The following is a 62,200-nucleotide window of genomic DNA, read 5'->3' on the forward strand; positions in this document are numbered from 1 at the left end:
AACAAGACGGAGATCCCTCACAAGGGCTGTGGAATACAAAGGAACAAGACGGAGATCCCTCACAAGGGCTGTGGAATACAAAGGAACAAGACGGAGATCCCTCACAAGGGCTGTGGAATACAAATGTCGTTGCCGAGGAAAGGCGTAGATGGTGAAAAGAACATTCTAAATCGACCACTTCCTGAAAATGGTTATGTCTGCACTGAATGTGGGAACATATGTAGGTCGAAGCTGGGGCTGCGTAGTAATGAGAAATACTGAACTCCTCATTAATCTTGAGACTCGAAGACAAGCCTTATTATTATTTTATTATTATTATTATAGTGCTGTTGCGACTATATGCTTTACTGATAGTCTAATGTATTAAGTCAATAAGATTCGGCTCACTGTCACAATCATCATTCAAGATGCAGAAGTTTTGAAATTAAAAAGAAAGCTAGATGAACGACGTAAAACAGTAAGTCTTTTTATTTTCTGCAAAGAATATATAGATTCAGACAAAATTATCAATTTATTCTGTTATCTTAGTACATATTTTTATTTAGTAAAAAAAAAAAAAAAAAAAAGAAGAAAAAAAAATGTTGCCCCTGGTGAGATCAGAACCCACTACGTCAAGCTCTGATAGTCGGTACTTTTCGATTGAGCCTCAGGGCCGAAATAGAGTAATTAAATTTATGGTTATATAAATCTACGACTTAAATTTGCGTTTTGAAAGATAAATCTACAAAATGTTTTTTGCTTTATTTTACAAACATTTCTTCAAACTTTTAAAATTTATAGGAATTATTACAATTTTTATGATTAAAACAGTTTTTGTAAAAGAAAATAGATCATATTAAATCCATCACATACAGTTGAACCTTACAATGGTTAAATTAAGTAATAGTTATAAAAATTAAAAATAGAATTCATCTTTTGCATGAGTTATCATCCTTTGACGATGACCTTTTTGTCTTTTATTTCCGTAGTACAATGACATAGAGAACTCTTTAGACATTTTGTGAACAAATTTTTGCATTTTTAGTCCTGAAAAATTATTTATTAAATATAAAAATTTCATATAGCATAACCTATATTCAATATTTTTACAACTTTTTATTACACAAATTTTATAAAACAAATTTCTGTTTATATATGTATTTAAAATTTAATTTTTATAATATGTAACTGATATAATTTTATAAAATACCAGTATTACATTAAATATCTTCTTTATATAGTTTTGAATTGTAAAATCTCTCGAGATTTCAGAGAACAATGCAATCTACAACTCATTTGTTTGAAACTTCATTTTAGAAATTCTACTAGTCCTTGTTACTTAGAAAAATGAAGTGATTGACCGCTCTGAATATCTTCTGCATAAAGAATTAATTTTTCCTCTAAACAAACCAAATCTTCTACCAAAACATGGTCTGGGTTTTACCTTCCTTGCGATTTTTATATTCAGCTCATTTAATTTCGCTGTTATATCCGCCATAATGCAAAATGCTTGCAACCATTTGTCGTTCTCTAATTCAGAGTGATTAATGCCTTTATCATTTAGGAATGAATATAATCCACGAGAGCACAAAGCAAAACGTTTCAACATCTTACCTTTAGAAAGTCATCGCACTTTATTGTAAATAAGGAGGTCGGAATACCGAGTCTCCATTTCGTTTAAGAATTCTTTAAACTGACGATGGAAGAACGCTTTTGACAAGATGCTCTTTAAAAATCTTGATTACCAAATTGATGATCTCAACTATTTCGGCCGGAAATGTTCGGACACAAAGCGCTTCTTGGTGTATTATGCAGTGAAACGAAAGAATTTCGTTGTTTATTTTGCGCCAAAGAATCGTAGTTGTCCCTTTATTTTTTCCCTTCATACAATACATCTGGCTTCATCAGTTGATATTGAACGATTTTATTTATATTTATTATATTGTCTTCAAGGTAGTTTTGCACGACATTAGCTGTATCTTCTCCTCTAGTTTGTCACGAGAGCGGTAGCAATCCTTGAAGTTCTTCTTTTGGATCTTGGGAAGACATATAACTGAGAAAAGGAGAACTAATGCCGAAGAAGAAAGTTGAATATCTTCCACCTGCAAATATGTTACATTTCAAGACATGAGGGAGGGGTGCGCTGAAATACAAGTGGCTGAGAGATAGAATCATTGCCTAATCCTCGTTAATCGAATCAGAAAGATTTTTCAAATGTTATTGTTTTTTTCTTTTCGATAAAATGAATAATATTTGCGTATGCAACTAAAGAGCCGCATCTTAACATCCAAAGAGCCGCATGTGGCTAGTTTAGTTAGTTGGGTTGCGCACTTTGTTAGACCGACAGTGAACGTACATTTTATAGTGACGACATAGACTTTGGGTTAGAGATTAGGATAGACTTAGAATTAATCAGTTACTGCTAGACTCTTGAGGGGATAACATCGTTCTATAGTGACAGACTAGACTGTGGCCCATTCTGTAATAAACGTTTGTTTGAAGTTCACCTTGAGTCAACTTGGTCATTGAGTCTGTGTTCCTGTTTAGTACCCTATCTATATTTGTAACGTGTGCATAAAGTGCTCGCAGATTGCAAATACATCATACAAGGTACGCACGCAAGTAGTCTTCATACTTATTTTAGAAATACTTCATCTACATCTAACTACACATGCATCCGTTACACAATGCAGGCAAGGTCAAGGCATCCAAGATGAAATTGTTACGACACCTAATACGTGCGAAGTAGCCAAAACAAATATGTAACTTAAGTCTATAGAAAACGGCTCACCAGAAAAACCTATTGAAAAAGCAATCAAAAAAAAAAAAAAAGGAAATGGGATTGGATAAGTGTGACTATGCCAAGATCAAGAGAAAATATGGAAAATCAGGCTCTAAATTGGAATATACAGGAATATATTTAGGCTGTAAGATCAATGGAGGAAATCAACAAAACAAAAAGCAAAGATGACAGGCTATTTATGGACATAAGTGAAATAGCAAAGAACAGAGCACATTGGCAGAGTTTAGTGGCGACTATTTGCTTTACTGATAGTCTAATGTCATTAAGAAACGGCTCACTGTCACAATCATCATTCAAGATGCAGACGTTTTGAAGTTTAAAAAAAAATGCTAGAGGAACACGACGTAAAACAGTGAAATAGCAAATGTTTTTATTTTCATTTGCTTTTTGAAAGATAAATCTACAAAATGTTTTTTGCTTATATCAGTTAAAGTTAGTATAAGAAAGATTCATTTTATGAAGATGTTGAAGAAAGTTATTAAAATGAGAAGTTACTTCTTTGTGTAATTTGAAGAAGATTATTAAAGAAGTTCAAAGAGAACACAGATGTTTCTTGAGTGTATCATCAAATTATTCATATAATCTCCAGCGTGTGATGATTCTGTTTGATCAATAATTAATATAAGCATTATCAAGAAATAGATAAACAGAAATCATCACGCCCCCCCCCCAAAGGTTACTAAGGTCACACAGTATACACACAACTATAAGTCTGTCATCAATACTGTTGCAATACTGTCTAAGAAAATGGGTACAGGGAACGTTTTGATTGACTCTCACCTAAACTTTTATAATTCAAAGGCCGTACACTATTATGGTACTACTTCTATTTGGCCAATACTCTACTTCCTCATTGACTTGAGACTTCTATTTGGCCAATACTCTACTTCCTCATTGACTTGAGACTTCTATTTGGCCAATACTCTACTTCCTCATTGACTTGAGACTTCTATTTGGCCAATACTCTACTTCCTCATTGACTTGAGACTTCTATTTGGCCAATACTCTACTTCCTCATTGACTTGAGACTTCTATTTGGCCAATACTCTACTTCCTCATTGACTTGAGACTTCTATTTGGCCAATACTCTACTTCCTCATTGACTTGAGACTTCTATTTGGCCAATACTCTACTTCCTCATTGACTTGAGACTTCTATTTGGCCAATACTCTACTTCCTCATTGACTTGAGACTTCTATTTGGCCAATACTCTACTTCCTCATTGACTTGAGACTTCTATTTGGCCAATACTCTACTTCCTCATTGACTTGAGACTAAGCAGGAATAGATCGTGTTGGAAATCATTTCATTTGTACACATAAAGGGGGTAGGGGAGGGTATAACTGTTTTTCTGTCCAGGGCTATATATATATAAAAAAACACCGACACTAGATAATATTTATATTGTTAATCAAAGACATGCACACTTACATGGTAGTTCGAACTTTTGGGATCAATACTTGAAGACACTTGACACCTGTCTAATAAATTCTATAGAATAAAAAAAAATTGATTCAGATATGCCACATTTCTGAAACAAAACGTTTCTTTGCAATCAAAATACTTTATTACAAAGCTCTATATAAACTCTTTCAGAGTGTCTGTATGTCTGTCTGGTCAAAAGTGTGTTCACGTTATATCCTCAACACCCAATCTCGGATCAAGTTGAAATTTCGCTCAATAAAAAATATTAACCAATTAGTTAATTAAATATTGGTAATTATTTATCGTGTTTGGTATCTCGAACAAGGGAACGAAATTGTACTTGACTGAAGTGGAGGTATAAGCTGAATGACAAGGTTATATCTAAAGTAAGTATCTAGTGTGACCTGTACACATACACACACGTAAAAAATAAATATTTCTTACAATGCAAACAGCAGGCAAGTGCTCAATCAGTCCAAGTATGTACGCTCCATATGTCTTGCAACTTGTCTGAAGGACTTCTTCCCACCTGAAAATACAATAAACATCGCCAATGACGTACAGTCACGTCACAGTGGTCAAAAGTCACATTGAATCTAGTTTTGAACCCATGAGAGGCAATAATCTCACCTAAAATGTCTGTAAAAATGCGTACTTTTGTTTGCACGAATGATAATATGTCATTTTGTCTGAGAAATCTGATATTTATTACTATAGTTTTAGAGCCAACGTTACGTCAGATATATTATGTGCTTTGTTTTTAATTTTGTTTTGTTCCCCCCCCCCCCTTTCTTAAGCTTGTTACTCTATCACCATTAAAGTACAGGTGCCAAGTAGAAGGGCCGGTCATGGTAATGAGAAGCTCTTGGCGAATGAATTTGGTAGCCCCAATGAATTAAAAAAATAAAAAGCGAAAAAAATACAATTACGCTTTTTGTTTGCGTTTAGATACATCATCAGATTAACGATTCGACATTTTCTCCCAAAAAGATAGCAAAAAAAAAAAGGTATCTTCTAACATAGATAGTCTAAACATTCTTGAATAAAATTTGAGTTATACAATAGACTTAGAGTTACGCGAGTAGACAATGAGCCTTAAAAAAATCACAGAACTCCAAGTTTCGCAATTTTTTATCTACATCTTTTTAGTCCTATGCAATGCCCCCTGCCAATCGGTGGGTCAAGGCGGCTGCCTATTTTGCCTATACTTAAGGCCGGCCCTGGTATTAACATAACGATACTTAAAAGGCAACTTAAAGCTTTAATAAAAAAATATCTTTCCCCACCTGTCATGATTTATAACTGCAACAGCCACTTCGCTAAATTTATTCTGAATGATGTAATCAAAGAAAGCTTCATTTTGATTGTTACAGAGAATTTTTGCACCAATGGAGAGCAAGAGAACTGTTGCTGATGCCTGCCCGTTTTTAGCAGCCACGTGCAAGGGCGTGTCCTGAAGAAAAACGTTCAATATGAAGACACTATAAGAAAAGGTAAAAAAAAATTACAATATGCAACATGGAGATTGTTAGAAAAAAAATTACTTACTGCTTCATTATTGACAACATCTATCAAGTTGGAATGGACACTTATAAGGACTTTCATGGTGTGAGTCCAACCATTGGCAGCAGCATGATGCAATGCTGTGTTGTCATCATTATCTCTGCAGCATAATTGAAACAAGCATTTATAGGTAACTACTTCACTTACAGTCTTGATGAATACATTTTTTAAAAAGTAGTCCTAGTTGTAAGCCTTGTTATAAGCATAGCTGCAAAGAAAGACAAGTTAATTCTGGTGTCCTAAGCCAGTGATGCCCAAACTACGGCCCGCGGGCCAGATCCGGCCCGCGACGTGGTTCTAACCGGCCCCTCCAAAACAGCACAAAAAGAAGAAAATGAAAAAAATATATATTAAAAAAAGGTTGAAAAATGTATTTTCTCTATGTTAGGACTCTCACGTTTTCTTGGATGTATTTCATACTATAATCTATTGTCTTGTTAGTTATTTATGTTCATTTTTTATTCTATAAGAACACAGGTTGTAGGTTTTTTGGCGACAAGAGTTGACAGTTATTTTAGAGTCTTGGACGAGTCTTGAGCTAGCCGTGTCCTTGACATCTCATGTGCGTAATGCAGCGCATCTTTTCTTCATTTTGGTTCGGGTACTTCTGACATCAACATGATTGGTGCCATTCCATGTAACATTTGTGCGTTAATGACATGGGAATGTCGAAGAATTGGATGTTAAAACTTAAAACAAGTGGACAAATCTTTATTAAATCTAAATTAACAAGACAACATGTTTGATTTTTACAGAGAGTGTGGCTGTTTTAAAGAACATAACATAAAAAGACATCCTAAAACAAACCATTACAAAAATATGGTGGCATTGTTGGCTTGAGCCGCTAAGAAAAAAAGAGTCGCTAAGTTAAGTCTAGAGTTGACCGATTGACACAAATATTTACCAGGAAATAAAGAAAATGAGTCGGCTGTAATGGAGGCTACCGAGTTGCTCACATTTTAAGAAGAGAATTGAAGCATTAAAAAGTGCTTGCTATCAGTGATGGAATAAAATCGTCCTGAAAGAAAAATGTAGAAGCTGTCAACCAGGCATGACAAAACTATTGGACGATGTTGGTGAAAATCTCCATTCAAAACTCAATGACATAACAAGAGATTTTGAAATCATTTCTATTGCCGCTTAGGATTGACACCAACTGGAACTGATTGACTTAGAACGCCAGACTTCCATGCAGACATTTCGAGCAATACAGACAATAGATTTCTACAACATGTTGTATACATAAACCTGCACATTTCCGAAAACAATTACTGAGTATGATCACTATGTTTAGAAGCACTTAATTTGTAGAAAAACTTTTTTCAGTTACAAGACGACTATAACCCTTGTTACATAATTGACTTATGGCTGTAAGTAGGTTTTCTGCATCCACGGGATTGTGATAAGACTATTTAAAATGGTTTAGTCACTATTTCATTTTTTTAAATCTTTTCATTAATGTGGCCCGCGACACGAGTGTCGGAAATTAAAATGGCCCGCAGGCTGTATAAGGTTGGGCACCACTGTCCCAAGCCATACAGTGAAATCATTAAAAGTCAAATAGGCTCAAGTGAAGCAACAATTTATGCTGTTGCATATTTTGAAATCAATACATTAATTTAAATTCACGTTCTATTACTTACTTAGAACAGATGTGTGTGTGTGAAAAGCTTGCATCTAAAGAACATAGTAATTTCTCTTACTTGTTTACCACAGCTCCTCTCTGTAGTAAAAGCTGGACAACTTTGGTGTGACCATTTTGGGCAGCAATATGAAGGGCTGTAAGCCCTGTACCATCTGTTTCATTGATTATGTTTGGACCATGGTGACTGTCCAGTAAACGACAACATGTATTGTAGCGTCCATATCTTAAGTATAGAAAAAAAAACATATCTGAATATAATTTGTAGTATGTGAGTAAATAGAATTAAATATAATTTGTTTCGCTTCAATAAAGTAAAGAAAAAACGTGATTGAACAAAACTTTAAGTGTATTGCAGTAAAATTAAATAGCCAGTTAAACTACTGAGCTAATTATGGATTAAAAATATTAATTAATTATCTACGGAATAATTTATTATCTCCGTCATTAGACAAAAATCTTGATCTTCCCAACAGTGGTTCTCACAACGCTCCTGCGTGGCCTACCCTTTTTGCTATATAAAGAATCATCTCAAGGCTTTTCAAGACATCTCAAATGATTCCATTAAAGCTGAACCCAAAATAATTGTAAACAATAGGCTTGCTGTATTTTTTAAAAATAATAAAATGTTTGTGTTTAAAAGTTATGGAATTCTTACATTTTCAAAGATCTTGTGGAAATAAATTTAGCCTTTTCCCATATATTACAAATTCAATAATTATTGATAGAAATAGTTACATTTTTAGTTAATAGTTCGAGCTAAAAAATAATTTAAAAACTTCTTAAATCATTGTAAAATAATTAAATGACTGCATTCTAATTATTTGATTATTTAGTGCGCAAACTTGAACCTGGCAGCAAAATGAAGTGGAGACTGCTTGTCATTATTCTTCATATTAAGGACAGCCCCCATTTTAATGAGATCATCCAAGGCTCTTAAGTGACCTTCTTTTGATGCATAATGAAGAGGTGTGCATCCAAAATCATCTTTGTCATTTTGTAAATCTTGGATGTCCTGAAAACATATATCTAGGCTTCAATAACAGGAGCGATGAATGTTTCGTACAAACACATCTTGTACGTTATTTACCAAAACTCTTACTTTTATTAGTGCTCGTCCAAACTGTTCCAACTTGCCACCATACTTGACAGCAAGATGTAAAAAATTGCGATTTCTTTTGTCTTTCACTTGAACATCAGCTCCTTTGGAGACAAGCAATTGAACGGCTTCCCAGCATCCTTTAGAAGCTGCCAACAGTAATGGGGTTCTATCATTGATGTCTTGACAATCTTTATCTGCTCCCTGAAATATACAGAAAATCAAAAGAAGACTCACACAGCTATTCTTAGAACTAAGAACTAAGTATTGAGAAAATAAAAAAATGTTGGTTGAAATGTAGTCTATCTGTAAGTTTATATTACAAAGAACTAATGATCTTCTCTACATGTTCCAGTAAAAACTCCATGATTGTTGTGTGGTTGAAAAATGCTGCTCTATGTAACGGTGACATTTTCATCACATCCAAAATAAATATAGCAGCCAAAAAGTTTTCTTGTTGAATTTCTTTCATTAGTTTGATCATCTCAAAGTTTCCTTGGGCACAAGCAAAATGTAAAGGGGTTGAACCATCATCCTGGAGATTAAAGGTTTGTGAGAGAAGAACAGTTAATTCTCGATTAAGATTTTAAAAAATTAATAATAAGTAGAGTGTTTAATTTATTAACATAAAAATAATTAAAAATGCTATCTATATCAGTAGTTAAAACAAAATTACAAGGAGAGTTTGTGTAAACAAAAAAGTCTGATGGGGCCTCAAAGGTCCTCCCATGGGTCAACTATTTGAGAGCAAAACAGATAGAAAAGCAGGTCTCAATATCTACATAATAAGAACAAAAAGGTGCAACTGATTCTTTGCTGTCCATCCAAAAGTAAAAGTGTAGTCTTCAATTTAAAAACAACAACGAGAAAGAAACTACCTGTTGTGCTTGAACTGATGCTCCTGCAGACAAACAAACTTGGACAGCCTACGACAAAATGCAAAAAGTACATGAGCTAAAGTATTTCAAGTAAAGAAATGATTTCAAGTTAGGGTTCAGGACAAAATACAGTACACAAGGTCATATGCAAACATAAACATATTATAGTTCAATTTCGAAAATTAACGAACAAAGTGACAAAATTTTCTATTTAAAAATGTAACAATGAGACTGAGGACAAACAAACTGCTAGGCACTATTTCACGAAGATGTAGGCCACGTAGTCTGCTTCTTATACTTTGAGTTTGTGACTGTCATTAAGGACTCAATTACACAAAATAAAATATTCCTAACATCTATTTGTCAGTGCAATGTAAAATAATGTATCGAAATATTTATCAGTATTTAGATTTTCAACCCGGGACCTTCAAGACAACCAAACGACAGTTCAGCTCACATACCGCACCACCAGACAGCCAATTCTGAATAATAGAATATGTTCTATAACAAACGTTAGGATTTAAACTGACCCCTTGTAACCTCTTACCTTAAGGTTTCCACCATTGACTGCGGCGTGTAAAGGGAGATTATTTTCTCTGTCTTTAAATGAAAGAATTTGCTCCCTTGTATAACCTGCTTGTAGAGCTTAAAAAAATTTAACAATTTTAATGAAAAGGCCTTGAAGCCATGCTTAATCCGTGAACATTTCTATTTAAAATCTAATGTGGATGTGCACTGCAGTTACATAGTAGAGACTAAGCTTCAACAATAGATTTTAAAGAAGTATTAGTACACTGGCGAAGCAGAACTTATTGTCACCTTATCCAATACACATTTAATTAAAACAATACATTTCTAGAAGCTTAATCCTTCCACATTTACATTCGTATGAGTTTGTCATTATAAGTGACAATTTAAATAGTATTTTGTTACCTTTATCGATAATGGCTTCCATCGCACTGGCTGCAGCACATTTAGCTGCCAAATGGATGGGATAATATCCGTAGTCACATTTTTTACATGGTTTGCCCCCACGTTGAATCTGCAGAACAGATTTCAGAACTGGCCAATTGTGTTTTATTTCACAGAAACTAATTACAAAAGTAAACATGACCATTTATTGACTAGAGAATGAAAAATGGATTTTGTTAAAAATTTTAATTCTAACTTCCTTGATTTGTTTGACTATGGACATGAATTTGTTGAAGATGATAAGAGCTTACATTTTGAAAGATGTCATAGACTTCAAACTTTTCAAAGGCGCTATGGACTTAGATTGTTAAGATGCTAGTTAAATATTTAAACATGCCAAACTTTACTAATTCTGACCAAGACTTTCATGACCTCGCCATTATCCTTAGCCGCTGCGTAGTGTAAGGCCGTCATGCCATTTTCGCCTGTCCAGTTAGCATCCACTCCATTGTCCAGCAGCACCTAAATATATTTAGTACAATTTCATAACATACACAAGTTTTTTTTTTAATATAAAATAACCTGTGTAATTAATTACTTAAAATTTCTAATATATAATAATAATAATAATACTATAGAATGCATTGCTAGCCAACGGAGACCCGGCATGTATTTCTTGATGATTTTGTAAAAAAAATTGTATCAATTAGCTTGGATCAGTCACGTGATTAAATGTGTAATGGATATATACTTACAACGCGTGCGATTAGAAATGTTTGTACTAGTGTTTTTGTTCAGCGCAATTTCACGCTCTTATCTTTCTTAATGCGCTATGATCCTATCACTTATCTGGGTCAGTTGGAAAAAAAGGGAAGAGGAAGAAAGAGTATTTGCGTGAATGTTACCGTGATTGCCTTTTAAATGCATAAACAATCACAACAACGTGTTCACTCAGGGCTCAAGCATCCTCAAGAAGATTCATTGAATTTATACAACCACATCTTTCAAGCATGATTTCTTTCTTTGGTCCAATACACAACAAAATAATTAATTACCAATAGTTAATCAACAGAGTGAGTTAATATAAGCTTTGTAAACATGTCCGGCTCCTGAGACTATACATTTAAATGTACAAATATCGTCTTCTTCCCTAGCGCTATTAGAGCATGGAATGGGTTGCCTGAGCTAGCCAGGAAAACCAGTGACTTGGCTGAATTTAAGTCATTGGTTAATATGCATGACTAAATGTATGACGCGTAGGACGTAATCATCTTCTTTTTTGAAGTAACGTCTGTATTATATAAGATAAGACGATAAGAAGATACACGAGCTTTAGACCAGGCACTAAGGAACAATCATTCAATCGTTTGTCAAGACTTTAAATGTTATAATAATCCTTTTAAAATGAAATGACATCTAAAATAATCTTTGCCCACAAGCTTACGTTGACAACATCGGTGTCATTCAGCTCGGCTGCACAATGGATGGGCATCATATGCAAGTCATTTTTTAGTTTTGAGTTGGCACCGCTCTTGAGCAGAAGATCAATGATCTCTGGTTTTCTGGATAAGACGGCTAGATGTAGTGCAGTATTACCACAATTGTCCACAACGTTGAGATCTAGATTTGTTTAAAATAGGTAAAATTATTTACAAAACTTTTTGAAAGAATTACTTGAAATAATATAAAAGTATTTATAAAAATACAAACTCTCATTCTTGTTATTTCCAAAGAAGTAAATGCTATCAGTTTAAAAAAATTCAAAAAGAGTTTAAAATTAAAACGTGTCCAAAAGTATTTATTGTAAAAGAATTTATTGACAAAATGTCCACATTACACAGTTCTTGGGAGATTTTTTTCGTATAAATAAAGTTGAAATATAGTGGCTGTTTTGTTTTGCCATTCCTAAAAGCTACAAAGCCTTTTTATTAAACAGCCTACATGAACGATAGTGACCATGCACGATACTGGCCGTACACAATACTGACCATGCACGATACTGACCATACACGATACTGACCATATACGATACTGACCAGAATGAAATTCATTGAGAACCACAACAACTTGCAGATGACCTTTGATAACAGCCAGATGCAATGCTGTTTGACCTCGGTTATTCTTGACATGCAGTCGTGATGGGTCTGTTTGTATAATCCGAGCTACTTCCTTGGCATTCCCATTCTGAGCGAACTGTCCGAAAAGAACGTTAAACTATCAAACAAATAGACACAATTAGAAAGCATATAGGAGTGAACAATACAAATGTTGTCATTCCAAATAATATTGAGGGTTTCGAGGGGGATGGATATAGCCAAATATTTGTTGACGGTCAGAATGTATTTTCTTTTCACCAATCTCTTTAATACGACACATACAAAACAAAATGGATAAATAAATTAGCACATCTAAATAGTGTGAAAAGTGTTTAAATATTAACTAGCATTACACACCGGCTCCGCCTATTGATTTATTCCCAGGCAGTATACGATTTATTATGGCCGGAACATGCCCACCTTTTCTTTTTTTTGTATGTCAATAAACGGCCACATTTTAACGACCCCCCACCACACACACACCAACATTGGTTTATTGTATTTGTTAAAATGAAATAAAACAGCCCGCTCTCTTTCTCTTTCCTTCTCTCTCAATATATATAATTTGTTTTTTTACTCTTAAGTGGAACCCACATTTGGCGTGTTGCGGGATACACCATTTAAGGATGTGGTAGAAAAAAGAACTTCTAGAAATTGAAGTGATCTCTTTGGGGTAGAGTGTACTTCAGTAGTCAATATGTAGAGGAGAGAAACTTTTAACCAGACACACAGACTGAGTTTATAAAAGGTTTGTAAATAGTTCCTACCTTTAATATTCGGAGAGGGCTGTCTTCTATCAAACTAAAGAGAATTAACTCGTGGTCATTCACAGCAAGAGAATCAGATTCCCCTTTACTTTGAGAGAGTGACCTCATCTTGGTGATAGCTCGCAGTTTGTTCACTAACGACATGCTTTTCTTGACCGGAATCTTTTGAGTTGTGCTGCCTTCCAACATAGACATGGTCTCCATGCACTGCTTCCCACGATTGTCAGTCAAATCCATTGTCACGTCTGACAAAGTTCGTTTGTTGTAAGCACGAAAGTCGCTCTGACTTTTGGCGTTCTTTTTCAGTTGCATTTTTATTGAAGGTTCAATCTCGTCTGATACCAATGAGATGGAATCCTCTGGCGCTCTAATGTGCCCTTCATTTCCTATATTCAAATTATCCTGCGACATGTTGAAGCTTAAAATTTTTTCCTTTCCTAAAATCTTTTTTTCCTTTATATAAATTAATGTCTTCTATGCGTAAAGACTTGGCCTATTAAACCAAGGAACATTATTTAATTCACTACATAGACACAGTCTTATAGTGGGAACAAAACATTCGCTGAATCAATCTGAATTTGTATGTTTGCACTAAACATTTTCCGATTAATAAATCAGTGTGTGTGTGTGTGTGTGTGTGTGTATGTGCGGTTGTTACAAAGCAAGTACACACATAAAAAAACAGATTTTAAAGAATTGAAAACTGAAATATACATTTAAATATTTATCGGCAAACAAAACTATCAATATCGTCTCTAGATCCTGAGTCCCTAATCCAAGGTTGAATTGAGTTAGCACTTCTTGATCTATAACAAATATTCCGGTATTATGAACTAAACTAAATAAAGTATTGAACACTTCTAGATCCAGTCACTTCTCAAAGCTTTCCACTGTTTCATTCTATGAAACGATTGGCCAAAACTTAACGCTGATTACCGACACACATAGGAAGATAAATTTTTCATGCTTAATTTTTCTATCACCAACGCGCGCCAAACCTTTTAACGACTTTTGCAATGTATCCAATGAAAAGAAGATAAGCTAATTGGTCAAAACTGCTTTCGTTAACAGTTGTGTGTGTGTGTGTGTTCGCTGGTTATATAGCAATCACAAATTGTCGGAGATTTCTAGCCGGAGTATAAAAGTTCCTTAAGAACAACTACAGGGAATTACTTACTAACAACGTGGTTTTTAAATATTCAAACGAGAGAAATGATGAATTTCAGAAAGATTTTTTTTTTAATCTGGAGGAAACAGTAATGAAATGGTGATAACAACGTAACCATGTACCCTTTCTCGACTGTATATTCAATGAATACATAGCACAAACATGTGAGAACTAAACCATAATCTCCAAATACAAAAACAAAATCAAATAAAATACTCAGAAAGACATAAAGATAAAGTCACATTCCTCGTCCCATATGCTAAGACAAATTTGTACAAGTGTTCCTTCTTCCCTAGTGCTATTAGAGCATGGAATGAGTTGCCTGAGCCAGCCATGAAAAGCAGTGACTTGGCAGAACTTAAGTCATTGGTTCAAAAGCATGATCAGATGCATGACGCGTAGGACGTAATCATCTTCTTTTTTTTTTTTTTGAAGTGACGTCTGTATAATATAAGAAACGTTTTGAAGTGACATAAGTTTATCAATTCAGTTTCTTGTAAAAACAATTATAACATTTACAGACATAAACAACAACAAATGCATTAAAATGTATGACCTGAAAAGAGAAATACTTTCACACATAAATGTAGAGATGGACAATTAGTTTGACTCTACGTACACAGATGACTTCAATATAGTCTGTGATAATGGAATGTCTTCTACTTTGTTTTATAAGATAATAAATCTTTAAATTAAATCATCTTCATAAGCTTGCTTCTATATTTTAAAGCGCATGAACTTTTTTTAAAAATTAACAATACACTAACCAGTGATGCGTAACTCAATTCGATCTGCGGGTCATTTTCATTTCCGTTACTCGTGTCGTGGGCCTTTTTTTTTTTTGTACCTTTACCTATCTCTTTGTCTGTTGGACCATTGGAGCACCATGTCAGATTCGTCGACCGTCTTTCTCCATCCCTCTCTGTCTTTTGCCTTAGTTAGGACCTCTTGACAAAATGAAATGAAATTGACTTGAAACTATTTGATTAGAAACCCGTGGATCAAGTACTAACAGTAATTAATGAGATATTTGAAATTGATTTTTTTTTACGATTCCCAGTTCATAAACGCAAAAATGTTAAAGGTAATGATAGCAATCCATCAGAGAAAATTGTATAAGACAAGATAAACACATTTAACTGTAAAGAATAATGTAAGTGCCAAAAGTATATATAAGTGAGTGTACAATGCGGGCCGTTCCATTGGAAGTTAAACAAATAAGGGGGTGGTTAGTTTTTCAATCATTTCATTGCAGCGAAGTATTATCAGGGATATTAGAATTTATTCGCCAACATTATGTGCGCCAAATATTGGTGGGGAAGTCATATTGAGTTGGCTTGAATTAAGCTCATATCTTTTTTTGTGTGCTTCACCCTTTGTAAGGAAAGATGTGGAGATATTCTTATATTCCAGTTTTCCAACAAGATTATATTGCGATGAATCGGGAAACAAATCAATGGCGTTGCCGTTGGGTAAAGCTTCTGTAGTTCTTCTTGCTCTGACACTCACCTAGTGCGGCTATTTAGAATGAGTCCATCCCAATAGGGACGTGATATATTATCAACTCAAACAATTGGAATCCATTTCATGGTTCCTAGTGATGGATTGTGTAGCTACGTCCTAATGAAATGTGTTGACATTGCCTACGTGACGAGAGGGACACACACACTATTTGTAGTTTAGTTAGCGAAATCGAAGTTGATTCGTGGTGAAAGTCTTTGCAAACTATTTAAGTATGTTGGACCATTTTAAAACGATCGTAAGTTGAGACAACTAATTGTCTCAATAAGGAAGCAACCTTCTCTCCCCCCCCCCCCCCATTACTTCCGCTTATAGGATAAATGAAGGACAAGAACAACCAATGGGCGGCTTGCAGATCTGATTCTAAAACTTCGTGTCCAAATGTAATATTGAGCGCCTGATCGACAGCAAGGAATTTAACATTTGGGCGGTCTTCAATGAAAACTGCTTACGTTTGGAGTAGTTTGGACTAAATCGACTAATATTACATAATGCGATGAGCACAGACCTTTATCTCAGTGATCAATTTGACAATAAAAACGTAACATAATAAAGTAGCTTCTTTCTGTAGCAATGGTAAAATTCTCTCTTGTTCATTATAAATTGGACATAATTAGAAAATGGAAATACATCTTAGTTTGCTTTTAGTCTGTTTAGTTTTGTGATTGAGTCTAATTGACAAACTTATGTTGAAAAAAAGCTTTTTTTTTTACAAGTCTTATATTATAAATTAACTTCACAGCATACTAAGTGCAGAAGGTATTTTTTAAAAGCTTTGTCAATTAGACGCTAATACATTTCAGTCTGTTGAGCGATGTCTTGTGAATGTATTTGTAGAGTCAGAATTGTGATAAAATGTTTTTAATTAGCACTGTGACGCACAAACATTAGTTCACTGAATACCAACCAATAGCCAATAACCTTAATATTATGAAGCATTATTCAAATGTCAGAGAATGGCTCTACTGCGAGTCACGCCATACAGATACTCCACTTCAAATATTTGATCTCGCAATTTTTAAGCAATCGTCGTATCGCTACATTGACGTGCGTCGTAAAGGTTTCGTGACAGTTCGAGTAAGAAATTCCTCCACTTCTTTTTTTTCCTGTCAGCAGCTGATCTAAGCAGAATATCAAGAGATGGAGGTCTATTGTTTCACCGTGCCCACCAGCTTCTTTTTTTTTTTTTTTGGACGACCAACATTACATTTTAAAATTTGCATGGTGTGGTTGAATAGTTGTGAAGATGGTCATTAAGGAAATAGTTTTTTTTTTCAATTTTACTATTGCTCGGTTAGTATTTGCTAGGATTGTATTATCGATACCAATACCTCTCATACTATAAGACTACTAAAAGTTTGTGAAGTAAAACAAAACAGAAATGAAGTAAATCTAAAAGAGTATCGCGATACTTTGATGTAATCGATTCTTTTTGGATTGCAAGCAAACTAAAAACATTAAAGTGGGAGATAGGGAAACAAAGAAACTTTCGCATGAGAAAGTCAACCTGGGAACTATCTAGAAAGTAAACGTTGGAACTATCTAGAAAGTAAACGTTGGACCTAACTAGAAAGTAAACGTTGGACCTAACTAGAAAGTAAACGTTGGAACTATCTAGAAAGTAAACCTGGGAACTATCTAGAAAGTCAACCTGGGAACTATCTAGAAAGTAAACCTGGGAACTGTCTAGAAAGTAAACGTTGGAACAATCTAGAAAGTAAACCTGGGAACTATCTACAAAGTAAACCTGGGAACTATCTAGAAAGTAAACCTGGGAACTATCTACAAAGTAAACCTGGGAACTATCTAGAAAGTAAACCTGGGAACTATCTAGAAAGTAAACCTGGGAACTGTCTAGAAAGTAAACGTTGGAACTATCTAGAAAGTAAACCTGGGAACTATCTACAAGTAAACCTGGGAACTATCTAGAAAGTAAACCTGGGAACTATCTACAAAGTAAACCTGGGAACTATCTAGAAAGTAAACCTGGGAACTATCTAGAAAGTAAACGTTGGAACTATCTAGAAAGTAAACCTGGGAACTATCTAGAAAGTAAACGTTGGACCTATCTAGAAAGTAAACGTTGGACCTATCTAGAAAGTAAACGTTGGAACTATCTAGAAAGTAAACGTTGAAACTATCTAGAAAGTCAACCTGGGAACTATCTAGAAAGTAAACGTTGGAACTATCTAGAAAGTAAACGTTGGAACTATCTAGAATGTAAACGTTGGACCTATCTAGAAAGTAAACCTGGGAACTATCTAGAAAGTAAACGTTGGAACTATCTAGAAAGTAAACCTGGGAACTATCTAGAAAGTAAACGTTGGAACTATCTAGAAAGTAAACGTTGGAACTATCTAGAAAGTAAACGTTGGAACTATCTAGAAAGTAAACGTTGGACCTATCTAGAAAGTAAACGTTGGACCTATCTAGAAAGTAAACGTTGGACCTATCTAGAAAGTAAACGTTGAAACTATCTAGAAAGTAAACGTTGGAACTATCTAGAAAGTAAACGTTGGACCTATCTAGAAAGTAAACGTTGGACCTATCTAGAAAGTAAACGTTGGACCTATCTAGAAAGTAAACGTTGGACCTATCTAGAAAGTAAACGTTGGAACTATCTAGAAAGTAAACGTTGAAACTATCTAGAAAGTAAACGTTGGAACTATCTAGAAAGTAAACGTTGGACCTATCTAGAAAGTAAACGTTGGACCTATCTAGAAAGTGAAAAGATGCAAAGATAATAAAATATCTATATAAGCATACACTACAGCCAACATACCCAGGTTATCACATAATAATGACTGTATAGAGTCACATAATAAACAATTTTTTTTATTATCTCAGGTTATGAATTATGTTATACATTTCTAGTAAACAATATTTACATAAGCATTTAAACTTGTTCATAGATCCCTAAATTAGGATTAGTCTGACATCATTGTATCCAGTGTCTAGCAACACTAGCCATTAATTAATGCATTGAAATACCAAAGAATTAGCTCAAAAAATTTCTTTATAAATCATCATCAAGCAAACTTAGACATTTGTGGATAGAATAGCTTTTTGAAGTTCATCAGTAGATAAACTAGACTGTTTGAAGTCCATCAGTAGATAAGATAGACTTTTTGAACTCCATCAGTTTATAAACTAGACATTTTGAAGACCATCTGTAGATAAGCTAGATATTTTGATCTCAGATATCAGTGGATAGACTAGACCTTTTGATATAAGATAGAATCTGAGATTTAGGGGGCTCGGTGTGAAATATGGATTTGACTTGAATGAGTTCCATTTCATCGCTACTATCATCGCCGTCCAGTTTCTCTCCCTCGTCCCAATCTTCTTCCTCTGACTTCATCCCCATTTTCTTCAAAATCTGACTCAAGAGATGATGGTTCTTTTCTAACACATTGTTCATATCTTTTAACCTGAAGGAAAATAACAATAGCAGTCATTAGAAGGAAACAAATACATCAGTCATTAGAAGGAAAAAATTACACCAGACATTAGAATGAACATATTACAGCAGTCACTAGAATGAACAAATTACATCATTTATAGCGGTCCCCGAAAGGGGTAAAGACGCTATTAGTTTTGTGTGGTCTGTCTGTCCGTCCGTCCGTCCCGTTTAGATCTAGAAAAGATGTTGAAAATCAGACATTATGATATTGTACACCAATCAAAGTTCTGATTTAATTTTTAAAATCAACTATACGAGCAGTTTTTTTCCATAAAATTACACCATTTTTACAACTATTCACTATTAATAGTAATAAACACGGGAGTCTATTTAGTATGAGAGATAACAATTTTCCATATATTAACACATTTATGTAAACGGTTTTAGATTTTTGTCAATATTTTTTTATTACAAATGTATTGCTAATTTTTGCTAATTTTAGTAAGTTCTGTCATACAAACTATTACGTTTACAATAAAAGTGTTTACTTTTTTTTAAAAGAGAAAAGCTCTATTTAATATGCATATAACTGAAACGTAATTTAAAGCAACAATTAATAAGCAGTTTTTCATATAATCAAGAGAACTGCTGTGTCTTCTCAAATGCAAGGGAAACTAAACTAAAGCTTGTTGTTTTTTTTCTTTTAGACTTTGAATAAGAGATTGACCCTTTACAAAACCATAAGATCAATGAGATAATCATTCTATGACATCAGTTTGGCCACAGGTTCACATCTAGCTTCACCTTCACTTTTACCAATCCTTGGTCTGTTGACTGTTGAGCCGTTGGGGCACCACACAGGATCTGTCAACTTTCCTTCTTCATTCTTCTCTGTCTTTAGCTTTTGATAGAATTTCATAATGATATTCTTTCAAAATATTGAAACCTGCCTTTTTCCCTCATGGGTGGACCACTTCGGGGGCCGATTTTGAGTTTCCACACAAACTGTCTTTGTAGCCTTGTTTCTGTTTCGTTTTGATTCGTTCATCTACTTGCTCTAATTCATACTTACATATAGTCAATATAATAAATTAATGTATAAATATTACCATAAGTTTTTAATCCACTGTATACATCTGCTAATAGCTAATTAAACTATAAAACTCTAAAGCCCCCTCCCCCTCAAAAATGCAAATTATTTTTGAAGCTTAGTTGTTTTTTTTTACAAAGCCTGTATCAAATTACTCTGTCTGACTGACCAGCAAGAATTTTATTTTAAATTATAGTAAAATATATTTGTGCAGAGTTCTTCCCCTTAAACAAGTTTGATTTTATATTTCGCTGTTTAGAAAATAATTGTGTGAATAATTGGACATCATGACTAATCATGACTACACACAAAGTAGAGTCTGATTTGGTGTGTGTGTGTGTGGGGGGGCGCTAATTCGTTGACATTCCCAAAGTTAAAAATTGTGCATGTAATTAAGCCATTTGAAACAACATTTTGTGACCATCAATAAATCGAGTAAAACCTGTCTTGTTGTCATATGTCTCAGCTTTTATATTTATAAATGGTTATGTTACTTTTCAACTTACTTCTGTTTCTGTCTGTGGAGTTCATCAAAGATCAAAGCACCTTGGGCGCTAGCTTCTAGGCATTTGATGTCATCCGCATCTTGTGTATTCAGAATGCGAAAGAAATACTGGAAAACAATACAATAGATTGAGTCGAGCTTTATAGTAATGCACAATTAAGGTCAGCAGCTGTTATTTGCTATGTGATGTGCCAATGAGTGGTAGGTTTCCATAGGCATGCTGTTGTGCACCGCTGGACGGTTATTTTGTTTTAAAAGAAAAAAGCAAATTAGAACAGACCTTGACATTCACCATCTTTACCTATTCCTTGGTCAGTTAGACGTTAGACCGTTGGGGTACGCTCCACGTAAGGTGTGTCTTTCTTCATTCCTTTCTTTTTCCAATCGCAGTAGTAACCTGTCTCTCATCTCTTCGTTTGTGATGCGGTCTTTAAATGCAGGCTCCATCAGTAGCATCTTAATTCCGTTGCTAGTACTTTATATATATATTCTGTCACATATACTGTTTCGGTGACAATGGATGCGCGCTGATAAATCACTAGTTTTGGTTTCTCCTTGAGTCGGGGCAGAATCTTGTGTGCTAAATAAGCCAAATTTTGAGCGGCTGGCCATAGGTCGTGCATGTCAATGCAAGTGTTTTAGGGCAACCTGAAATCACAGCTTTCTTTGTCATTCTATAAGGGCCGCCTCATTCATTGCGCTCTCGGCAATGGTAGCACAGTCTGTCTCCATGCTGTTCGATCTGGGTAATTTCCTCCAACATACAATCATTAATGCCTGTAGTCCTGAGATCTCAGTAGTCTAGTCTTGTGCGTTATTTGGGTCTGACTCTCTCCACAAGCTCGGCATAGAGAATGTCCTCATGAATTCTTCCAACTGGTATGCGGGTGACATGTCCAAACCAACGTAAACGTTGTGTTAATAGAGCATAGAGACTGTGCGTATTGGCCAATTTCTTAACGGACTGATGGAGACCTTATCCTTCAATGAGATGCCAGTTATGCGTCGCATTTTGGTTGCCCTTATTAGTTTAGCATTTCCCAGACACTCTTTGCCATTGCTACAGAAGCCTTTCCGGGGGAGGGGGGGGCGGTGGCTGATTGGTTAAGCGCTTGGCTTCCTGGAGTCCTAGATTTGAATCTCGGTGAAGGCTGGCATTTTGAATTTCGTGATTTTTAGGGCACCCTGAGTCCACCCAACTCTATTGAATACCTGACTTTAGTTAGGGAAAGTAAAGGCGGTTGGTCATTGTCATGGCCACATGACACCCTGCTTATTAACCGTTGGGTAAAGAACAGAAGACCTTAACATCATTTGCCCCATAGATAGTAAGGTATAAAAAGGAAACTTTACAGAAGCCTCTTTCCAATTGTATTTAACCTGTAAATGTCTAAGTTTCAGTCGCTAGTAAGAGGAACTCTATTACCGTCACCTCATACCGAACAATCATTACATGAAATCTAAACAAATGAAAAAACAAGAGGAATAACTTTCTTAAAGAAAAAAAAAATATTCGGAAGGAAAATACACGTTCTAAATCAATAGTCTGCTTCAGAGTCCACCCAGACAAAGGGCAAAGGTTAAATAAATAGTCTGCTTCAGCATTCACTGAGTCCACCCAGACAAAGGGCAAAGGTTAAATAAATAGTCTACTTCAGCATTCACTGAGTCCACCCAGACAAAGGGCAAAGGTTAAATAAATAGTCTACTTCAGCATTCACTGAGTCCACCCAGACAAAGGGCAAAGGTTAAATAAATAGTCTACTTCAGCATTCACTGAGTCCACCCAGACAAAGGGCAAAGGTTAAATGAACACTAAACTGAACACGTAAATATACACAAAATTGACAAAGCTTCAAAAAAGATTCGAGCCTGATGGCATCTTAGCTAATTAACTCAAAGAAGTCAGCAAAGACTTAGAACAAGACATCAACATACCTTTATTTAGGGTAAAAGAATAAAGTAAAATAGGAGTGATACGAGTAACAAGGATTTATTTCTATCACCGTTCCGATAAGTATTTTACCTCAACTCACACCAAAAGATGGGAAACGATCTCGAACTTACATTAAAAAATTTTTTACGAGTGTTAGGATAATATTTAAACTTTTCGAGTGAAATTTGCTGCAAAATGAACCTTGGTACCATTGTTTCTATATTGATCTGTAAATCAACCTGAGGATAAGTACAAATACTGTATTAGAACCTTTTACTACATACATAGTTCCTTTTAAATCTAGTTAGGCAACAAACAGTTTCTTTTCTTTGTTAAGACTATGAAGTGATTGACAATTACCTGCATAGCCAGCCGCTTTAATCTGGCATTTCTCTGTACTGACTCAATGTCACCAACAGCCAAACCAATCTAGAAACAAACAGTTATTGATCAAAACTGAAACAGACTACCATCCAAACTTACCGAAACAATATTGCATGAACACTAAAAACTAACACTCATTTGTATCAACAAACAAGTACATGTTGCAGCCTGTAATTTGTCTATAATTTAAGTTCTCTAGGTTCTCTAGATTATCTAGGTTGTCTAAGTTCTCTAGAGTATCTAAGTTCTCTAATTTCTCTAGGTTCTTTAGACAAACTAGAATCTCAATATTCTCTAAGTTTCTATGTAATTTTTTTCTGCACTTTTGAAGAAAGTATATCACTGAACTGTTGTTTATTTTTCTCAGTACTTAACCAGACAATAACTACTTTATCAAATTAAAAGAATAATCAATAGAGCGGATTACCTTGATAAATCTTTAATACTATCACCAAACGTAACTCTGACTTGAATACTAACCTTAAAACTAACCATAAACCCCATTCCAGAATATTACACACGAAAATGACCTTAACTATATCCCAAGACTGTAGTAGGTAAACTATTCATAACCATATAATTGTAACACATAGTGTATGCCTAAATAATCTCAGCAATAGTACATAGAATGATTACATCATGCAATCAATATTGCCACATACATTTAAACAAGACATTTTTTATTAGGCTTCTATTACATGTCAGTTATTACTCGTAAGAGTAATAAATGGAAGGGGAGATAGTAAGAGATGTATTTTCTAACTACTGGAATTTTTTGGGTTCAAGGAATATTATTATTATACATTATTTGTGAAGTCAAGCTTTTATCAAGGTCCATTCAATCTATACGTTAAAACCTGTAGTTTAACTTACTTAGGTCTTCTTATGCTTTAAAGACCAGCTTGCTGACATAGAAGAGAGCACCTGATTGCATGCGGCCTCAGAACAAGACAAAGGCTGCGGGATACACATTAGAGACCAAAAGAAAATCCACTGCCGAGGACAGACGTAGACGGCGAAAAGAAAATCTTAATCGACCACCGGCGGACAATGGTTATGCTTGCCCTTGGATGTGGCAAAATATCTAGGTCGCAGTTGGGACTGCGTAACACGGGAAATATTACATTCTCATTAATCTTCAGACTCAAAGACAAGCCTAATTATTTTTATTAAATTTAGCGTTTTTAAAGCTAAAACAGACTCTGCATGTCACAAGGTCCGTCAGTGGGCTAGAGCAGAGCAGATCCAACACAGACTGGTTCGACGAAAACAAAGCAGCAATCCAAGAGTTCGAGGGAAAAAAAAAGCCACCCACTACTGTTCTGATCTCGCAAACCCCAGCGGCACTGAAAGAAAGTCCCTCTACAGAGCCTCGTATAATTTTTGCAGACCAAAGTTAGCGAATTTAAAAACAACTGGTGGCTGAAGCTTTCAGAAATCATAAAAGATACGCTAGCGCGGGAGACACGCACGTGGTCAGTCTTTGAATAACTCCACTCGGCTTGCGGCCCAACATACTAAATTATGGCGCCCCTAAAACTGCCCTCGCCTGGGTTAACATGTGAAACACTGCACTGATCCTTAATCTTAAGAATCAAAAACATTGCCATATATATATATATATATATAGTTCCAGGTGACCGAGCCTAGTTCGGATGAATAATTTGTTAAGGAAGACTATATACCCGAAGTCAATTTGGGTATATTTTTGTAATTTCGAAAATGAACGATCAGGTAAAGACTACAAATCCGAAGAGTTGCTTTTTTGTTCTGTTAGTTCTCAATGTAATTGTACATGGCGATTAGAATAGAAAGTCTCTTAAGTGCCCCCAGCAGTATTGAAAACCACAGCTCACGTCGTAACGTTTTACATTGCATCTTTTGCGTAGAACTGTTGGGCTATTATTGGCTTGGAAGAAAGTCTTTGCAGTGTAACTTCTAAAATGGTTACGTTCTGACATTTAATATTGCAATTAGTTTATTCATTATGGCTTTAGTAGGAAGCATCAAGTGATACAAAACCTCTACGTAATAGGGTAAAACGTACACCTTGTAACAAAGTAAAATAACGCATTTAAGAGACTTAAAAAAAAATTCGCGTTAGTATTCTAAAGAAGTGTTATTGTGGGGCATCTCTGTTACCCTAACCCCCACCTTTCAGCTCACAAAAAAAAAAAGATTGCCTTTGGCATATGTTCGTCCCCCACACAGGATAAGTGCCCGCCCAGCGTGACTGTCGGATAAAAAGAAGTTCATACTATTTCGCAAGAATATCGCTGTTTGTAGTGCGGCTATGCCACCGTATGTCCATGATGGTGTGCAAATATCTTTGGTGAAGGCGTTCAAGAAGTCTTAGTTCTCTCAAATCCACAAAGAGGGGTTGAGAGAACCACAGCTTGGTAGACACTGATTTTTGGAGACAGGCGAAGCGATTTATTTCGCCACACTCTCGCTTGGAGGCGTCATGACTATCCCTGATCACATATCAACCTCCCTTTAAAGCAATGGCTCATTTGATACTATGCTTCCCAGATATTTGAAGTTGTCTACCACGTTAAGGTATGTCTATGCGCGATAATCTTTGGGCTGAATAGGTTTTATTGGCCGACTTCTGGAACATGACTTCCGTTTTACCGAGGTTTACAGGTAAACCAAAAAGAGGTGGCAGTGCAATAAAAATGCGTTGACCGCGAGCTGGATATCATCAGGGCCGGCCTTAGGCCACTGCAACATATGCGGCCTCAGTGGGCCCCAACTTTCATAAGCCCCGAGCTAATTCTAGGTGTAAATTATTAAATTAAACCGTTAAAACCTATTACAGAGTTCCCGTGGTCTGCTTGGTTTTCACGATGCTGCTGGAAATCTCCTGCAACTCATTAAAAATGTCCTTAAAATAGACAAAGTATAATCATCGCCAATCCTACGCGGGATAAAAAAAACCGGCATTGTCAGCTTTCATTGAATGAAAATGTAATGCAAAGACGAATTTTTTTTCTAATTCAAAATATTAATTTTCACTTAATATCATTATCCCTATTAATATTAATATTTTAATATATTCTACATTAATAAAACATTACAGCATTCATTTGGACATTGGTCCATTAAACATAGTCATTGACTTTCACTATGTACTATACTTTTTAATATATATATATATAATAGTCCAATAAGGCATATGAATTTGCAACTACATGTATGGCAGCCTTTCATAGAAATAGTTACATGAAGTGTCTCAAATACACATTCTACACTATTATTTTAAGGTCGACTTGTCACTAAAATGAGTTAAGAACTAATTAGTTTAAAAAAAAAGTTTCTGAACATAAACTCTATTGTTCTCTATAATTGTATTTGACACATAAGAAAACTCACCAGTAAATTCATTAGTAATAAGGGCATGAGTATGGCAAAGGCTATGTACAGGATAATGGTTAACTTTCCAAAGTGTATAGTGTCATCTCTGTTGTCCGTGTAACCTTCGTTAAAAGATGATAAGTACTCCATTTCTATCATCATCATGAACGTCCTCAGTATGGACAACAGTGGGGTAGAGTGAGAGTTAGACTCCTGATAGACACATACGGTAGTAGAGTGAGCGTTAGACTCCTCATTAACACATAGGGTAGTAGAGTAAGCGTTAGACTCCTGATAGACACATAGGGTAGTAGAGTGAGCGTTAGACTCCTGATAGACACATAGGGTAGTAGAGTAAGCGTTAGACTCCTGATAGACACATAGGGTAGTAGAGTGAGCGTTAGACTCCTGATAGACACATAGGGTAGTAGAGTGAGCGTTAGACTCCTGATAAACACATAGGGTAGTAGAGTAAGCGTTAGACTCCTGATAAACACATAGGGTAGTAGAGTAAGCGTTAGACTCCTGATAGACACATAGGGTAGTAGAGTAAGCGTTAGACTCCTGATAGACACATAGGGAAGTAGAGTAAGCGTTAGACTCCTGATAGACACATAGGGTAGTAGAGTAAGCGTTAGACTCCTGATAAACACATAGGGTAGTAGAGTAAGCGTTAGACTCCTGATAAACACATAGGGTAGTAGAGTAAGCGTTAGACTCCTGATAGACACATAGGGTAGTAGAGTAAGCGTTAGACTCCTGATAAACACATAGGGTAGTAGAGTGAGCGTTAGACTCCTGATAGACACATAGGGTAGTAGAGTGAGCGTTATACTCCTGATAAACACATAGGGTAGTAGAGTGAGCGTTATACTCCTGATAAACACATAGGGTAGTAGAGTAAGCGTTAGACTCCTGATAAACACATAGGGTAGTAGAGTAAGCGTTAGACTCCTGATAGACACATAGGGTAGTAGAGTGAGCGTTATACTCCTGATAAACACATAGGGTAGTAGAGTAAGCGTTAGACTCCTGATAGACACATAGGGTAGTAGAGTAAGCGTTAGACTCCTGATAGACACATAGGGTAGTAGAGTGAGCGTTAGACTCCTGATAGACACATAGGGTAGTAGAGTGAGCGTTAGACTCCTGATAAACACATAGGGTAGTAGAGTGAGCGTTAGACTCCTGATAAACACATAGGGTAGTAGAGTGAGCGTTATACTCCTGATAAACACATAGGGTAGTAGAGTGAGCGTTATACTCCTGATAAACACATAGGGTAGTAGAGTAAGCGTTATACTCCTGATAAACACATAGGGTAGTAGAGTGAGCGTTATACTCCTGATAAACACATAGGGTAGTAGAGTGAGCGTTAGACTCCTGATAGACACATAGGGTAGTAGAGTGAGCGTTATACTCCTGATAGACACATAGGGTAGTAGAGTGAGCGTTAGACTCCTGATAAACACATAGGGTAGTAGAGTGAGCTTTATACTCCTGATAGACACATAGGGTAGTAGAGTAAGCGTTAGAATCCTGATAAACACATAGGGTAGTAGAGTAAGCGTCAGACTCCTGATAGACACATAGGGTAGTAGAGTAAGCGTTTGAGTCATAACAGTGGGAGAGACGAATTTAGGAAATTTAGGCACCGGATATTTAAGGAGAGGATTTCTCGCATGTAAATGTAAACTTGGTCGTAAAAGTTACGTAGCGAATCTTAAGCATACACGCAGGGGTAACAAAGTAATTTTAGATTCCTAACAGTAAGAAAAAACATTCAAATAGAATTAGCGTAAGACTCCAAACAGTGGGATAAACATGCGAGTATAGTTGGCGTTAGAGAGTAACAACATTTGAGTAGAACCAGCATTACTATAGTCATGACCGAGAGTATTTTCTATTAGTTTCCTTAGATATGGGTTGTTCTTCAGGGTGACTAAAAATATACACAGGCTTGTCGCTAGTTCGATATATTAGTTGTGGACTGAAATGGCTCAATATACATACACACAGATTGTTTATTGTCAGAAGGGTTGGGGAAAATTGGTTACCTCAGCACAGAATTAATTTGTTACAGACCAAGGAATATATCACAATTAGATCCGGGGTCGGGAAACACTTGAACCTTGACCTCAGACTAATTTTACTAACGATGACGCCAAGTGTCAATTCTTTTTAGATTTTAGTTTCTTTCAATTGCAACGGAATGCTACATGACCATCTGTTCTTGAATCCTTTCAACGATGACTGGGGGAGGGGGGTAGTGACTCGTTACTTTATCGTTCTTTACTTTAAAACAATACTTAACCTGCACTCTTTGAGATCTGGGAGGTGATATGAAGGACCGAAAGAAGTGAGATGTAATTTATGTCGCAGGGAGGGTCAAAACTAGCCTCGCTTGAGTCTGGAAATGAGAGAAATGACATTCAAAAGGAGTGTTGTCTTTTACATGTTTCTGCACATTCCTCGTCCCGTATGCTAGGACAAATTTGTACAAAATGTTCCTTCTTCCCTAGTGCTATTAGTGCATGGTATGGGTTGCATGAGCTAGCCAGGAAAACCAGTGACTAAATGCATGACGCGTAGGACGTAATCATCTTCTTTTTTTGAAGTAACGTCTGTATCATATAAGATAAGTTCCTTTAAAGATGACTACATCCTAGTGCAAACTTCCCGCGGGGATTGCGTCGTGAGACAGGGTTCAAACTCACGATCATTGAGAAGACAGTTTACCACACGTCTAGAAGCTTCTTCTTATTTGACTTGGTCACTAGACCCTTGGTCACTTGGTTAGACTATTGTTTCTTTGTAGACATCACAAAAAACAAGAACAATAAAAAACAAACCTCAACAATGACAGCTACCTACCTCATTAAACATAAGCACATACAGTGACAGCTACCTACCTCATTAAACATAAGCACATACAGTGACAGCTACCTACCTCATTAAACATAAGCACATACAGTGACAGACCAAATGCTATGAAGAGTATGGAAAACACACAGAGAACTTGAAGCAGTGTCCGGAGTATCTCCAGAAACATTACAACGTAAATACCAAAGAAGTCAAACCTACAGTCAGATATTCAGATCAAGGTCAGATTACGATTTGAATCCCACCAGTAGCACTGTGTTGTAACACAAAAGGTTAGTCTACCAATTAATTTTTGTCTATTTACATTTCCTTAGCTTGTCAAAAAAAAGCTGGAAACTAACTAGAAATAGGGTCGAAGGGAATCTAGAAAACTGCTCTAACCATTTTCCTAGACAATGGACAGTTTATGTATATATCTTTCGGAAGAAAATAACTACCACGCAGTGAAACCTCTGGTTCGATAGATATTAATTTTTCAAAATATAATCATAAAATTTAATTAAATTTGGCGTTTTTTAAACACGCTTTTAGTGGATATTCGGTATCGGTGTCCTTTTTATTGAGTTAAGAGTAGAAGAAATAAATAGACAGACATGCTTGAATATTTTACGCATTGTCTTATGTAGAAATCATGAGCTACTAGGGCCCACTAATTTAATCTTACACATTTTCCGAAATAATGTAACAGCTTACATCGGTAGACATAATGTTCACTGTATGCATGTGTACAGCTATCGATAAATTATTAAACTTATCACAATGATTTTAAGGACAGGTAGACCTAGAATGGGATGTCCATTATATAATATAGGTCTACAATTTATGGGCCGGATGATCTAGAAATACCAGGGCCGACTTTGACAGCCAGAGGCAACACCTATACTAATAGAATAGGAATACATGTAATAAATATTTGTTTTAATTGTAAAACCTCCGAGTCACTTTACGAACGTTTTCAAAGAAAACATGTATGAGGAATGAAGAGACATGTAAACATGTATGAGGAATGAAGAGACATGTAAACATGTATGAGGAATGAAGAGACATGTAAACATGTATGAGGAATGAAGAGACATGTAAACATGTATGAGGAATGAAGAGACATGTAAACATGTAAGCCTGAAAGAGGAAACATTGAAGTAACATTCTGCATTGAATGTCAGTAAATGTATGAATGGTATTTTTATTCATGTTCTACTACCATTAACTTACGCCATGTGTAAATGCGCTATGACCTCATGTTTGTGTCCTGGGTGTATATGTTGTGACTTCATGGGTGTGTGTGTGTGTGTGTGCGTGATGTGAAATCTTTGGCATGTGTGTGTGCTGTGGTTTCAGGTGTGTTTGTGTGTGCAGCTACGTCAGGCATGTGCGTAGTATGACGTCATTGGAATAAGATGTGGCGTCATGGGTGAGTGTACAGTTAGTGCGCCCCAACACAACTTACCTAGCCTTCCTGGTCAGAGGATGAAGAGACAGACACGCCTCACTCTTTCATTCAAAGATTTTCTTCATTTACATTCAGTCTGATTGTTTCCACAAAGGATAATCTTTATAATCTATACAAGAACCCAGTATAGATGATAAAATTAACCCTACATCTGGTTATAGCTGATAAAATAATCCATCTTGCTATAGCTGATAAAGAGCCCAATATCTTTTTAATCAGTTCTTAGATGGTCATTCAGAATTGAACCTTTGGTGGGGGAACAGTGTCGAGCAAGATTCGAACTTGGTAACATTGAGACGTCAGATCAGAGCATTCTTCTTCTTCTTCTTCTTCTAGCAACCTTTTTGCTGCTGAGCTGTGAGCTCTTTTGCAGACTGTGTCAAGGAAAAATAGTGTGCTGTTTTCTTCAGTTGTTCAGCACTGCCGCACAGGGTGTTGGTTATGTTGGGCTGGAGTGGATTAGGAAGGGGCATTCAAAAAGGATATGGTTTACGGTTTCATAAGGGTGGGCGCAGTATCTACAAAGGGGGAGTTGTGTGGGATTTATTTTATTGAGATGGTAATTTAACAGAGGTGTGTGTCCTGTCCTTAGTTGGAAGATTGTAGATTGCTCTTTGCGGGGGAGGAAGTTAATACTGTCCAGTTTACTAAGCATGTTCATTTCTTTGTACATGGCTCTGTCTGTGTTTCCTGTTGCCCATTGGTTAAGCCACTCCTTTTTGTGGTTGTTGATTAACATTAACCTTAGGGTGAGGTAGTTAACAGGTCTATCTGGTTGTTCCATAGATGATCCTGCCTTTGAAAGCTTATCTGCCCTTTCATTTCCCATGATGCCAATGTGTCCAGGGATCCACTGTAATGTTATGTTAATGTTTAATTTTGTCATCATCTGATGTATTATCACTATTAGTGTTGTCAACTCTCTTGGGCTTTTTGAGGCGCTGCTGTTAAGTGCTTGAAGAGTGGATTGGGAGTCTGTAAAGACAACAATATCTGATGATGGTTGTATCCCTTCATATAATTTGTTTTCGACTGTCTGCAAAGCTATGGTAATAGCCTCAATTTCAGCTTGGAAGTTTGAGCAGTAGTCGCCACAGGGTGCACTTATTTGAAAGTGTTTATTTTTGGGAAAGACCAGGAAGGCACCAAGACCAGCACTGATGGTGGCTTTGAAGGCTGATCCGTCGGTGTATACATGAATGGCTGTTTTTGGATAGCTTTCAATTGATTCCAGTGTGCCTACTTTGAGTTCCAGTGGATTTGATTCTTTTGTTAGAGTGTTATTTAATAAGTGTGTTTTAATGGTTGGTTGTTTGTAGTTAAGTCCAGGAGTTATGTTTGAGAATCTGGTAATTTTAGGGCTAGGGGTTAGGGTTAGATCATAGCAGATCATAGCATACCACACGACCAGAAACCATTGAAACAACAGTCCAGACCATGCTACACGAATTAAAAGCTGATCAAATAACCGAACATTTTGTATCTTGTCTTATTTAATAAGATGATACATACACAAATACAAAACAAAATAAAAAAAACAACTAACCTCTGTAAGAAGACCAAACAATTGAACCAAACAAAAAATACAGCCAACGCCCCACTTGCCCATTGCCAGTGGAAAGAATGGTTCAGAAAAAATGGGCCGACAAACAAGATGGAAGATGTGTATAAAATCCACTCTACCACGTTCCCTATGTCAGTAAAATACTTTTTTTTCTGGAAAGTGATACAAGCAAGTAGTTTAGGAAATTATGTGGCGATAACTTTAGGATATTTAAAAAAAATCGTTCTGATGGAACAAAACAAAAAACACGCAATTACACGTAAGTGTTGGAAGGTTTATATTAATAATAATTTATTTATATTACAATTACTTTAGATTAAAGCTATGCTAGAGCTTGATCTATGTAGAAAATCCGAGTGCTGCTATGCAATGCAAATATTCTTAAATGTAGAACTTTTTAATAAGTTTGAATGCTATTTAATGGTAGCCAAAGAATTGGAGGTTGTTTATATTGCATGACATTATGGTAAGATGCTCTAAGAGTACTCTAGACCGATAAAACGGGCTGATAGGGACCAACTCAGCTCTAAGTGGGGCAAAACTGTATTGTAAGATTTGACAAGAATGAAAGTTGTACAGGGCAAACTAAATATAAACCTAAAAAAAAGAAAAGAAAAACTATATTCTTGAGTCATTTAATGCTATTATCTAGTAAAATGCTTATCTTTCTGATTGTGTTTCTTTAAAGAAACATTACATTTCATTACAGTAAAAAGAATATGAATTTCATTAAAAAAATGATCCGTAAAATAAAAACTTAAAACAAATAAATAAAGTAAAAACAACACCTAGTAATAGAATCATGAACCTAAAGAAGCTCTTACTTCTCTTACCAAGATATATATTTGGCCACACTCCTTGACTATATTGAAGACATTGTACAGCAAGATGATCCAACCGGTGAGCCAATCAACTTGAGAGAACTCGAGAGATAGTTTATATTCGTTACCATAGAGATATAGTTTGGTCGAGTTTTGGTTCAAGTTGTAGTCATAGTGCTGGAGAGAAACATTTCATTCAAGTGACTTGTTCATGCCAAAGTATTTCTGTTAGAGGGGATGTGGAGTGTAACAAGATAGTCCATGTTTGTTACAGGAGATGTGGAGTGTAAGAAGATAGTCCATGTTTGTTACAGGAGATGTGGAGTGCAAGAAAATAGTCTATTTTTGTTACAGGAGATGTGGAGTGTAAGAAGATAGTCTATGTTTGTTACAGGAGATGTGGAGTGTAAGAAGATAGTCTATGTTTGTTACAGGAGATGTGGAGTGTAAGAAGATAGTCCATGTTTGTTACAGGATATGTGGAGTGTAAGAAGATAGTCCATGTTTGTTACAGGAGATGTGGAGTGTAAGAAGATAGTCCATGTTTGTTACAGGAGATGTGGAGTGTAAGAAGATAGTCCATGTTTGTTACAGGAGATGTGGAGTGCAAGAAGATAGTCCATGTTTGTTACAGGAGATGTGGAGGGCAAGAAGATAGTCCATGTTTGTAACAGGAGATGTGGAGTGCAAGAAGATAGTCCATGTTTGTCACAGGAGATGTGGAGTGTAAGAAGATAGTCCATGTTTGTTACAGGAGATGTGGAGTGTAAGAAGATAGTCCATGTTTGTTACAGGAGATGTGGAGTGCAAGAAGATAGTCCATGTTTGTTACAGGAGATCTGGAGTGCAAAAATGATATGCGACGTTTTGGCGACACACCCGAATATACAGTGAATGAAGTACTGTGTAGAAAACGCAACCTGTATTTCTATTGGTTTGACATTACAGTTTAGGTATGGCATGACTTGCACCCCCCCCCTCATCTTTCATATTTATAGGATAGAAGGAGACACTAGTCACTTTCAGAAACATCAAAATTAGGTTTTAATTGAATTAATTACACGAAACGTACCTCATAATAGTATTAAATGTGAACGATTCCCCTTAAAATATGAGATTTTGTGTGATTATTTGTAATACTTATGTGAAAAAAAAAATTATTAGATTTTTTCTACGATTGTTTCAATTCTGTTTTTAAGTAAAGTCCATTAAAAAATAAAAAATATCAAATTCACCCAAAAAAAAGACAATTTTATACAATATCGTCCAGTAAAAATCTATACATTAGAGCAGCGGTTCTCAACCTTTTAAGCTCGGCGACCCCTTTTTACAATCCCCACTCTGCGGCGACCCCCATCCACACAGCAATAGAAGAATAGACAAAAACAATCCATATTTTCGATGGTCTTAGGCGACCCCTGGCAAATCGTCAATCGACCTCTAAAGGGGTCGCGACCCACAGGTTGAAAACCCCTGCATTAGAGAAAAGGAACAAAGACAAAAACACAACAACACAAAATACATACACACAGAGAAAAAAAACCTTGTGAATTTTTAATGGATAACATTTAAGTCCTCATAAACAATTTTAACTTAAGGTGACGATGGCATAATAAACTATAATGTAAAATCTAACGGTAAAATTGTTAAACATAAAAATGTAACAGAAATACACTTACAAAACAAAAGTTTTTAAAGACGCATCTAGATTAATCAATACCAAATGCCTCAAATATTTAGTGCCAAAATGTCCAAGGACAAATGCGGTGTCGCCAAAACGTGTTGCTTCTGTGCCAGAATATTTAGTCTATTTTTTGTTAGTGAAGAGCGCAAGACGAAGGGTAAATAAGCGAGCCATTGGCGCCTAAACCAGCAAGTTTCTGGCAGAACGGGCTTTGGCTAGCTATACGTCGAGGAGATGGTAAAACTGAGAAACAAATTAATTCAAAGTGCTGCTGCTTTGCAGGCAGCTATAAAGAAACACGTGAAAGGCTTCGGGAGTCAACCCTTAGAACGAGTCAGGGGCATGTTGTTAGTGTATAGGCGGGCTTGTGTCATATAGTTCTAATTCAAGTCGGTAACTAAAAAAATATAGTTTTTATCACGATTACCTTCTCAAGATGACCCTTTCCTTCTCTAAATCATTGATACATTTACACTTAATATAAGCATTCTTTGAAAAAAAAAGTATTTTTAAAAATATTTTTCTTGTTTTTTTTTTTCTGACATGAGGCCAACGTGTTGAATTTGAAAAAGAAAGTAAAGGGCGTGCTACGCCTTGGCAGAACGTGCGACGCCGCTGATTCAAATTGTTTTGGCATACCAAGCCTTGGCAGAACGTGCGACGCCGCTGAATCAAACTGTATCGGAAGGAGGAACTGTTGTGCGGAGGACATCAATAGCTGATGCATAAATAGGCTTACAGCTTATTTCTATGAGATGATAGATAGTGCTTCGCCTCGCGACTGAAGAGAGAAATAAACCAAATTTGATACACTAATTAGAGTAAACTTTACATACATTCGTATAATAGGACGAGAGGACGTCAGACTAAACAAAAATTACAAAATGAAAAAAAAAGATCACTCACCTTCAAAGAGTTTAAAGTAATAACAAAATGAGTTATACAAAATAAATTAATAACATAGACCACCAGATAGCACGTGTACACATAGAAGCCATAACGTTTCCTGTAAAAGCAAAGCATATTTAAGAGATTACATTTTAAAGAAAAACATAGATAAGTGCAGCGTTTACAAACTAATATTGAGCACAGTGTAATACAAAATTAAAACTATACCAGATCATTATAAACACCAGCACCACATTTAAGGCTACCCATCCTCAAATATTCTGCTAATTTTTGAAGATGTTACTTAGAAGTAATGCAATCAACTAAAATTACAAGTGTTGACAAAATGATAAGGTTAACAAAATTAGCTACAAAATACAGAGTACGGATAAAAATACACAGTACTGACAAAAATACAGAGTTCTGACAAAAATACAGAGTTCTGACAAAAATACACAGCAAAGGCAGCAAAATACACAGAACTGACAATAGAACACACAGTACTGGTAGAAAACTGAATCTAGGAAATTAAGCCACAGGATAGTTAGGCATCGGATATTTAGGCACCCGGATATTTAGACACCGGAATTTTAGGCATCCGGAAATTTAGGCACCGGATAATTAGGCACTTTTTGACATAATTGAACGTAATGTTCACGACCAAGTTCAACACCTCTCCTTTGAGTGCGTGGTGCAGGGTGAGGGCTAATGTGAAGTTACGTGCGTTCCTTCGAGGGTTAAACAAGACCGATCGTTGTTATCGCTATAACAGTAGGCAATAGGTTTCGGTTTTTATATGTTAATAAACTAATAATAGTATTTATTTAAAATCATTATAATAGTAACTATATCCAAATATCTATAGTTCTCTCTTTTTTATATTAATTAAAAATGAACAATTCTACTTGGAAGATCTAATTGTGTGAGTTTAAGTGTGTTTTAAACATTTCTATATCAATCTTTTGAGAAAATTGGTCCCTTATAAATACTTACTCAGCTTTTCTTTTTTATCATGAAAACGCGGTTAGAACCTTTATAGTTATAAATTACACACTACTGACAATAAACTAAAAAGCACTGGTCTTAAAATTATTTCAATCAAATTACCATTGGACTTTGAGAAACGTGACGCACACAGGATGAGACAAACAGGAGACTCTGTTGTTTTTTACCATAGCCTGGAGAGCGGAAACAAATGTAGCCAGATCTGTGAATACTGAAGGATTAGTTTCCCTTGTTGCTATTAAACAAAATAATTAATTAACCAGGAATTAACTGTCCAATTGGTTATTTTTTAATTGATTCATGTCTTGTCTAAGTGAAAGAATAATTGTGCGAAGTTTTAAATTGATCCGAGAAAAAGTGTAGGAGAAATGACGTGTACACACTTTTTACCAGACAGACACAGTGAGTTGATATAAGCTTTGTAAAAATATATGTACAAGAGGTGTAAAATTAAAATCAAAAAGGTGTAATACATTAACTGGAAAGAACTCACATTTAAAGACTGTAATGGAGAATGGTTATCTTCTAAACTTGTGCTTGTTGTCCCTGCCACTTTTTTGGGTACTTCCAGATATTTAAAGTAGTAAGTTATCTGAAGGTCAGCAGTAAAACATTTTTTTAACTGGCACATACCGTTTAGTTACATTCATATTTGTAAGGGAAAGCGGAATGGCGAAAGCAGATAAAAATTGTTATAAAGAGTTTGATCAGTAGCTGACAAGGCGTGTTTATAAATCAGTCATGTAAGCTATATTTATGATCTTAATGAGGATTTTAAAAGCGTCATAACCGCAGGGTCTTATTACCTGCCATCCAATCAACATGATTAGAGCAGTTATTAAAAAATGAATGCAATTCTTGTGATTCGGAATGAATCTCTTCTAGCAATCTTTATTCATATATGAACCATTCTAAAATATTGAATATATTTTACGTACACAAAAGTCGGTAATGTTAAAAAAAAAAAAAAACTCCACCAAGAACACTAATAACCAGGAATGAGAAATGTACAAGAAAGTGGGTCAGGTTTGGAGAAGAGTTTTACGTGGCCGACCAATAAATTGAGATTCCCGGATAGCATTCTGCATGTTTTCAATTCTATTCAGAGTGAGTGAAGTAGAGCATCGAATAGCTTCTTACTAATGAGTGACTTCAATAAACACTGAACAACAGTATTGATGTAGAAACGTACTTTGCTAATGCTTTATTCCTTGGTACTATGCTAATGCTTTATTCCTTGGTACTATGCTAATGCTTTATGCCTTGGTTACGACTATATTACTACCTCCTATCTCTATATAGTTTGTATAATATATACTAAGTCCATTGCTATGGGAAAGTGATTTTTATTTACAATTAAATACAGATCTATTTTAATGTGCACTATTGTTTTTAAAACAATATGCATGATGGAAAAACTGCAGTGGGAGAACTTCACCAATGTATACAACTATGAAACTCATGACTGTAACTTGCTGTGTGCCGTTTGCGTTCGTCAATAGTTTGTAGATCTACATAGATTTTAGACGATTCCCTCCAGGGTCCAAAAATATTTATATTTTTCAATGACTTCTAGAATCATCACCTGACAATCATTTTGTATTTTTTTAGAGTAAACCTACATGAAAGTTTAGACTTTTAGGATCATCCTCTGACAAGGTTTGGCATCGGTCAAGGATAGTCTGGTTAGAAATAAAAAGTGTATCAATAGCTTGCATTGCAGAAGTTTGTGAAAGATGAAATTATATGAGAGAAGTCTCTAAAAAGAATGCGCTGCACAATAAGAGAATTTTAAACACAAATATCTAATATGGTATATAGCAATCATATGGTAGGTAAATAAATGTGTCTACTTAATAAATGTGTATCATTGTGTAAGTCTATTCTATCGTGTAGCATTACCAAACAAACAGAAGGCAAATGCTTAATAAGTCCTAGCAGAAAGGATCCATGTATTCTGGAATAGGTCTGTATGACCTCAGTCCACCTACGGAGTCAGAGGTGAAACAGAATGAATCGTTTTGTTTAGAGCACTGTTATAAATCATAATACGATCAAAAAGTTCAATATTACTTATGGTACTAATTTTATCGAATTATTTCATTTATTATTTATATCATAAGTATGTTTTAAGTAGAACTAGAATAATTAAAATTCTAAAATGATACATACTAATTAGCTTTTTCTCTTTAAAAAAAATGCTTGCATAACTGATTTTAAAAATTAGATGTTTCGCGTTCAGAAAAAAAAAGTAGCCGATGCATCAGAACTTTGAATGGTCTAAAATATTGTGATGACGGATTTTCAATATCTTTTCTAGTTTACGAGATCTAAACGGGACGGACGGACAGACGGACAGACATTTCGCACAAAACTAATAGCGTCTTTTCCCCTTTCGGGGGCCGCTAATAAAGTATTGTAACTTCCGATTAAGGTGAAAATTCGCCCTATTATTGCATTTTATTACATGAAAGCTGATGCCTTTTTTTCTTTTATCGCGCGTAGCATTGGCGTTTTCCGCAATGAATGACACCCACAAATAAAATTTTTGTCTAGTTTTAGGAGATTTTTATGATTTTTCAGAAGATTTTAATAAATTCAGGAGATTTCCAGGAATTTTTCGTATATATTTTGCAATTTAATAATTACACCTAGAATTAGCGCGGGGCCTATGAAAGAGCGGGGCCCACTGCGACCGCATAGGTTGCAGTGGCCTAAAACCGGCCCTGGTTCCAGTTTCTTAATGTTTTCTTGAGTTGAGGGGTCCCAAACAGAGGATGCATAATATATTATTGGCCTAACCAAGGTTAAATAACATTTTAGTTTTATAGTTTTATACTCTTTTTTTTATTTATAGAAGTTTCTTTTAATAAACCCTAATGCTTTGTTTGATTTTTTGATAGCTTCATCAATATGGGGATTCCATGACAGTTTTTCATTTATTATAACACCTAGTATTTTGCGTTTTTAGTCTGTATTACTAGTTTACCATGAACAAGATAAGTGGAATTAATTTTTTTTAGTTTTTTTTTTGTTACTCTTAATAACTGACATTTTTCTGGGTGGAAAGACATGCTCCAATTAGATTCCCATTTCTATAATTCATCTAATTCTCTTAGTAAAATTTCTGTATCTTGTGTTGTTTTTATTGTTCTATATATTTAGTTTAGATCTAGATCTAGTACTAGATATAGAATCTTGATATAGAAGATATATCTAGAATAGAACTCGTATGAATTTACACGTTTAATCTAATTAATAATAAATAGACCTAGGTCAATGTTATGATCATGAATAGTAGGCCTTTTGTTACCGGATAATGGTGTTCGTATCCGATTCATTTTTAAATGTGATACTATTGTTTACATAATAAATGGGCCTAAATCTGCACCACTAAGCTGTCGGAAGTTATGATATTGCCTTAATAATTTAAATTTTGTTCAAATTATCAATATTGTTGTAACTCTAGGGTAGGCACTCAACGAAAGACAGGTCGGCAACAGTAAACGATGCATTTATTTAGTATAACTAGTATAAGCATCAACAAATAGTAATAGTTACTAGTTAGACTTGGACGTCTGCTATAAAGTCACAGGGAGTAATATGTCTTAAGTTCTAAGAGTCCTACTTCATACCAGAACACAGAACAGACCACCGACACACTTCCCAGTGTCGCTCCAGGTCTCACACACAGTTTCCTAGTATCACACAGGACAGCACTCAGCACCAGACTGTTCAGACTCCCATGACTTTTAGCCGGCTCACAACAGTCCTTCTTCCTGTCTCAATATGTCTTTCACTAGTCGTGTTCAGTAGTGCTCAGAAGCGCACCATTAGTGTAGCGCGGGAGCGTGGTTACAATATTGCCCCCTTCTCAGATCTGTTCGTCCCGAACAGATTCAGGTGCTTCATGGCAGGAAGAGAGGCAGTGGATGTCATGGCGGTGGTCATCAAGACCATTGGTCTTATACGTTGCTCCAGCACGCTTTCTCGATGCACCATTGGACCCAAGGAGGCGAGGTTGTCAAACACGGCATAATCTTCAAGCGTGTCCGAAAGACATGTCTGTGGGGCACATGGGCAACGTCCTATGTGCACAAATCCAGCTGCAGCACCACCATCAGCGCCTCTCTTGCTGCTGCTGGTATCAGGACAAACGTCGGTTTGGTCAAGACTTTGTTGGCAGGTCTTCCGGTGATCATACTCTCCCCTCGAGGCGGCCCCATCAGCACAGTTCTTATTGAAAGTCTGGGTGCAGGCAGGAATCACGATGACCTGATCAGATCTGTACTCAGCGCTGTCACAACAAACGTTAGAATTCTTGTCGATGGAGCCAAGCTAACACGGCCCGCTATTACAGTCATAGACAACACCACCATCAACGGCGTCTCCGTTGAGTAGCGGATTGTTTATACCTGTCGATATGGTAGCTATCTGGTCATCGGTCTTGTTCATCACGGTATCAAACGATACATCAGTCTTGTTCAGTGAGGTAATGGTACCTATCTGTTTAATCATGGTACGGATCTGCTCGTTGACCTCTTTCAGCACGGCACTCATGAGTTCTTTGATATCTGGTTCTACCTCAAACAGGTAGGTCTCGGGATCCTCCCCTTCATCAACCAGATTCTGTCTAAGACTGGCTCTCATCTTCTCTTTGTCACAGAAGATCCTCAGCTCCCTGGCTCGGAGCTCCTCTTTTAACTGTTTACAGCTAAGCTCGTCTAGCTTCTTCAGCGTAGTCATTCTTTCCTTTCGTTGAGCTGCCTAAATCCCACTTCTGACGCCAATTGTTGTAAATTGTTGTGACTCTAGGGTAGGCACTCAACGAAAGACAGGTCGGCAACAGTAAACAGTATTTTTTAAACTTATAACTAAACCGAAGTTCGTATCAACATTCTTTTTTAAAAACAACATTTGAATCAGTATTCTATTCAATGAGTTACTTAATAAATGGAAAATATATTTTATAATGATCCATTGACACTTTTACCATTGTGACGTTTGATATAATTTTTTTTACCAATGCGCTAGATGAAGGAAGCTTGAGTTATTAATGAAGAAGTCCCTTTCCTCTGGTAAACTTTTTTTTAAATTTAAAAATAAAAGTAAAATTTTTTTTTCGTAATTGTAGTAAATAATATGACGGAACATACTTGACAAAACAATTATAAAATAAAAAATAAAAAAATTAACAAAAGTCTAAAACCGTTTTCAAAAAGTGTTAAAAATATGGTTATAAGGTCATCTCACTTAGTAAATAGCCTCCCATGTTTGTTACTATTTATAGTGAATAGTTGTAAAAATGGTGTATTTTTATAAATAAAAAAACGTTTGCATAGTTGATTTTAAAAGTTTAATTTTTCGCTTTCGAAAAGAAAAAAATAGTCGTTGCATCAGAACTTTGAATGGTTTAAAATATGATGTCGGATTTTCAATGTCTTTTCTAGTTTACTAGATCTAAACTGGACGGAAGGACGGAAAGACCACACAAAACTAATAGCAGCTATTCCAATTTCGGGGGACGTTAAAACAACAGGAGCTGCGTAATGTGATATATTCCAAATTTAGCTCCCTTGATTTGTTATTTGTATCCCTACACCAAGATTTCAGTGCTTTCTAGAATTAATGTCAAAAAAGCTATCTTGATCAATTGAATAACAAACTATTAATAAGGTTGATTATTTTTCAAATTAGTTACTGGTGACAATTTAATGCTTCACTTTCAGATATGAAATATTTAATATTCTACATTGGAATGTCCTGACCTGTCATGATTGACAACAGCCACGGCAACTTCTGTACAACTTCGTTCTACGATACAGTCAAAGAAAGTTTCATTTTGAAAGTTATAAAGAATCTTTGCGTCTTTGGTGAGAAGATACAGTACCGCAATCGCGTGACCGTTCCTCGCAGCCATATGTAGTGGCGTATCCTTAAGACAAACAAAAAATTTCGAGCGACAGTTTAAGTAAAGTTTTGATTTTGAAAACTAAAAAAGCTATAGAACAAAAGAAAAGATAACTTTTAAAAACAAAGCTTATCTAAGGGTAAGAACTGTCATTTATATTACAATGGCATAGTTTAGCTCCCTTTTAAATTAATTAATACAAGGTGATTAATTAATTGGTTACTTTTTGGATTGATTAGTGTAAGGTCATCGACTATGAATAATTATGCAAAATTTCAACTTGATCCGAGAATGGGAAGTGGGAGAAAAAACGTGTCAAACATAATAAGGGGACTTAATCCATCGACATTTCTCATTAATTTGCATTTATTCTACTTATTTCGATGTTAAAAAATAATTAATCAAAGTAATTTATTAACTAATTGGTTAAATTTTTCGACTGATTTATGTCTTGTCAGGTATAATGAATAATTGTGAAAAGTTTCTACTTGAGAATGGGAAATGGGAGAAAAAATATGTTCAAACCTTTTACCAGACAGACAGACAGAGGGAGTTGATATCAGCCTTGTAAAAACAAAAAGTCAAACTCTCCTATACTGTATGTAATATTGAAATAAGAATACAAATTGGTTCTAATCTGTCATAAGAAACATCCATTTGGAAACATTTTATTTTTTGAGTGTGTAAACTCATCACCAGAAAAAGTTTTTTGATGTACATCAATTTACGAAAAAATAACATTAAACATATAGTTGTTGTTACCAATAAGAAATGGGGAGGTCATGGTTTCAGAAAAAAAGGAAGCCTGTCCCAAAAATATCAATACATTGAAGATATGGCGAAGATGGTCTCATTTGAATGCTGTCATCATTGGCAGTTAAATAGTTAGCATTTCCTTTCATCCGATGTACAGAATAGAGTAAGTGCTACAGGTTTTGTATTTTAAAATGTATACAATATTTGTGTGCACACTAAGACACTGCCAAATCACATTTCTAAGCTTGTAACATCAAGTAAATCTCATTATTCAGTTGACAACAGGAAGTTTGCACTAAAGCGTCCTTGACATTGATGTCTTGTTGTCTGATCTCTCTCCCAATCTTCCACATCTGTACTTTCTTACGTTTAACTTCAGGTCATATCACACCCCCACATTTCTGAATATTGCTTTCTCTTCTTTTTCAATGTGACTACAGTTTATTGCTTAAATAAGTTAAACAGAATCATTAATTTTGAAAACTGAACAAAAAGGCGATTTCTGTGTTTTTAAATGCCTCTTGAAAATCCTCGATTGTTTCAATGATTTGTGTTCGATAGCAGATATTATTTAAACTTAAGGCCTAGAGGTGCGTAGATTCCCATACTCTTGGTTCTACCCGCGTGATTGAAATCGAAACTCTTGCTGCAGTGCATAATTGGCAAATCATTGTTAAGACATAGGTTGGTAAAATGTCAATGAAATAACTTACCCCATCCCTATTGGACTCGTCTATTAAATTAGAATGGACACTCACTAAAGCCCTCATTGTAGACGTGAAGCCTTTAGAAGACGCAAGATGAAGTGCAGAATTGCCACTGTAATCCCTAAACAAAAACATCAGAACAGGTTTAAGTACAATAGTCATGTTTTTAAGATGAGAGAAAGGAAGTCAAGTCAAGTGTAACCATTGACACCAGCTTGTTATTGTACATTTTTTACCTCATGACCTTTGTTTGATCTAGCTGTCAATTTGCCTTGTTCGATCTAGCTGTCAATATACATTGTTTGATCTAGCTGTCAATATACCTTGTTTGATCTAGCTGTCAATATACCTTGTTTGATCTAGCTGTCAATATACCTTGTTTGATCTAGCTGTCAGTACACCTTGTTCGATATGGTTTTTAATACTAGGGCTAAATTTAGAGTCTTACTTTACCCAGTTCTTGAGAAGTTCACGCGATCCTTGTCAAGAGATGCACGTGAATGGGATGTAGGGCTGTAGGAGCAACGTAAATGAAATTGGATTGGCAGAAGTGGTTTTTAGTTGGAGCTGGAGTTGGAGAATAGAGAAGAGTTGGCTTAGAACACGTGACAGGAAGCGAGCAGTGAGTTTTAAGGTCGCTTTGTCCCGTACAAAGACAGCCCTAATGCCGCACATGAACCAGTGCTCTCTCTATCAAATCCTTGCCCCGTAAAAAGACAGGCCTAATGCCGCACATGAACCAGTGCTCTCGCTATCAAATCCTTGTCCCGATCGACTTTCATGCAGAACTCGACATTTGTATAGAATGTGTTCTATTGTCTCGACGTCCTCGATGCAGTGGCGACACCGTGTGTCGTAGTTTTCTCGAAACTGTCCAAAGTAAGCACCAATTGGACAGTGACCGACTCGGAACTGGGCTAGGACGGCCTGTACCGCACGATTAAGTTGCCACCATGCATCCCTTTTATCTGGTCTACTCATTGCCCTGTGGATCTCACGGCCCTTATGGAAGTTTCAGTGGTCAGATGTTTGTGCTAGAAGAGAAGAAGTTGTTCTTATAAGTAGCCTGATCTGTGTGGTGTCTCAGTGTCTGACTATCTGATGGACATATTTGAATTTCATGTATATATGTTCAGAAGTTTAAGAAATCGAGTTCAGTCTTCTTAAGAGTATGCAAGTGCTAGTTAGGTGTTGCTCGCCCTATACAACGAGCCTTCACAATCACTCAGGGTGACACCTATATAGAGGCGGTTTGTGGCACGCCTCTCGTGAAAAATATAAATATTTTTTAATGTTGTAATAACGAGATAAAATATTTTAATTTTTGAAACATTAACATTTTAATTGGTTAGTATTCTAATATGGAATCAAAACCACAGTGAAAATACAATTTAGTCTCTTAAAAAAGAACACAAACTGGCCAAGCACCCTCTACAGCGCCATCCTACTGCTAAGACATTGCAACCCCTCCCCTTAAATTAAACGCTGCTGTAGCTTTCTACATATTCATAATAACCAACTACACAGGTATTACACATATCAAGCACCAAATAGGCCATCTAAAAAAGTGACATATCTGAACACAGAACTTTCAATCTCAATGTACTAGATGTATAATTTGCTACTGTTACCTGCAGACAACTGCCCCCCTCTGGAGCAGCAAATGGACAATCCTGGTGTGACCATAGTAAGCTGCAATGTGAAGAGCTGTCAGTCCGTTGATGTCTGCCTCATTCAGCAGCTGGGGACCATAGTTACTATTCAGTAGAGCAATACAAGTTCCAGATCGACCATACCTGAACAAAACAGGCCGTTACAACAATGGTACATGATAGGCTTTGTTTTATCCTAGTATGAAGTGGGCGTTTTTTAAACAATTGTACAAAGTTATAACATTGGTATTATGAGGGTTTTGTTTTAATGTTGGTATTACGGGTTCATTGTAAGCTTTACTGGTCCTACCCATGTTATATGTGTACTTAACATGGGCGTAGCCAGGGGGGGTTGGGGTTCAACCCGAAATGAAATCTCCCGCGGGGGGGGGGGAGTCGGAGTTTAGTGACTGATCTTTTGCTTTAATTTTGTTTATTTTAGGTGAAATTTTAATACTAAACCCTCACTAGCCTTAGCACAGCCAAGGGGGTTTTGAGTTTAAAAACCCCTACCAGGGGGTTTTGAGTTTGAAACCCACTACCAAGGGGTCTTGAGTTTGAAACCCCATACCAGCGGGTTTTGAGTTTAAAACCCCCTACCAGGGGGTTTTAAGTTTGAAAACCCCTACCAGGGGGTTTTGAATTTAAAACCTCCTACCAGGGGTTTTGAGTTTGAAACCCCCTACCAGGGGGTTTAAAGTTTAAAACCCCCTACCAGGGGGTTTTGAGTTTGAAACCCCCTACCCAGGGGTTTTGAGTTTAAAACCCCCTACCAGGGGGGTTTTGCATTTAAATCCCCCTCTTCTATAAAACAAACGACAATCCCAAATTTCCAAGAGCACATCTAAGGAAGATTTTGATTTTAAACCCCTCTCCAAAATTTACGATAAACCCCTCTTCAATATAAAAAAGCTAATTACAAACTCAAAATTGAATGAGCGAAGCCAAAGTGGTTTTGAGTTTAAACCCCTCTTCAGCTGGGTTTGAAGCTAAAAATACCTCTTCAATATAAAACAAAAAGAGCAAATTACGAACTCAAAATGCTATGAGCATAGCCAAAGGTTTTTTTTAGTTTAAACCCCCCACCAGCGGCGTTCGAAGCTAAAAAATAAATCTTCAAAATAAAAATAAAAATTTCGCAATCAAAATGCTATGAGCGTAGCTAACCCTATTGGGTATTTTGAGTTTAAAATTCCCTTCAGAGGGGTTTGATGCTAAAAAATATCTCTTCAATATAAAAAAAAAGCAAATTACACACTAAAATTCTTTGAGCGTTGCCAAACCAATGGGGGATTTTGAGTTTCAACCCCTCTCCTCCAGATGGCTTTTTAAAAAGTTTAAAACCCCTCAAGATAGTTTTGAGTTCAAAATCCCCATACAGAGCGTTTTAAGGTTGAAAGCCTCTCTCTTCAATATTATTTCTAAAGCAAACTACAGTCACCAAATTCTATGACCCCCTTGGCTGTGCTAAGCAAGTGATGGTTTAGTATTAAAATTTCACCTAAAATAAACAAATGTGGTTTTGAATTTTAAAAAACAACTCCAGATATATTTTAGGTTAAAACCCCCCAACAGATGATTTTTACGATAAAACTTCACTTTTCGATATAAAATCTAAAGCAAAATAGTCACCTAATTCCAAGATCGTAGTCAAGAGAAGTTACACATGTCTACCAGTGGCTGTGCTCCATTAATAAAGTGCAATGAAATTGAAAAGCACTAAATGTGGCTCTACAAAGATGGCTTTTAAGAGTCAGTTATAGGGATAGGGTCTAAATGAAGAAAATCCATTGCCGAAATGGGAGTCGACCCCCTTAGTAAGGTTGTGACAGAGCGTCGCATGAGGTTTGCGGGGCATGTTCTCCGACAAAATGAATTACGCATAAGAGTTGCGATGACATCCTAGTACAACTTGGCGCCACACTTTCATGGAGGTCCTCAGAGCAGGTGGGAAGAGGTTTCAGACATTGCCAGTGACAGATTTCTGTGGAAACACCTTGCCAGCAAATGCGCCGAACGGCGCGGGAGGGTCTACATCAGTAAGAATTGCACATTAAGCATTTGCAATAAAACTTTCTAATGGCAGGAAAATGCACTGTAGATACCTCAGAATATTCTTTTTTTTTTGGCATTAGGTTTTTGAAATAAAACTTTTTAATAACAGGATAATGCACTGTAGATACCTCAGAATCTGCATTTTGTTGGTTGGCTTTCAAAAACAGAAATAGTGCTTGGTGGCAGGGCTCCGCCCCGCGCTGGGGGAGCTCTCAGCTCTCCCCCAGGCCCCTTGCTGGCAAAGGCGAGGAGTCTACAATTTTTTCATTAACTCCAGGAAGAACCTATTCTAGGGCACAATAAAAGTCTTCCAAAAGAATAAAGGTTCAGAATGTAATAGAGATAATTTATGTACACACACACACATCCATGGTACTTAATCTTGTTTGTGTCTGCTGTCAAAAATAGCGGCGCAATGAAAGCCGCGAATGTAATGGATCCATGCATAAAGAAAAAACTATCAATATTAGAAATTCACTTGTATTACAATTATAATTAAACCTTTACTTGCATTTCAATCTTTCTCCATTTTTATTTGCCCTTTTTCTCTCCCGCTCCCTCTCTGACTATCTCTCTCTCTCTCTCTCTCTCTCTCTCTCTCTCTATTTCTTTCTCTGTTCCACTCTTTTTCGTTCTCTCTTTGTAGACACAGCCCAATAATCTAAAGATAGAAATGATTGCAAATATTTATTTTAAATATAGTTAGTAACTTTGATATGAGAATTACTTAGCGAATATGATTCTTAACCCCTTTGTCACAGATAAGATCATTTATGTATAATGAACCAATAGGTACCATTTCTTACTTGGCAGCGAAGTGAAACGAGGATTGACCATCTTTGTTCTTTAATGTAGCTATTGAGCCCATCTTAATCAGTTCATCGATGGCACTCAGATGACCTTCTTTTGCAGCGTAGTGAAGAGGTATGCACCCATAATCATCTTTCTCATTTTGGATAGAGATTACGTTTTTCTGCAAATAGTTTCATTATACTACGGAACATATTTTAATACATCTTTAATAAAACTAAAGTCCTTATCCACGAATTTCTGTAATAATAAGTACAACTTTTTATTTCTCCTGGGAGACAAAGTTATTTATATTCTATTTACATCTATGACATACATCATCATACTCAAATCAAATCTTCTATCTACCCAATTTGAAACTAGCAAATTGCTTTCATCTCTACAGTATAAAGTGTTAAGAGTAACTTTATACCTCACTTCGATATCCCCCCTTTAAACGCTAAAAAGATCAACTCAGACGATATTTCGCCCTTACATGCATAGAGAAAAGTAGCTGGCAGCAGATGGCCTCTGAAATAGACAGTTGTAGAGCTCTCACAAAGACCCCAGGACACACATTGGAGACCCAGAACAAACCTTTTGTAGAGAACAAGCGTAGAATACAAATGGAAAACTTCAATATACCGCCAGACAATGGCTTTGTATGCACAAGATACGGAAAATATGTAGGTCTAGTTCACTTTACTGAAACCTGACATACAAAGCGCATGCTAAGAAAAGGTGGCTTAAGTCCTATAATTAACATCTTATTTTTATTGCACTAAACCAACTATCTTCTCTAAAAGGTTCTTTAGCTTCGTGTACAAGGTAAAACTGTATGGCCATTTCACGAGGTCTTCATAGCTCACACGGTACAGAGAAAGCTAAAGGAATGCAGCATCAAAGAATGGACTGGCCGGTCATTGAAAAAAAATTCAAGAGAGGAATGGAGAAAGACGGTCGAGAGATAATATGTGGTACCCCATGAGACTCAGAGATAGGTGAACGCTAAGGACAAAGCTACTATCGTGTGTACCTTCAATAAAGTCACTCCTGTTTGATCCAGTTTGCCCCCACGTTGAATAGCGATATGGATGAAATTCCTGTTCTTTTTATCCTTGAAGCTGACGTCTGCACCACTGATAACTAAAAGCTGGGCAGCCGCCCAACAAGATTTGGAAACCGCCAATAAAAGTGGAGTGCTGTTGCTGATATCTCGACAATTTATGTCGGCGCCCTAGAGGAGACATTCAACATTAGATCTAAACCTGAAGGCTTGCAAGAAGTCATGCACTCAATCTACATGATATATTTGACTGCTTTGGTCTGTACATTTACAAGATATTTGACTGCTTTGGTCTGTACATATGCAAGATATTTGACTGCTTTGGTCTGTACATTTACAAGATATTTGACTGCTTTGGTCTGTACATTTACAAGATATTTGACTGCTTTGGTCTGTACATTTACAAGATATTTGACTGCTTTGGTCTGTACATTTACAAGATATTTGACTGTTTAGTTATATAGACATACATGTAAAAAAAAATGTCTGTAAAATGTTTTTTCTTGTTACGGATGTTCCTTCAAAGTTGAAGATTAACTACTTCCTTGTCCTAAACTTTAGAATGACGACTGGAGATGGTAGCGGGCAGGATGTGAACCCGGGAATATTGAGACAACCGAACAAAATCCAGCGCGCATTCCGCACGCTATAGATAAAACAACATAATCAACAAAGTATCAAAATCACCAGAGGCTAGAACTTTCTTAAAATTGCTTTTATCTAGTGTATCTTTCATGCTTATATCATGCTTAGTGCGACAGGATCCAATCCCTTTGGCGGATAAATGGCGGCTCTGCTTTTAAGTGCTCTGAAAGCACAATTTTGCTCGAGTCGGGATTCGAACTAGAGCCCCCTTGTTATGTGGCCAAGCCATAGCCAAGCTATTTTGGCCTCTCAGTCACACATCCCACAAATACGTCTGTTGTGTGATAAAGGCACACACACACACACACTCATACAAACACACACATACACATATACATAAGTCTACCTACATGTTCAATTAAAAACTGTATGATCAAGGTGTGATCGAAGAGTGCTGCCCTGTGAAGGGGAGTCATCCTCATGGCGTCCAGCACAGTAATTGTGGTCATGAATTCATCTTTATTCATTTCCTTCATGACTTGAATCATTTCTAAGTTTCCACTGGCACAGGCAAAGTGCAATGGAGTCGATCCGTCTTCCTATAACATAGATTGCAACTCTTACTAATATTTCAAGATCTTTTTTCAATGTCTTTAATTATTTTAATTTATATTACGTTAAATATGCTCTGACCTGTTGAACTTTCAGAGAAGCTCCAGCAGAAAGACAAACTCTCACAGACTAGGGAGATAAGACAGTGAAAGATTAGACAATAGAACCTCTCTTACCATTGGTTAGGTCTAATAATCTAGTGCTCAATGAATTGGTCACAACCAGTTACATAATGATCTAATATTTCATTGCTCACGCAATTGTTCTATACATATGCTGAAACTCTAATTAGAAGAGCGAGGCTTATTTAATGTGTACATGTGTGTGAAAGAAAAAACAGAAAAAAGTGTGTGTGTGAGTGTATGTGTGTGTGTGTGAGAGAGAGAGAGAAAGAGGGAAGGAGGGAGAAATACATTTTCAATTTAAAAAAAACATTTCATTGAAGTGCTTATTTTTTTACCAAATTATTGAAAGAGTTCAATAAAGTCTACACATCTTGAACTGATTGTATTTAGTACATTGTTTATTTATTTTTTCCTAAGGTTAATATTTGTAGTTTTAAAATAGAGTTTGACCATTTTTTTTTAACATATTCAAACAAAGATAAACTTGTTTGCTCTGACTATCTCAGTGTTAAACAGAGTGAGACAGAGAACACCTTGTAGAGAGATGCACACTATTTATCGTTTACTTTAATGTCGCCGCTGTTCACAGCTGAGTGAAGAGGAAAATTATTTTCTTTGTCTTTGAGATATAAAATTTGATGGCTAGTCCAACTCGATTTTATAGCTGGGGAAGAAAAAATAAGCATATTTTAACAAAAGCCAACGGCAGATCAATATGTCAGCTTGATTTTGTTTTCCATGTAATCGATGCAAACAGTTCTGTGTATTAACACAGTGTTTCTCATACTTTTAATGTCGACGTTCCTCCCTCCCCAAATCAAAAAGAAATACGTTCGCAGTCCTCCTGATTCAGCTCTGAGACATGGGCGCCCGCAGGGGGGTGCAAAGAGATGCACTTGCACCCCCTGGATTCTGGGCAGCCAAATTCTAGCCTTTTTTTGCACTATTAGATCAATCAAATTCTAATTAATAACTGAACAAGTAGTGCTTCCACTGGTGACTGAAGTACAGTAGTAGTAGACTAGCCTAGGCTTATCAGGAATTGATGGCTGACCATGTACGTGCAACCCTGTGAATTCTGAGTAACTTTTAGCCAATTTTTTACACCTTCAAATCAATTCACTTCTGCAAGGAAGCAACTTAACATGTAGTGCTTCTACTGAAATTAAGCTAATAAGGAAAAACTGTTAGTGTAAGAAACTAGAATAGGCTCATCTGTAGTTCATGTCCAACCATGTTCTGCAAGATCTCTTGTAAGCGGACATGTTTTGTTTAACAATGGGACGTCAGTCCATAACTGTTGTGATAAATTATAGAAACGCATTAACCAAGACAAAATCTGTTCCTAAGAATGAGAAGATACTTCGATTTTCATCCCTACTCTCGAGCGTAAAAAGAATCCTACTTAAAAACTGAAACGAGATCTCTTAATTTAATTCTACATCATTTTTGAAACTCAACCTAGATCTTGGACAATATGTCAACAACGTATGTAATAGAACTGTAAAGATGTGTATATAACTGAACTTTAATTTAATTCTACATCATTTTTGAAACTCAACCTGGATCTTGGACAATATGTCAACAACGTATGTAATAGAACTGTAAAGATGTGTATATAACTGAACTGACCTCCATCTAATATAGCTTTTATTGCGTCTGATGCGCCGCACCTGGCAGCTGTGTGAATCGCAAAATAGCCACGGTCATCTTTAACGTTTGGCTGAGCTCCATTCTCCATCTGTTGAAGATTAACAATGCTTCAGTATAGAGTAGGTATTGCTTTGGAAATAGAGTTGCTATACATCTAATATTAGTATCAATTATTATTAACTTTGTTTAGATGTTATAATAAATGTACAACAAAAATGAAGTCATAAGACTGTAGGTCTATATTAAATAATAAATGTTATGTAATGAATTAACAACCAAAGTTTGTTCTGTGGACCCTGCTGCTCAAATGATAAGCGTTATTAGACCAACTGACAATAAATGTTTTATTTATAGTAACACGTCTAATGATATTTTAACAAGTCCTAATAATGGCTTCAATTTAACAAAAGAAAAACGACTGTGTCCATTACCATAATGCTCACTGCTTCTCCGTTGTTTTTAGCAGCCGCGTAATGTAAAGCTGTCATGCCATTTTCCCCTCTCCAACTTGGGTCCACCCCATTGTCCAGTAAAGTCTTGATCATGCAAAAAGAAAACAAAAAGTTAAAAGCAAATATTTTTCTGCTAAAAAAAAAACCAACATATTTCTAATATCAAGCCTTTTTTTGTCAAATTATGAAGTTTGAACAGGCGCCCCGATAGGGCTACTAAGATCAACTCTGGAGTTAGTTTTCATTTATTGAAATATAGAAAAGCATGAATTCATTTAAACACTAATTACAAGCATTGATGTAGCTAGGAATTTTTCAGGGGGGGGGGGTATTGGGGGGTTTGCTCCCCTCCCTTACACACACACACACACATATGTGTGTATATGTAATTATTATTCATTACATTCAGTCACTTCATTATTTCAGACGTTTATTAGTACCCTAGACTAGGCTCTTTATGGAGCTAGTGGAACGACAGTAGACACCTCTCCCTTGCCTTGGGTGAGCGTTGAGTTCCCCTAGCAGGCAGCATTCATTCCGGTATTGGAAACAAAAAAAGATACATGTAATGAGGTATCTACTATTACCCACACTACACTATCCTGCTAATCTTCTATTAAATGTTGTCGGCAAAATATCAAATCTTCTTATTACTACGCTTTATTATTAGAGATCAGTGACTGATAGATATTGGTAACTATAGTTTTGCTTTATAAAATTTAGAAAGTGTTGTTTTCCTTTGGGATTTTGTTGTCGTTTTTTTTAAATTCAATATATCCCCGCCTCTTCAATGGAGTTTGGTGACTAATTTTCTTATGACTTTTTAACGTCCATCCCCCCCCCTTGTTATATTTATCAGCGTGTTACATTTATGATTGTGTTACATTTATGAGTGTGCTACATGTATGAGTGTGTTATCTTTTAGTGTGTTACATTTATGAGTGTGCTACATGTATGGGTGTGTTATCTTTGAGTGTGTTACATTTATGAGTGTGCTACATGTATGAGTGTGTTATCTTTGAGTGTGTTACATTTATGAGTGTGTTACATTTATGAGTGTGCTACATGTATGAGTGTGTTATCTTTGAGTGTGTTACATTTATGAGTGTGTTACATTTATGAGTGTGCTACATGTATGAGTGTGTTATCTTTGAGTGTGTTACATTTATGAGTGTGTTACATTTATGAGTGTGCTACATGTATGAGTGTGTTATCTTTGAGTGTGTTACATTTATGAGTGTGTTACATGTATGAGTGTGTTATCTTTGAGTGTGTTACATTTATGAGTGTGTTACATTTATGAGTGTGCTACATGTATGAGTGTGTTATCTTTGAGTGTGTTACATTTATGAGTGTGTTACATTTATGAGTGTGCTACATGTATGAGTGTGTTATCTTTGAGTGTGTTACATTTATGAGTGTGTTACATTTATGAGTGTGCTACATGTATGAGTGTGTTATCTTTGAGTGTGTTACATTTATGAGTGTGTTACATTTATGAGTGTGCTACATGTATGAGTGTGTTATCTTTGAGTGTGTTACATTTATGAGTGTGTTACAGTTATGAGTGTGCTACATGTATGAGTGTGCTACATGTATGAGTGTGCTACATGTATGAGTTTGCTACATTTATGAGTGTGCTACATTTATGAATGTGCTACGTGTATGAGTGTGCTACATGTATGAGTGTGCTACATGTATGAGTGTGCTACATGTATGAGTGTGCTACATGTATGAGTGTGCTACATGTATGAGTGTGTTATCTTTGAGTTTGCTACATTTATGAGTGTGCTACATTTATGAATGTGCTACGTGTATGAATGTGCTACATGTATGAGTGTGCTACATGTATGAGTGTGCTACATGTATGAGTGTGCTACATGTATGAGTGTTTCACCTTTATGACTTCAACATTATTTAGTTCAGCTGCCACGTGCACGGCCATCATATTTCGGTGATTTCTGGCTTTGGGGTAGGCGCCCCTCTGTAACAGCATAGATACTATCTGTGCATTGGCAGATATAACGGCCAGATGTAGAGCAGTGTTTCCATCTCTGTCTTGCAGGCTCAGATCTACGTAAGATACACCCAACAGCATGTTTAGACCAATACGAGAAAAAAATCTTTCTTAGATTCATTTTGTTGAACTAGATCTATTTCAAGAAATATTCAACTGACCAGCATTGAATGAGATCAGTGTATCCACAACTTCTGAATGACCATTGTGGGCTGCCAGATGCAAAGCAGTTTTTCCCATTTTGCTTTTTGCGTTGATTCGACTTGGATCTTTACTGATAATCCGTGAGACTTCCTTTGCGTCTCCTGATTGAGCACACTTTAGGAAATAGGGATCAAAAGGGTTTAATATGAGATGACTTGTCATATAATTTATTTATTGGTGTGTTTAAAACTGATTAAGGTTTTCCTCTTGCTGATTGCATTCCTCGCCGTCCTGCGTGAGGTAAGGCTAAGATGTAAATGTCTTCAAATCTGAAGGAACACTGGAAACATGTGAAACCAAAGTGTAAGGAAGACATCATCCTAACATAGTGTTTGTACAGCACATTTTATGATGTGAAATTATATTAGGGTTAAAGTATATAATGGTTCTACAAAAGATTTTCATTAAAACAATTTAAGTCATCGCTTACTTGTTATAAAAGACCGTTAGAATTAATGTTTCCTTTTTTAAACAATATAACTGCTCAGGGATTGATTTTTGAATATCTTATTATTGCTTTTGACTATTGCACAGATTACCTTGTGAATATACACCGGGCCGTCACTTAACAAGCAATATACAAAAATTGCATTCTCAGATTGGCGTGTGTATTCAGGAGCCTGGAAATCATTCATACTGCTGTGAGCTATGTCTAACTGAGTTTTCTTTGATTTCTGGAAATTACAGTAGTATTTGATATAAATTGCATACATGAACTATACTTATACAATAAACACATATTATAAATAATCGATATAATCAGGTACACAAATTCAAGTTACTGTTAGCCTACATTGTTCAATGAATGATAGGAATAAACAAAATATGCTAACCACAATAGTCTTGAGTCGCTTCATTTTCGTTCAAAAAATAAAATTCTGCTTTTCTTACGACAATCTCACGATCTTAGTCATTGGAACACAACGATCAGAAACTCATTAGGCACCAAAATAGTTTGTAGCATCTGAACATCGGATTGTCTGGGGATGAGATTTTATAATTATAATAGCTTACTGTCTTTAGTACTACAAAATTGTGTTGTTTTTATCTATTGTCATGAATCTGTTATTACAAGAGAGAATATTTAAAGCAAATGTTTTAGGCCTATTATTTAGCAACAAACTACAGACCACGTGGTTTGTTCTTTTTTCATCAGAGTAAATGCTACAAAGAAATGTCGGGTCTCAGATACCAGGAAAAGAAGACAAATGAGTCTGTAATGTTGCAATTTAACACTCTGGCTGGCAAAAAGAAAAGAAACTCCTTAATGCTGGTAGTGTAATACTATATAGAAGTTGATCTTTATTATTTGGACTGTCGTCACGATGAGTTCTAGTTCGAACACAATCACAATCATCCACTGTATTCCTAGAGGAGGACCGGACTTTTGCCTAGATATAATTAACGTCATTTTCAGAAGGAACATCCAAAACTTGCATAAGATGATCGAATATTCACATTTTATTAAAGTTCGACCATTAGTAAAATTACTAAAGCTAGAGACACTTCAGGAAAGAAGACTAAAAAAGGAACATAAAACTCTGAGCCATAATTTACAAATGCAAAAAAAAAAATAAAAAAAAATAAACCCTAATGAAATATTCAAAAAAAGCACATAAAAATAAAGGCACATTTCTTATTCATGGTAGGACAATTCGTACAAGTGTCCCTTCTTCTCTATTGCCACTAGAGCGTGGAATGTGATGCATGAATCAACCAGGAAAACCAAAGACTTAGCAAAGTCACTGATAACATGTATGACTAGATTCAACTAGATCAGGGATTCTCAACCTGTGGGTTTGCCAGGGGTTGGATTAGACCAGTGGTGCCCAAAATACGGCCCACGGGCCAGATCCGGCCAACGACGTGGTTCCATCCGGCCCGCCAAAATGTTAACACAAATTGTAGAAAACCCCCCATCCAAAAAAATGATGACAAAAGTATCTTTACCTACGTTAGGGCCTTCATTTTTTTTTAGTTAAATGGTACCATGACCTTTAATATTCGTACGTTTATTAAATAGAGCTCTGAATGTAGAATCTACCAGAAAAAGTGAACGGATCTTTACTTTTTGAGGAAACTGATAATAAGCCAACATATATTCGATTTGCAAAGAAAAAGCGTCTGTTTTAAAAAGAGAAACACGTAAACGGCATTATAAAACAAACATTGTGACATTCTTGATTTAAACCGAGAATACAAGATAGTTTAACTACGCCTACAGATTGGAGGATCGATGGGAATGTTTACTAAAAAGAGAAAATGAGTCGTTGCTAGCTACAACGTTGCTCATATTATAAGGACAGAAATCAAGCCATTTTCTGGCGCTTGAAAAAGAAGAAAAGCTTCTAATATACAATTTATTAATGTAAGTTCTAGATCCTAGGGTTTCTAATCTAATAGTTTCTGTTCATTTTTAATTCGTTTTTGTACCGTTTCATTCGTTTGGCCCGCGACACAAGTGTTGGAAATTCATATGGCCCACAGGTCGAATTAGGTTGGGCATCAATGGCTTAGACCATCAAAAATAAGGATTGTTATTGTCTATTCTTCAATGAGAGGTACCGTGTATGTCTATTGGGGGGGGGGGGGGGGGTCGCGGCAGTGTGGTATACTGTAAAAAGGGGTCGGCTAGCTTAAAAGGTTGAGAACCGCTAAACTAGATTGACACACGAAAGGCGTGGGACGTAATTATCTTCTCTTTTGAAATTACGTCTGTAATTTGTAAATAATAAAAAAAAGTAAGTCAATCTAGTGGTGAATACTCTACATCTGAATGATGTCTGAATCAGTTAGGTCTTGTCTGAGTAAGGATTTAGATAAATGTTAATTCTAGTTCTAGGTCCACATATTTTATCGAGATATTTTGAATAATAATCTAGTCTAGAATAATTTAGATTTTAGATCGTGAGCCCCTTTGTTTACGTATCTTGATTTAAGTTAAACTTTACACGCTGATACTGTTACCATTGTCGAGCATCTTTAGATACAAATTGCTTTAGCCCAGTGGCTGCTCTGACGAAGATCTAGATCTACCTAGAATAATAAATTCTTAGCTAATCTTGATCTAGATCTCTAGATAAAAAGATATCTGACAAACTAGACATAGGAAATACAGACCAAATAATAGTGTAAATGTGTTATTTTCTGTGTTTAATTGGTTTGTTACGTTCGAATTCCCGCAGCGATCTAAAAGTGCAAGTTTTTCGAAAAGCAATGTTTGCAAAAAATACACAAATCGTTTGTAGACATTAGAGATCTACTAGTTGATACCCGAGCTTTGTTACGTTGATTCAGCTGGTTCATTTGTCTAAAAACCAAATGGACATGTCAGGAGTTTCTTAGAAAGCTTATTTCAACTCACTCCATCTGTTTATCTGTCTGTCCGTCAGGTACAAATTTTGTACACGTTATTTCTCCCCATTCCTATTCTCGGATAAAGTTGAAACTTAACATAATTATTCATTTTCCATAACAAAACACGAATCAATAAAGAAATAACCAATTAATTAATTAATTAGTGGTAAATCATAACATTATTTTTTATAAAGAGGGAAATAAATCTTACAATAATGAGAATTGCAACTGTATATATGCATTTGCCCCTTATATAAGCTTTGATTTTACAACACCTCTATTCTAATCAGAACTTAATGAAACCTTCAGGAACCTGCACGGAACCTGGGCGCGTACCGCGAATCTCAATAAACGACTAAAAGATTTTCTTAGAAATTTAAATCTATATATATCGCTGAGTAAGGAATTACTAGCTTGTTGGTCACATGGACAAAACTCTGGTTAGACTTATAATATTTTAAAGTAAAAAAATAAATGTAACTTTGGCTTGCGTACTAGACTTAGATCTAGAGCCAACATAATTTTTGAAGAAAAACTTATACATTTAGTCACTTTTTATTTCGTAAATAGTACTTCTTAGATAACATTTAGATTTGTAAACTAGAAAATGTTCTAACTGGAGAGGAGCAGGTACACCTAACATTTAGCCAGGGTGACTTTTAGAGCTCGCAATAAGATTCTCCAGAGGAATTTGGGTCAGAGCCAAGTATAGAAAGGATGGGACTGAAGCAGTAGAAGAAGGTTACAGATCAAATTAAGAGGGAGGTCAATACGTAAGAATAGACCGAAAAGTAAAAACACTTCCAAGCTTAGGTAACCAGGGTTCGAATCCTGCTAAAGACTGTGATTTAGTTAGCCGTCGGCTACATAAACATAGATCGCAAGGCCTGAAGAGGGCACGTCCGTAATAAAGTAATAAATGTTCAAAGAATTATTTGAGGTTGTCTTACATTTGAAAACAAACTGAACAACCTATAATACAATAAGACTTTTTACTTCACCGTCGCCTTCCCCTATTCCTTAGGCCTTAGGCTATTGAATAGTTTGGGGCAACATGCAAGAACAGTTCAAAATACAAGTAATTAAATGAATAGTATGTTAGCACTTAAGTGCGAATTTCATTGAAACAAGTCTTTCAACTATGAAATTAGTCTTCACATTCTAGAGACATCTGTCTTAACTTAGACCGCTAATGAACAATGTTATTTAACTTGCATCATTCAGAATCAATCACTCACTTCTTTCTACTGCCACCATAGAAACACACACACACACACACACACACACACACTCCATGACACTAGTATTATGGCTTCTGCTCTATGCTAATTTCATTTTCGTATCATTTTAGCTAAGTGGCAGTGCCGCGAATGTCGGAAATTAAATAGGCCAAAAGTTTAATACAGTTAGGAATCACTGGAAAATTTGACCTATTTAGAAACGTATAGAGTGACTAACTCCTAAAAATATAAAATAAAAACGGAAAAATTATAAACGTATACTTATAACATCACTCTGAAAAGCAATTCGTACATAACATTTTCATATCAAAATGTCTCTCTAAAATGTTTCTAATATAAGGATGGATCTATGTAGGCCTGCAAACATTTAGTTTATTTAAACTTAACCCAATTTTACATAAACTGTGAATCAAAGATTGACCTCTCTAGTCAAACAATAAGTTACAAAGGTAAAAGATTGTCTGAATATTTTTATATATCCAGGAACTATTCCCTAAATATGTTCAACAAAGAGTTAAATTATTAATATTTTTATAATGACTTCATTTTCTCTTAGTAATAATATCCATGCCAAATACTTTAGTTGCAACATTTATTAAGGACTTAACTTCTTGTATCTGATTTACATTTACTCCTATAAAATTTATATCATGTGCAAACCTAGCATTGGATATCAGTCAACCTTTTATGTTCAAGCAAGGAGTAAATCCTTCTAGACTTTCAATCAAAATATGTTCTAGGACAATAGAAAAAGAACCCGAGGAGGGAATGCATTTTTGCCATTTCTTTAATAGAAATCTATACTCTGAGGCATTTTACGTCTCGAGAGACGATTTTTTACATTTCTAACTTCTTATTTCAGTCAAGAGGCCAATCCTTGACACACAGTTTTCTATGGTGGCAGTAGAAAGAAGTGATTGATTCTGAACGATGCAAGATAAGTAGCATTGTCATCAGCGGTCTTAGTTAAGACAGATGTCTGCAGAACGTGAGACTGAAAAGACTAATTTCATAGTTGAAAGGCTTGTCTCAATGAAATTACCCCTTAAGACTTTCCCGTGATTGTGTGTAGATGCAAAGCAGCACTGGTTTGAATTCAGAGTTTTCCTTCTCGTAAGTGAGTATCCAGTATTTTCTAGCGAGCCCATCCTGTCTAAAGCTTACCATTTTAGGGCGCCAGGCGCTCGCCTTCGTCCCTTCTACTGTTAGTGAAAACAATTTTGGCGGACTCAATATCTGAGCCACACGTTAAGTTCAATCGTTGGACTGGTTGTCAGAATCTATTTGAGACGCATACCATTGGGAAGCATTTTATATGTAGTGGATTGCTTATATCCATTACCAGTTTCAGCAATGAAAACTTTGGCGATCGTAAGATAAAAATATAATTAAAAGTTTTGTAAATTTTCCTTTTCAGCAGGACAAAACAGATCCTCGTATCATTGCACATTTATCACTCTTATTTTGTAATAAGGAAATTTTTTTTTTTTTAAATAGGATACCTTAACTTTTTAGCTTTTGACTTCAGTTGTCGAGCTTAGTACATCCTAGGAATCCTTGGGCTTTTGCCTCTTTTTTTTTTTGCCTCTTTTTTGGGGCATTGCCTCTTTTTTTGGGGCTATTGGCCTCTTTATTGGGCTTTTTTTTTCAAGGAAAACATATAACATATTATTTTATATTAATAATAATACAAAGAAAATTTCATAAAAACAACATTTTTATGAAGGAAATAGTTTCAAGAACACATTCCAGGATTTCCAGCATGATCGTGGAGTAGGCTGCAGCAAGGTTTCATAAAATGATGACAGCAAAGGTCTATAAAATGATGACATCAAGGGTCCAGAAAGTGATGGCGAAATCCACTCACAAAATTATTTTAGATGTTCCTCAAAATAAATATCCCCCCCCCCAATTTTTTTTAAGGGCTTATGAGTTATTAAAATTCATTATTATTTTTTTTTATTATTTTATTATTTTTGCAACTATTTTTCCCTTAAGATCCTAAGACAAGGGACCTCCATCCTATATCATTTGGAATTCTCTAGGGTCTGCTAGAGTAATAGGGATGTACATATAACGAAACAATTTAGTTTCTATAAAAGTACAGAGTTCAAGGTAAGTATGTGCATGAGGAGCTTAAAAATTATTTCATTTTTGAAATTATAACTCATTTCAAGATTAAATTTATTAGTTAA

General features: G+C 35.8%; 2 protein-coding genes across 3 annotated transcripts in view; both read right to left on the reverse strand.

The window, feature by feature from the left end:
* Nucleotides 1-13,575, reverse strand: part of LOC106060899 (transient receptor potential cation channel subfamily A member 1-like) — a 35,641-nt gene extending 22,066 nt beyond the window's left edge. Inside the window, exons 1-14 of the mRNA XM_056029642.1 lie at nt 13,165-13,575; nt 12,338-12,515; nt 11,746-11,921; nt 10,719-10,823; nt 10,323-10,431; nt 9,937-10,034; nt 9,390-9,437; nt 8,858-9,046; nt 8,515-8,715; nt 8,264-8,427; nt 7,474-7,638; nt 5,756-5,870; nt 5,494-5,660; nt 4,652-4,736 (exon numbers count right to left, since the gene is read on the reverse strand). Coding sequence (XP_055885617.1) covers nt 4,652-4,736; nt 5,494-5,660; nt 5,756-5,870; nt 7,474-7,638; nt 8,264-8,427; nt 8,515-8,715; nt 8,858-9,046; nt 9,390-9,437; nt 9,937-10,034; nt 10,323-10,431; nt 10,719-10,823; nt 11,746-11,921; nt 12,338-12,515; nt 13,165-13,575 — 2,211 coding nt within the window. The remainder of the gene's footprint in view (nt 1-4,651; nt 4,737-5,493; nt 5,661-5,755; nt 5,871-7,473; nt 7,639-8,263; nt 8,428-8,514; nt 8,716-8,857; nt 9,047-9,389; nt 9,438-9,936; nt 10,035-10,322; nt 10,432-10,718; nt 10,824-11,745; nt 11,922-12,337; nt 12,516-13,164) is intronic.
* A 5,072-nt stretch (nt 13,576-18,647) lies between these two features.
* Nucleotides 18,648-58,523, reverse strand: LOC106061149 (transient receptor potential cation channel subfamily A member 1-like). 2 transcript variants are annotated; one of them, XM_056031104.1, is made up of 28 exons: nt 58,375-58,523; nt 56,241-56,387; nt 55,947-56,081; nt 55,365-55,521; nt 55,084-55,259; nt 53,166-53,270; nt 52,714-52,822; nt 51,648-51,745; nt 51,038-51,085; nt 50,755-50,943; nt 49,730-49,930; nt 48,711-48,877; nt 45,829-45,993; nt 44,204-44,318; nt 42,592-42,758; nt 38,726-38,810; nt 38,446-38,505; nt 37,317-37,415; nt 36,926-36,996; nt 35,837-35,936; nt 33,259-33,423; nt 32,408-32,577; nt 29,479-29,608; nt 26,547-26,741; nt 23,148-23,216; nt 22,919-23,026; nt 20,853-20,959; nt 18,650-19,284 (listed from the first exon to the last, which is right to left on the reverse strand). In XM_056031104.1, the coding sequence occupies exons 2-28, from the start codon at nt 56,262-56,264 to the stop codon at nt 19,050-19,052; spliced, it is 3,450 nt and encodes a 1,149-aa protein (XP_055887079.1). In that variant the 5' UTR covers nt 56,265-56,387; nt 58,375-58,523; the 3' UTR covers nt 18,650-19,049. The 2 variants fall into 2 exon arrangements, with proteins under 2 accessions (XP_055887080.1, XP_055887079.1); XM_056031105.1 differs by lacking the exon at nt 22,919-23,026 and having other exon boundaries at nt 18,648-19,284.
* Between the last annotated feature and the right edge of the window lie 3,677 nt (nt 58,524-62,200).

Source organism: Biomphalaria glabrata, chromosome 5, assembly GCF_947242115.1.
Source record: "Biomphalaria glabrata chromosome 5, xgBioGlab47.1, whole genome shotgun sequence".
NCBI classification, from domain to species: domain Eukaryota; kingdom Metazoa; phylum Mollusca; class Gastropoda; family Planorbidae; genus Biomphalaria; species Biomphalaria glabrata.

What these genes read in the sequence shown, in the direction of transcription:
- LOC106061149 (XM_056031104.1), bottom strand. Translation starts at nt 56,264, where the DNA reads ATGAAGCGACTCAAGACTATTGTG. An exon ending in GCCCGGTGTATATTCACAAG is followed by an intron (nt 55,522 to 55,946) that starts GTAATCTGTGCA and finishes TATTTCCTAAAG; the next exon opens with TGTGCTCAATCAGGAGACGC. An exon ending in CTAAAAGTCTAAACTTTCAT is followed by an intron (nt 37,416 to 38,445) that starts GTAGGTTTACTC and finishes GCTGACCTTCAG; the next exon opens with ATAACTTACTACTTTAAATA.